Below are 62,385 nucleotides of genomic sequence, written 5' to 3' on the forward strand. Positions count from 1 at the left end.
TCTCTCGATATTCCGCACCTCAATTCAAATCATAAATACGTACAAGGGATCTCCCAGGATGTCGTTCCATAGTCCCAAAGTAAAACACACAGCAGCAACACAAGAGTACTCAATTAAGCTCAATTCCGTATCAAGTAAACAGGTACTTCTAATCTAACATGATTCACATAATTCAATTAAGCCAGTTTAAGCAAATAAACAGTTAAGTCAATTAGACATGCTTTTTCTAAGTTAACAGCAGGTTTAAATTGCAAGTAAAATGAAACAGAAAAAGGAACACAATTTAAATTACTTAAAGAAAATCGTATTTTCAACAATTAGCTCAAGTACGCACTCATCACCTCACGTACAAGGCATTTCAAACATCAAATATACCAAATCAAAAGGGGAAGGTCCCCCACACAAGGTTAGACAAGCCACTTACCTCGAACCGGCTCAATAATCAACGTGAGACCACGTTCTTGCCACGAGTACTCGACTCCAAATGGCCCAAATCTATTCAATTCAATTGCATAATGTAAATAACACTTCAAGTAACTGATTCTACAATTAAATTCTAAGCTAATACGCGAAATTAGGTAAAATGACCATAACGCCCCCAGCCCACGTCTCGAAATTGGGTAAAATTCATATTTTCAGAATCCTCATACTCTCACGAGTTCATGCATACCAAAATTATCCAAATATAAGGTTAAATTCTCAATCAAAAGTCGAATTCTAGGTCTAAAAACTTTCTTCCAACTTTTCCCCAATTTTCATCTCCAATCCGAAATTAAATGATGAAACTAACTATAGATTAATGGAATATAACTATAAATGGTTAAAGAATTGTTACCCAATAATCTCCTCTTCAAATTCCTCCCAAAATCGCCTTCTCCCGAGCATCAGATCGAATTTCCAACTTTCGAAACTAAACCCTCGAAATTTCATATTTCTGCCCAGCTGTTACCGCATCTGCGGTCCCGCTTTTGCGGAACACAGGTCGCATCTGCAACTTCTCACTTAAAACCAATCTTTCGCATTTGCGACTCCCCATCCGCAGATGCGGTACTGCTCCTACGGAAATCCTACCGCTTCTGCGGTCCCTGCCAAACTTCCTCATTTTCGCTTCTGCGATAGATCCGCCACTTCTGCGGCTCTGCACCTGCGGTCCCACACTCGCAGGTGCGGTTATGCAGAAGAACAACTGAAGCTGCAACTCTAAAATTCCAAAAATCTTCCCGTCAATCATCCGAAATCATCCCAAGGCCCCCAAGACCTCAGCCAAACCTACCAACATATCCCATAACTTCATTCGAACTTGTTCCAACCTTCGGAACGTTCAAAACAACATCAAAACACATATTTTTCATCGGATTCAAGCCTAAGAATTCCAAAAACTCTAAAAATACGCTTTCGATCAAAAAGTCTATCAAACCTCGTTCGAATGACCTGAAATTTTGCACACACGTCACATTCAACACTACGGAGCTACTCCAACTTCCAAAATTTCATTCCGATCCTCGGATCAAAATCTCACTATCGAACCGGAAACTTCAAAATTCGACCTTTCAGCATTTCAAGCCTAAGTTAGCTACGGACCTCCAAAACACAATCCGAACACGCTCCTAAGCCCGAAATTACCCAACGGAGCTAACGGAACCATCAGATTTCCATTCTGAGGTCGTCTTCACACTGACTATGGTCAACTTTTCAACACTTAAACTCTCATTTAGGGACTAAGTGTCCCAAAACTCTCTGAAACTCAAAATCGAACATCCCGACAATCAACATAGCAGAAATAGACCCGGGGAAAGTGGTTAATGGGGGATCGGGGTATAAATTCTTAAGACGACCGGTCGGGTCGTCATAATTTGGTAGTCTGGTCCTAGCCTCGTAACTACTTCGCTGGGGTTAGGCCATGCACTTACCAGCACATGAGGTCAGTTGTGCTGATACTACACTCTGCACTGATCCCGGAGCGGCAGCTTTTGGACCATAGCTTTGGGTGGCTGCTTTCAGTCCAGTTAGAGATCCTGAGGTGGTCCTACAGGCGTCTGTAGGCCCCGACGTTCTCTTCTATCTTTTATTCTGTTTTCATTTACTTCAGAGATAGATTGTATCTTTCTTTCCAGACAATTATTTGTAGTATTCGTAGACGGTCCGTGATATTGTGACACCGGTTCCGGGTAGAGATAGACTTGGTATTGTCGTACCTGTTTTTTGGCTAAGTTATCAGATTCTGTCTTCCGCATGTATTTAATTATTGTTAATATTTCACTGTTGATCGCATGTTGATTTAAACTGTTAAAAATGGCTAAATAAAAGAGTTAGTGAATCTATAATACTCGGCTTGCCTAGTTTTCACGAGTAGGCGCTATTGACTCCCGAGGGTGGAAAATCCAGGTCGTGATACCCGCCCAAGACAAAAATTATATATATTTAATTAACTTAGACCTGAATTTTTGCACATGTCCTTTGCTTCTCTTGCTCTCAATTAGCACAACCACTCGCTACCCTCGTGCTGATTATTTTCACAAATAATGAGTAATTATACTGTGTATTATTCAAGCTGTTCATCTCAGAAAATTTTTAAACAAATGCCAACTGATAGAGTCATTTCCACATGCTATATTTTCATGTTCAAAGCTTTTCATGAAAACGTCATAGGAAAATAGGAAGCGCCTAAAAACAATTTACTCCTAATATTTGTGAAGGGAATAAATGCAGTGTTAAAAAACAATTTGATGGAACTCTACAGATATTAATTATAGACAAAAAAAAATGTGCAAGACTCCATCGGCGTTGGGTATAAATTTGATGACCAAAAAGAATCTTCTTTATTTTAGAAAAGTATCTTACCACTAAAACTTTCACTAGTAGATAACAAAGTCTTTGAACTATGGTAAACATACTTGAACACAAGCAACAATAAAATAGTGGAAAGGTAAATTAAAGCAATATTGTATAAGCCTTACCAAACACAACATTGCACTAATTGTTTGATTCTTCATATCAAGATGAGAGCATATTTGCTCGAACCAACCATGAAATTTGTCGCAGAAATCTCTATTATTAGGTTATGCAGTATATATATTTACATTCTATATTAGATATAAAACGTATTAAATAAAATTCAACAGCAAATAGTAAAGAAAAAGAAATGCTAGAAACCTGCGGATACTTAGATAAATGCCTACACCGATGCATCTTCATTTCAATACCTTGAATTATGTTTTTCTAAAGAAAACAAACTCCAAAGCTTACCTACTATAATAGGCGGTACTCCTAAAATACAGAGGATTATAAGAAAACTGAATGACCCGCGCGTTGGATATATTTTTTTCTATATTATAGAAGAGCAAGTTTTTCGACATGGCTGTTTAATGTCTTTTCTGAAAAAAGTGAGGGTAGTTTAGACTTTCTGCTAATACTACTTACAGTATGTGTTTTTAATGTAGCTTACTTATGACGACGTGTTCATTCAACATCCCTCCAGGTGTGTTGTAACACTGACACACAACATATTAGCTTTTCTGCTTCGTTTTTGCTCCTCTTGCTTCTTCGCGACTCTCTTTTCTTCTCTCTTCCTCCTTGGCTGCTCCATTTGTTATTATCCATGAAGTATTGCATGTAGGTAACTTCTTTAACTTTGAATTATCATCAAAACTTTTGGGATTTTAACCTAATTTTTGAAATTGGAATTTTAAGAACTTTGATTTCATAAATGTACCAAACAATTGAGAGTGTTGAAGTTCACAGATGAATCCGAAACCTCTTGGCAAGAAGAGATCAGATTCCGACATAATCGCCGGTATAATATCTTTCAATTTTCTTTATTTTTCATATATATCTGGATTCTTCAGTACTCTCTTAGCAAATTCTGATTACTTCCAAATTTGAGTTTTTTTTTTTTTTTTGCCTTCTTTGGTAGTTTACGAATTTTGATATTTATTTGAGAAAAAATGGGACTTGGAGAAAAATGAGCATGGTAAATTAGGGATTTCGATGTTCGTTTGGTGCAGTTTCAGGTGTAATTTCAAATCTCTCCTCTTTATGCAATTTGTCTGTTATAACCCCTAAATTGTAGTTCTCACTTCAGGTGAGTTTTGTTTCTTCTTCTTATTTTTTTGCACTCATTTTTTGGTAATGAAGATATAATGGGTATATTGTATTGGGAAAAAACTGAATCTAAATACTGAAGATGGCGTGTCATGACACATGGACTGGTCAAAAGGTCAAAACGCAATAAATAGCCAAGAGGCACGAGAGACAACAGATATGAGGAGAAGAAAACAACATAGGTGTGGACCGTTACTCAAATAGGTACGAGTCTCGTACCTATTCGAGTCATTTAAAGACCGAAGATCGGAAGAAGTTGAAGATACGAATCTGATGACGTAAAAGAGTCTAAATACAACATTAAATATCAAATACGTTAGAGAATCTGAATTAAATAGAAATGATTGTGTAACATTTCTTTTAATGTCATTTATTGCTCATAATTGCCTCATTAAGACAAAGGCATTACATCTTCTCCTAGAATCAACTATAAAAGGAGAAGGACTCAACATCTGTAAGGACAAGAAATATTATTGAGATTACACTGAAATACAAAATTACTTATTACTTTATTATTCTCAAAAGTCTTTTATTATTTTCGTCTCCAGATTATCAGTAACCCGAATTTCTCTATATTTCTAAGCTTTGACCAAAGACTCAGATTTTTGGTTAAACAAATTGGTTCCGTTACCGGGAATCTGATAATCTTCTCTTTTAAGCTACATTCCAGCCGTTGTTATCATCATGTCAAACAACAATAACAGTGAAAACACCTTGGGAAACCATGAAAATCAAATCCATCAAAATCAAGGAGATTTACAGAACATTGACGTGGTTCCCTCCCCTCAAAATTCACCACGTCAATCTCGTGAAGGCACTCCTGCTCCTGAATCTCGTGTTGATCAGCAAGAGCAATCTGAACATTTTGAAGGGGTAGATGAAGCTTTACAAAAAGTAATTGATGCACGGGTTAACAAAGTTCTTCAGGCTCTAGTTAGTCGATTACCTGTTGCACCACCCACGCCTACACCTAATAATAATACATTGGAGAATCCTCGTTCTGGCCTTGTTAATTCTGGAAATGGAGGAACCCCTAGTGAACCACAGGAAGGAGAACCAGGTAATTCAAATAATTCTCATTTGCAAAATTTAGTATTATCTTTGCAGAAATAGCTTAAGGAACAAAATGAGCGCATCGAGCAAATCCCTGGAGTTCCCCCGGTAATTAAAGGAGTGGATGTGGATAAATACTCACAACAACCTTGGAAACCAAGTGTTGCTCCCCTTCCAATCCCTAAAAAGTTCAAAATGCCTGACATCTCGAAATATGATGGCACAACAGACCCACGTGATCACGTAACTGCATTTACAACAGGCGTGAAAGGCAATGACTTGACCAAGCAAGAAATTGAATCAGTACTGGTCAAGAAATTTGGAGAAACACTCACCAAGGGTGCATTAACCTGATATTCTCTTTTACCCGAAAATTCTATTAATTCTTTTACTGAGCTTGCAGATTCTTTTATTAAAGCACACTCGGGAGCTCAAAAATTTGAGAAAAGAATAGAGGATATTTTCAAAATCAAGGAAGGGGACTCCGAGTTGCTCAGAGATTTTGTTGATAGATTCCAACGTGAAAGAATGACTTTACCTCGTGTACCTGATAACTGGGCTGCAATAGCTTTTGCAAGCAACTTAAATGACAAAAGCTCAGAAGCCACGAGGAGACATAAAGAAAGCCTTCGAGAGTTTCCTGCAACCACGTGGAATGACGTTTATAACAGGTATAGTACGAAGTTGCGAATTGAGGAAGATACCGTACCTAGTTTCGTCATGAAGAGAGGAGCAATTCCAGGAGATCAGAAACCGAAAAAAGATCAGGTAAAAACAGGTACGATCCATATATGGGACCTGCAGGGAAAAACTCACGGTCAAAGCAGGATAGTCAACGATATGATCAAAAATCAAGGAACGGGGAATCTGGTTCTTCATCCAGGTTCAGAAATGACCGAAACAGACAAGAGTCACGAGATAATGACAGTAGTTTAAAGGCAAGGTTCGGCGGATATAACTTTAATGTCACCACCTCCGAGCTCGTAGCTGTTTTGAGGAGCATGGGAGATAAGGTACGATGGCCAAAAGAGATGCGGTCAAATCCAAATAGACGCAATCCAGACCATTGGTGCGAATTCTACAATGATCACGGGCACAAAACTTCAGAATGTAGATTCTTACAAAGTGAAGTGGATCATCTATTGAAACAAGGGTATCTCACTGAGTTATTTAGTGAGAAAGGTAAGCAAGCCTATATGAAAAATAGGCAGGAGCCACCAAAGCCCCCTTCACGCAAGAGAACCGTGAATGTTATAAGTGGGGGAGAAGATATTCACGGTGTAACATATACGGCTTCTAACAAGGTTTCTAAAGTAACGATAACACACGGTAAACGGGTACGGCAGGTTTTAGAAAACGAAAGTATTTCTTTCGATGATGCAGATACCGAAAGAGTAATGACCCCACATAACGACACACTGGTAATATCTTTACTTGTATATGATACTAATGTAAAACGAGTTTTGATTGATCTAGGAAGTTCCGTGAATATTATATTATTAAGGGTATTACGTGAAATGCAAGTTGAAGACAAAATGATACCTAAGGCGCATACCCTATCCGGGTTCGACAATTCAAGTGTGGTAACAAAAGGAGAGGTAATTCTAACAACTTTTGCTGCAGGTGTTGTTAAAGAAACTAAATTTCAAGTAGTAGATATGGAAATGGCTTACAATATGATCATGGGGAGACCTTGGATCCATGACATGGATGCTGTCCCATCAACTCTACATCAAGTTATTAAATTCCCATCACCGTGGGGAATTTGCCAAATTCGTGGGGATCAGCAGACAGCCAGGAGTATCAACGCTGTAACAGATACGAGCACCGTAAATAAAGAAAAATAGCAATTACAGGAAACAGTTGAAGGTATCAAGGATCAAACCTCAACCGAACAAGAAAAGACAGATTTAGACTCGAGACCTGATACAATTCAGGAACCTGAAGAGAATGAAAATATCAAAACAACAATTGAAGAGCTCGAGGCTGTGATATTATTTGGGCAATGGCCTGAACGGAAGGTTTATGTTGGAGCCAATTTAAGCTCAGACATGCGAGGTATGTTGATTGAATTTTTAAAAGCTAACGTAGACTGTTTTGCTTGGTCCCATGCTGATATGACAGGGATACCACCGGATATGATGACTCACAAACTAAATGAAGACTCATCCTTCACATCAGTAAAGCAAAAGAAAAGAAAGCAAGGAGCTTTCAAAAATCAGGTGATTCAAGATGAGGTCCAAAAGCTATTAAAAATTGGGTCAATACGCGAGGTAAAGTTCCTAATTGGTTAGCAAACACAGTTGTTGTACCTAAGAAAAACGGTAAGTGGCGGGTTTGCGTGGATTATACAGATCTTAACAAAGTCTGCCCAAAAGATTCTTTCCCTTTACCGCATATAGATCAGTTAATTGATGCAACTGCAGGACATGAACTTTTGAGTTTTTTAGATGCATATTCGGGGTACAACCAAATTAAAATGGACCCCAGTGACGAAGAAAAACTTCTTTCATCACAGACAGGGGGACTTACTGTTATAAAGTAATGCCCTTTGGTCTCAAAAATGCTGGAGCAACCTATCAAAGGTTGGTCACCAAAATGTTCCAAGAACATTTAGGAAAAACCATGGAGGTATATATAGACGATATGCTCGTCAAAACCCAGCATTCTCATGATCATATTTCTCATTTATCTGTTACATTTGAAATTTTACGAAAATTTAATATGAAACTCAATCCAGAAAAATGTGCATTTGGGGTTGCCTCAGGCAAATTTTTGGGCTTTCTCGTTTCTAACTGTGGTATTGAGGTAAATCCTTCTCAGATCAAAGCAATAGAGGAGATCCCTGATATCCTTACGAGTAAAAAAGAAGTCCAAAGGCTAACGGGAAGAATTGCAGTTTTGGGGAGATTTATTCCCAAATCTTCAGAAAAATGCTTTAAATTTTTCTCCGCACTCAAAAAGCAAGATCATTTTGAGTGGAACAAAGATTTCCAACAAGCCCTTAGAAATTTAAAAGCCTACTTGTCAAATCCACCATTATTGGCAAAACCAAAAGAAGGAGAAAAGCTACTCATCTATTTGGTTGTGTCAGAAGTTGCGGTAAGTGCTGTTTTAGTCCGTGAGGACCAAGGTAAACAATCTCCTATCTATTATGTAAGCAAGTCTTTATTAGATGCTGAAACACGATATCCACAACTAGAAAAATTAGCATTAGCTTTGATCATGGTATCTAGAAAACTAAGACCTTATTTTCAATGTCATCCCATTGTTGTAGTTACTGCTTTTCCATTACGAAACATTTTGCATAAACATGAATTGTCAGGGAGGTTAGCAAAATGGGCTATAGAATTAAGTGAATAAGAAATTATTTATCAACCTAGGACTGCAATAAAATCTCAAGTATTAGCCGATTTTGTAGCTGATTTTAGCCAGGGGATGCATTTAGAAGCAGAAAAAGAATTACAAGTTTTTAATGGTGCAAACCCGGGGACTTGGATTTTATTCACTGATGGTTCGTCTAATGTAAAAGGAGCAGGCCTAGGGATAGTTCTCGTACCACCTACGGGTGAGACTATTAGACAGGCTATAAAATGTCATTCTATAACTAATAATGAAGCAGAGTATGAGGCTATAATTGCAGGTCTAGAATTGGCACGAGAACTCGGCATAACACAGATTATAATCAAGAGTGATTCTCAATTCGTGGTCAATCAAATGCTGGGGACTTATACAGCCAGGGAGACACGAATGCAAGAATATCTCGAAAAGGCACGGGAACTAATAAAGCAATTCCAAACTTGGAAAGTAATGTAGATCCCAAGAGATGAGAATGTGGAGGCAGATGCTTTAGCTAATCTCGCATCTGCAGCAGACATAGCAAACGACGCAAATGCTTCAGTCGTACATTTATTTCATTCCGTTCTCGAACCTGATAAGAACGAGGTAAATTTTAATCATTTAACATGGGATTGGAGAAACGAAATTATTGCTTTTTTACAGCGCGGAACCGTGCCTGCTGACAAAAGAAAAGCTTATGCACTTTGCAAAAAAGCTGTTCGTTACTGTTTACATCAAGGAAATCTTTATCGAAAGATGTTCAGTGGGCCATTAGCAAGGTGTCTCGGACCTTCCCAAACAGAATATGTGATGAGAGAAGACATGAAGGACATTGTTGAAATCACGCAGGAGGAAGGTCGTTGGTAAAAACGTTGATTCGAGCAGGGTGTTATTGGCCTAAAATGGAAGAAAAAGCAAACGGTTTCGTGTCCAAGTGTGATAAATGTCAAAGATACGGCAATAACATGCATAGACCAGCTGAGCTATTGCACCTTGTTATAGCCCCGTGGCCCTTTATGAAATGGGGAATGGATATCGTAGGTCTATTACCACAAGTAAAAGGTCAGGTGAAATTTCTACTTGTACTTACAGATTATTTTACTAAATGGGTAGAAGCAGGAGCATTTAAACAGGTACGAGAGAAGGAAGTTAAAGACTTCATTTGGAGAAATATAATATGCCGTTTGGAGCACCAAAGGAAATCGTGTGTGACAACGGTCCACAATTCATAGGAGCTCAAATCACTGAATTTTTTCAAAGTTGACAAATTAAAAGGATAACATCTACACCATACCATCCAGTGGGTAATGGACAAGCGGAATCCACAAACAAGGTCATTATCAATAATTTGAAGAAAAGGTTACAGGATTTAAAAGGTAATTAGCCTGAGGTATTACCTGGAGTATTATGGGCTTATCGTACAACGACAAAAACAAGCATGGAAGAAACACCCTTTTCAATGGTTTATGGTGCGAAGGCTTTAATTCCAGTTGAAATAGGAGAACCGAGCACACGGTACGTTCAAGCAATGGAGGAATCAAATGATGAAGAGATGCGGGTGAATCTTGATTTGCTCGAAGGAAGAAGAGAAGCTGCACTAATAAGGATGGCAGCACTAAAGCAAGTAATTGAACGGTATTATAACAGGAAAGCACGCCTCAGATTCTTTAAAATTGGGGACTTCGTGCTTAAAAAGGTGTTCCAATCTACAAAAGCTGCTAATTCAGGAAAGCTAAGTCCAACATGGGAAGGACCCTACAGAGTTCGTGACATTGCGGGAAAAGGAGCATACGAGTTGGAGACAATGGATGGCAAGGTTCGACCCTCGCATTGGAATGTTGTCCACCTAAAGCGATATTATTTCTGAGAAAGTACCTACGATCAGGTATCGCTGTATTAGAATTTTTCTTTGAATTGTTAAAATCTTACTAACGATTTTAGATGCTAGGCAAAAACCCTAACTCGTGCCAAATGATGAGTCACGACCTACACGGAAAAATGGAATATTCTAAAATTCTCAGCCCAGGGTTACAAATTAATCTGATGGAAATACACACGGGTTAGGCAGTCTTCATCTTTAATCGCACATCCGAGTCCTGTATGTTTTTCCTTTTTAGGAAAAAGGACCAAATTGTGAGAAACAAACAAGTGCTCGAGGCTTCATACTTCAGCGCTCAAACACTTGGGGACTGCATATTGTACACAAATACGTGCGGTAAGACGGAGACGTAAATTGAAACAAGTATCGAGCAGAAGTTACGGAACCTCAGCATTCATCATTGTGTTCTTTCCTATCAAAACAAAGGAAGATGCAAAACATTCATCGTAGTGTTCTTTCCCATGAGAACAATGGAATCACCTCTCAAACCCTTCCTAATACATTAAGATAGGGTCATGACTATGTATTGAAACAGGTTGTAAGGAAAAACCTTGTTGAATAGTATTTACTTTATAAAAATCTGTTGCAAGAAAAACAGTTACGAGAAAGTTATAGATGTATCTCAATACATGTAATATTCAAAAGCTTGTCCAAGTTCATGAATAAAAACTTGTCAAAGTTGTTTCAAACAAAACATGTGTGTTCCTATTTCTTTCATCGTATTATAACACCATTATGAAGTTGAGACGTCTTCTTCATTAAGTGTCGATATATAAAAGGGCTCTCTTTTATAAACCTCATGTTAATAAGTCATGAGGAGAATCATAAAGCATTTTCAAAGGATAAAAAAGCTAAACTATTCTATAAGTCCTAAGTAGATAAGGAAAAGGCAAGAATAGAGCACATTGAAGTACTAACAAACTTCTTGATATAATTAAAAAGACTAAGTAAGAACTTAGTCAACAAAAAGTTTATACAAATGCCCCATTATGATAAATGAGGACTTTCACCAAAAAATCCCTTAAAAAAATAACTAAGGGATAAAACCATCATCCTACAAAGAAAGTAAAAACAAAATCTGGAAATTTAACTAGTCACTGAAGGGGTTGGCACATCAGAAGTTGCAATATTAATTTCACTTTCAGAAACAGCCACAGGCACGGTGACAACTTCTGAAGAAGCAGCAACAGGATCGGTTTCAGCTGGGCTTGAAGTGTTAGGTTCAACGAGGGTAGCAAGAGTCACGGAAGTTTCAGCTTCCATAGACTGAGTCGTAGAAATTTCACCCTCGAAAGCTGGAATTGCAACATCTTCAACTTCAACTGCCACAGCAACGACTTCGTCATTTACAGGTTCCTTAGCCACGGGAGCTTCAATTGCCGGAGAAGGAAAGTTAAATGATTGTTGGGTTCTTTCAATGGTTTCTAAAACTTTGGCCAACGCTGAGTCTAAGTCAAAGTTTTCTTAACCGGCCTCCATTAAAGCATCACGACGAGAGTTTAAGAAAGCCCAACTCACCTCTAAATCAAACTTCTCCTCAAGAAGTCCATACTCCCTTTCCCACATAGCAAGATCATTCTTTAACACTTGATGTTCAGCTAAATGAGAATCAAAGGAAGCTTCAAGGGAGGCATGAGAACTTTCTAAGGCATGTACTTTGTCAGAGGAGATCTTTAAATCAGTTTGAACTTGAGTCAAGTTCTGCACTAATTCTCCTGCATATTCTTCTTTCTTGTCCAAGAGTGCCTTAAGTTCTCTAATTTCTTCACTTGACTTTGATAATTGTTCTGAAAAGCAACATTCAAGGCGCTCCTTGTCTTTTTCAAATTGACTTGAAGAAGCTTTGGCAACTGCTAGCTCAGAAGTCAGACTTCGCTTTTGCTGCTCCAGGTGATTTCTACTATCTAGCAATTCTTCTATGGTTCCCGCATTCTCAAACTGCTCTTTCTAATTATTTGCTTCTAGCTGGGCTCTCTTGGCTATTTCCTCAGCCTCGTGGATAGACTTTTCAGACTCACGAGTTTTCTTTTCCAGAAGGGAAATTCTTCCCATCAATTCTGTACCAATGAGGTTAGCCTACAGTGACAACTCATAGAAATAAGAATTTAGAGATAAAAAAAAAGCTTGTTAGTAAGCAGAAGAAAAAAAATACCTTTAAAGTAGAATGAACTATGTCATTCATCAGAGTTAAGCAACTGTGACTGCTCATCTTCTTCTTCTCAATATCTCCAATCAAAGGCCTAAGCCAGGCATCTGCTCCACCAGACTTCCTTAAAAGACTGTTATTAGCAGGAACTTCAAGTGTAACGCTCCTCCTAGCCAAGCTTCTGCTACTGGAACCCTCCTCTGCATGTTGAACAGAGGGAGGGGGAGCTATAGAAGGAGGAGCGGTAGAAGAAGTGAAAATAACAGGAGTCAAAGGACTCGAAGCAGGTAAGGAAGCAGAGACAGGCAAGGGAGCAGGAACTGATAAAATGGGCAAGGAAGCACTTGAAACCAACGGAGGAATAGAAGGAATGAGAACAGAAGAAGAAAAAGGAACTTCATCTAAAACTGGACCTAGTTCTCCACTTTCAAAACCACCAACAAAGAGGCGTTGAATAGACTCATTGGTGTCCCTCGGAGTGGTTTCATCATCAGAAGGAATGCGAACAGGTTCGGTAAGAGAGGCACGGACAGGGGTAACTTCAGCTTCATCCTCGGAAACGATGCGTCTCCTAACTCTTGGTCTAGCTATTAAAGAGGTGTCTTCATCTTCATCATTCTCAGAATCCTCTTCTACAACTTTCCTCTTTGATAGCATAGCTTGAGTTCTCTCCAAAGAGAGTGAAGTACCAGAAGAGGCTCGAAGGGCAATAGCTACTTCAGCTGTCATTTCTTGAATAGCAAATCCTGACAAAAAGAAGGATGAAAAAAGTTAGAAGGGATTTAACATACAAAAAAGCATAAAGAGATGCATACCGTGAGTTTTCACTTTCCAACCATGTAAATTGGAAATGGATTTCCAAGTTCTTGCCTCCATAGGCACGGCTTTCAAGATTGAATCTACCCAACCACGAAAATTAGGAACGGGTTCCACATCTCCCATAGTTGCTATAGAAAAGCAAAAAGAGACGAAATTAGAAAAGAAATTGATATTCTTAAAGATAGGTACGGTAAGCAAAAAAAAAAACTTACGTGCAAAGTTCCACTTCTCAGGGAAGGGGATATTTGTTTCACCCACCAAATCAACTGTGCGAACAGCAACATAACGAGTGTACCACCCACGATCATTGTCATCTTCAGGGCTTACCAAGATCCTTTTACTTCTTGCAGTTAAAGTAAAAAACCCATGGCGGAATAATTTGGGGTGGTAACGATGAATAAGGTGGGGAAAGGTAAAGCTAACATTAGCTTTTACAGATAAATATCTCAAACAAGCCACTGCTCTCCATACAAGGGGGCCGATTTGTCCCAAATAAATTTTGAAAAAGCGACAGAAATCAAGTATAACTGGGTCAATAGCAGGAATAAATCCCAAAGTGAAGGGATAAGTATAAACAAAAGAAAATCCAATCCTAAAAGAAAATATTCTTTGGTTTGGTTTAGGGATCACTATACGAAGATCACTTTTCCAGTTGCAATCTTTTCGAACAATAGAAATCAAAGGTTCAGTGATTAGAGAAGGAAAAGTGTCAGCTTTATCTAAATTAACAACTTGATCACGAAGAGATTTCCTATCATTCTCAAAGGACAAGTCATTGGGTACTATTTCCTCAACTAAAGGCTCTTGAAGAGGCTCAGAAAGTTCTTTACCTTTAGAAGAGGATTTCTTAGTGATAGAACCTTTAGAAATAGTGCCAAAACTAGAAGAATGAGTGATGGAACCAGAGGAACCACCACGAAGGGACTACAAAGCCTGCCCCCTCTACCCCTTCTATGTCTTACAAGGGTGTTAGGGAAGCTATCAAGAATTGGGATTCTCTTAGGGTTAGGATTCGGAGATGCTATTGCAGAGGAAGGATGAAATAAAGGAGAAAGGAACAAAAGTAAAGGGTAAAGTATCTGTTAAGGGTTTATGAAGAAGAAGACAAAGGAAAAAAGGTTAAATATGTGTATAATAGCAACCGTCAAACAAAGAAGCGTAATGATGGAAAGCCTATAATAAAGGCAACTATCACTTCGTAAATAGAGGGGATGAAGAAGCCTTGGAAAAAGGCTGTAGAATTACATACATATCAGAAGGTGACACGTGTGCAGAGCATTAAATAGAAAAGACAACTGAAGCGTCAGTACTGACATAGCATTGATTACGGCGAAAATTCCTTTTTCGTGAAGATCCACTTCCCAAATATTTAATTGATAAATAAATGGAAAGTGGGGGACTATCTGTATTGGGAAAAACTGAATCTAAATATTGAAGATGACGTGTCATGACACATGGACTGGTCAAAAGGTCAAAACGCAATAAATAGCCAAGAGGCACGGGAGACAATAGATATGAGGAGAAGAAAACAACATAGGTGTGGACCGTTACTCAAATAGGTACGAGTCTCGTACCTATTCGAGTCATTTAAAGACCGAAGATCGGAAGAAGTTGAAGATACGAATCTGATGACGTAAAAGAGTCTAAATACAACATTAGATATCAAATACGTTAGAGAATCTAAATTAAATAGAAATGATTGTGTAACGTTTCTTTTAATGTCATTTATTGCTCATAATTGCCTCATTAAGACAAAGGCATTACATCTTCTCCTAGAATCAACTATAAAAGGAGAAGGACTCAACATCTGTAAGGACAAGAAATATTATTGATATTACACTGAAATACAAAATTACTTATTACTTTATTATTCTCAAAAGTCTTTTATTATTTTCGTCTCCAGATTATCAGTAACCCGAATTTCTCTATATTTCTAAGCTTTGACCAAAGACTCAGATTTTTTGTTAAACATATATATTTGTTATCTTATTATTAAGAGGATCGCAGAAGAGAATAATAATAGAAATTTATTTATTGAAGAAGAGAAGAGAACCTTCAAACTACTCATTCGCCAGGGCTGACAACAACTCCGTTGAGTTTGGTTCTTTGTATTTCTATTTTCTTTGTATGTCTTTATGAAGTTAGAACATGGTCCATGCTTATTACTCCAAATATTGTTATAGTTTTACATTTGCAAATAATAATTTTCTCATTATACCCACGACCTAAAAAAATCCTCAATTATGGCTAACCTCCGGGTTACTGGGATCATTACTTATATCCTGGCCATTAGAATTTACCAAAAAAAAGATACCTTTTTGTATCATTTACTGTGGTGGGACCTTCCATCCACTTTCTGTAGGTTTAGCTAAATCTTGGAAGGAAAACATTAAGAAAACTAAGCAGTTACTAGGGAGAAGCTTTTATCTAAATAGGAGGAAGAACTAGAGAATATAATCATTCCCTGAGATGTTTAAGAATTCTAATCTTTAAGTGACACGGGTACTCGGGTTGTGAAATCTTGGGAAGTCGATATGAAAGAGTAAAAAGTCTGGAAAGCCTCCTCTTTTATATGGAAAAGCTGGTATACCCGAAGGTTTTTGTCCTACAACATTGAATCAAAGGTTAAATTTTAAAGCTCGAAGGTCAGTCATTCTCATCGGACCAATAAGAGGAATATTGTGATACTTAATCTGTACTTACATTACTCGACAAGAGCATTACTTCTACTAAATTATGGAAGAACTATGAGGTCCTTGGTCTTTCCTGGCGTCTAGAATGAAGGTCCTTTGATTTACTCTTGAGATCACAATATTGTGTGTTATTTACCATGCGTCAAAATAGGCACATGTTTGCAAAAAAACTGAATTTGGTTTAGTGCTTATATATTAAAAGAATTAAACCGCTATATTTGTTAAATAGAAGATTAGTACAAGCAACTCTTATAATATTTTCAAAACTAAAAGATTTCAGCTAATATGAGCTTTAAGCTACATGATTCTGCTTTCAAGCTACCATTGTGCTATTTGGCATATATTCTTAATTTTATTTTTCATCATACTGCATTACAATTGAGAGTAATAGTTCTCATTGCTTTTCTTCACTATTTTTTTTCGAGTAAGAGTTCTACTAATAATAAAGTTGGTGCAACTGACATTTACATGCAAGATGTTTGGTCATGATGGAGATCACTCGATTTGACTCATGTATTTAGGAAATGTAAAGTCGAGGGAAATTCTAGAGCACCAATACAGATACCAGCAACCTTGATGTTCATGGATTGGTACATTCCTATTACTTTTATCGGCTTTCTGATGTTATGTTCTTGGTTCTGCTTTAATCTTTTGGTTTAGCCTACTTTACTTTCGAACCATGAAAGGTTGTGGCCATTTAAGTGCATTATGACTGTATGTAGAATTCCCTGGAAGGTTCTCGAATAAAGCTGGCTCTTCCTATCATATTATTCTTTTACCTATCTTATTATTTGAGTTGATATAGTAAGAGTTTTGATTTCACACTTTTAATTGTAGCACAAGCATTTCAGCTACTTTGGCTAATGACTAATTTTCATGCTCCCTTGAACTCTTTATTTTGGGATGCTGATTTGCAAAATTAGAAAACAATTGCACTGCTCTCTCAGCTGCAACATCCAATTATTTACTGCCTCTTCACACATAAAGATTGTTTCACTGGTTGGTCTATGCATATTGGGAGATTCATTTTTCCCAGTCTGCAAAGGTACAGAAAATATCTTAGTGATAACAAGATTAGTGCATGTAGTATTGCCTTAGTAAACTGCCCTAGGATCTTTTGACTGTTGGGACATACATGTTTCTTGGTTAGCTCGATCTGTGGCACATTTTCTGTTATGATATCTATTAGCACAAATGAAGAATAAAGGGAGAATAAGAATCTCTTGGGAAATATTAAAATGAGTCGAACGTTATATGTGAAGCATTTTTTTCTCAGATTATGGTTTTAAAAAGCCTGAAAGAACTTCTTAAAATTAATGGTTACATACTTCTTTTATGTTCTCTTAATATTCTGGTTTAAATAAGCATGAACAACTTCTTCCCCTATTATTTCCTTTACTTGCTAAGAGTTTATAAGCTCAAAGTGAGTATACTGATAGCATATGTTATTTTCAGATGTGGGCTAATGCCTCTTACTCTATAAAAGGGCATGTTTTTTGCTCAGGGTATTAACAAATACTACTTGCTCATAATCTTTGACTGTCCTATGCACTATTAAGCATAAAAACCATCTGGGAAGAGGATCATCAATTAAAATAAGTTATGATATTCAACATATCTTAAGGAGCTGAAAGTTGCTGATAACTATTAGGAGTCTTACCATAATAACTTGAGAACCAGAAGCATGAATTTTGATCTTTCACTTTATTAACTCGAGTACAATACTTCTTTCCTGCCAGAATATTCATTTCAATTTACCCCTATTAAAATCTCTTAACCCCTTTGATCAAAGGGGAATATTATATGAGGGATACAAACAGAAATATAAGATACTTGTAAGTTGTGATGGGAATAATAACTTTATGGTGATTAATTACAACAAAGTACGACTAAACTTGAAGAAATTATTTGATACTGCTTATGCACATTCTCTTTTGAATATTTGGTTCAACGTTCATAAGATCCGGCATTATGGTCACTTTCACTGTGGTTATAGAGTAGCTAACTACCATGAGATTTTATTTTTTGGTGCATCTTCTACTGTTAATTTCTTTTGTACATGCATGTGAGCATTTGTGACATTATGGTATTAATTTTGTCGTAGAGACAAATTTATTAGTTAGTTTCTGTATATTTTGGATGTTCACGGATATACGTCTTCTCTGTCTTTTCCCAGTTTTTTATAGACTAATTTATTATGCAGATAATGAACAGCCTTGCAATGACAAGAAGCAAGCTGAAAGGATACATTGGCCTTGCCTTGATTTTCTTAAAGAGCATTGTTCTTATGATATTTTTTTGCACATTTTGTATAGAAAAGAACTACGTTGGTTTGTACAGTAACTCTTTTTATTATGGTTACTTATTTTCATATCGGGATAGACAACTATGTCTGCACATGAATTTGCCAGAAATTTTGCCAGACAGCTCAAAGCAGCTGAATTTATTCTGTGAATGGTGGAAGTTGTGTAATTGCTATTTGTCAAGACCGTTGGGGTTAATTTCAAAAGATAGAAGTAGAGGGAGTGTCACGACCCCGATTTCCACCCTCGGTAGTCGTGATGGCGCCTACTCGTAAAAGCTAGGCAAGCCACGAAATTTAGAAACTTTAACTCTTTCGTTTTAATCCTTTTTAACAACTTGTAATAACAGGTGATCAACATTTAAATAATAGCGGAAGATGAAATTAAGCGGAAGACTTAGACTAATATAATACTCAAAATAAATATGGAAATGCCAACATGCGTCTCTACCCAAAAATCGATGTCACAATATTCACGGACTGTCTATGAATACTACATACAGATGTCTGAAGAAAAGAAATACAGTCTGTCTCGGATACAATGAAAACAGAACAGATAAGTAGATAGAAGAGACGTCGGGCGCCTGCAGGACTACCTCGGGATCTCTGTGGACTGAAGGCTGGCTCCCCAACTGCTACTGTCCCGGTGCTGCTCTGATATCAGCACAGCAGAGTATAGCATCAGCACAACCGACCCCATGTGTTGGTGGCCTAACTCCGGCGAGGTAGTGACGAGGACTTCAGATAAAACCTGTGCAATTATGTAATATACAGCGGAAAATAAACAGGCAAAAGCAGTTTAAATGAGAGGGGGTGCATGCTTCGGGAGGACACATCAAATCCAGCAGAAATAAAGAGAAAAATGAGAGAAATAACTCAAAATCTACAACAAGTAATAATAACACTGTTGCGGCGCGCAACCCGACCCAATATATATAACATTGTTGCAGCGCAACCCGATCCAATATATATAACATTGTTACGGCGTGCAACCCGATCCAATATATATAACATTGTTGCGGCGTGCAACCCGATCCAATATATTTATATACCTTAAACTCAACCGTACCACGAGTCCCGGCAAGGGAGAATCAGCTATAACCAATCTTAACTCAACTCCTACTCATCTCAATTAACACCAATACTAAATCATCAGTAATTTCCACGAAAACAAACTAAATCCTTGCTCAATATCGGGAATCACCAATTAAAGTATATGTAGTAACATCTAAGAACAGAACAACTATCATTTTAAGACTCACGGTCATGCTCAACACCAACGTATAGATACTCGTCACCATGCCTATACGTCGTACTCAACAAGAAGCAATTAGCAAATAGGACACAACTCCTAATCCATCAAGCTAAGGTTAGACCAAACACTTACCTCGAACTTTCACGGCCAACTCAAGCCTCAAACACCGCCTTTCCTTTCCGAATTTGGCTCCAAATCAATTGTATCTATACATAATCGACTTAATAACATCAATAAATGCTAAACAATCCAATTCCAACACTTAATTATAGCTTTCTAATCATTCTTCCCAAAATTCAAAAATCGACCCCGAGCCTGCTTGATCAAAATACGAGGTTCAGACCAAAACTCGATCACTCATTCACCCATGAGCCCGAATATACAATTTGTTTTGAAATCTGACCCAAAAACGAGGTCAAATTCCCAAATAATCAAAAAGTCCTAACTCTACCCAAATCCCTAGTTTTCTACCCTTAATCATATGATTTAAGCTTAGAAATCTAATGGGTGTTAATGAAAATTGAAGAAAATGAGTCTAAGATTACATACCTATGAATTGGTGGTGAAATCCTCTTTCAAAAATTGCCCAATTTGGTGTTTAGATGAAGAAGTTATGAGTTTTTGTGAAAATCCCGTAATGCTATTGTTTCTGGTCTTTTAAAATAACTGGGCGAAAATATTCATCGCGTTCGCGATAGGTCACTCGCGTTCACGATGGGTTATGCCTGCTAGGCCTTCGCGTTCGCGGAAAATGGCTCGCGTTCACAGAGAAAAAACTCCTCAAGCCTCGCGTTCGCGTGCAAATGATCGCGTGCGCGTAGGTCAAATGCCTCACCCCACCCAGGCTCAATTAGCCTTCACATTCGCGTGGCCAGGACCGCGTTCGCGAAGGGAAGGCCCACCAAGGCTTCGCGTTCGCGACCTGGGTTACGCGTTCGCATAGAAGGAATCTCCTTCAGCAAAAATTAATACATCGCGTTCGCGAGGGTCCTCCCGCGAACGCGAAGAAGGGCATATCAGAAAATCAACAGCTGAAAACCTGCAACTTTTCTTAAGTCCAAAACCTTCTGAAACACACCTGAGCCCTCGGGGCTCCTTACCAAATATACGTACTAACTCGATGACATCATATGAACTTATCCGTGCGATCAAATCGCCAAATAACCTCAATAACAACGAATTAAACCTCAAAATCAAAGAATTTTTCTCAAACTCTTAAAACATCAATTTTTGTAATTTAAGTCCGAATCACGTTAAATGACATCCGTTTTTCACCAAATTCCACAGAATTATCTTAAATCATATGTAAGACCTGTACCGGGCACCGGAATCAAAATACGGGCCCGATACCATCATGTTCTAATCCAATTTCATTTCAAATTCCTTCAAAAAATTTCAGAAAATAATTTTCTTTAAAAATTTATTTCTCGAGTTTGGGACCTCGGAATTCGATTCCGGGCATACGCCCAAGTCCCATATTTTCCTACGGACCCTCCGGAACCGTCAAATTACGGGTCCGGGTCGATTTATCCAAAATATTGACCGAAGTCAAATTAGCTCATTTTATAATCAAAAACTTATCATTTTTCACATATTTTCATACATAGGCTTTCCGGTTACGCGCTCGGACTGCGCACGCAAATCAAGGTAATGCTAAATAAAGTTTTCAAGGCCTTAGAACACAAAATTCAATTTAAGAGCAAGTAATGATCTTTTGGGAAATCACACGGAGTGAATAGTAATAACCAAAAAAATAATGAAAGGCCAAGATCCATTTATTTTTAATGAGGATCAATGATTGAGATCAAGCCAGCCTAGTATATGTAACAAAATTGACGAGGAGAGAGACATGCTAAAATTTTCGGTAATCTAACAACCTTCTCTCTCATTCTTCTTCTCCTAAATTCTCTCGCACTTCATTCTTCTTCTCTGATCCTTCTTCTTTCTTCTTCTGCAGATTCGACTATCAATGGAGATCCCAATTACTTTCTGAATTTGTAGTTAGTTTAGTTCATTGTAATTCCTTTTTAGTTTTATCAATATACAGAAAATTGTCCTAAAAATTATTGTTATTTTCATTTGTTTTTCTTAAATTCTGTTTGGAGTGGCTATGCCTAAATCTGGTACCAATACTGGAGTATCATGTTCAAAGGCTGGGAGGAGTGGTTGCTTCTAAGCCTAGTCTACTTAGACTTAGCCCTGAAATCTATGAATATAAGAAAACCAATTGCTTATTTCAGCAAGGTCTTGGCTCCTAAGTATAGAGGGAGGTCAATATATGAGAAGGAATATATATATGGCTCTTCTGAGTGCTATTGACAAGTGGAGGCACTACCTTTAATACAAACACTTTATTGTGAGGACAGACCATCACTCACTCAAGTATCTTTTGTAACAAAAGGTAACTACAACCATACAACAAAAAGGTTTGACCAAGTTGTGGGGGTTGGATTATGAAGTACAGTATAAAAAAGGGCTGAGAACAGGGTAGCAGATACCTTATCTAGGCAATTTGAAGGTCGAGAATGCAATAGTCACAATCAACCAGAGGCAGTCAACCTACTAGCTATCAGTACAACAGAACCCAAATGGATGTTTGAGATCAGTCAGAGCTATGAAGGTGATGCCCAAGTTGGGGCCATAACTGCAGAAGCAACTACAAATCAACAAGGACCACACATCTATCAATATTCAGCTGGAATATTGAAGAAGAATGGCAAACTCTATATTGGGAGCAGTGGAGGTTTGAGACAACAGTTAATTTCTGCTTTTCATGATTCACCTGTTGGTGGTCATTCAGGACAATTAGGGACTCTCAAGAGGTTATCCCAGGTGTTCTTTTGGCCAGGAATGAAGCAGATGATCATCAACTACATAGCAGTTTGTGAGGTTTGTCAGAGAAATAAAGGGGAGAATGTACAGTATCCAGGAATCTTGCAACCATTGCCTATACCTGATCAAGCGTGGAGGCACATCAACATGGATTTTATTGAAGGATTGCCCAAGTCCAAAGGAAAAGAGGTCATTCTAGTGGTTGTCGATAGAAGAACCAAGTATGCTCACTTTATGACTCTTGCTCATCCATTTACAGCAGTCACAGTGGCTCACTAGTTCCTTAAGCAAGTGCATACCTTACATGGCATCCCTGAATCAATAGTTACTGACAGAGATAGGATTTTTCTTAGCAATTTTTGGCAAGCATTATTCAGGCTTTTGGGTACTCAGCTGCATTATAGTACTGCATACCATCCTCAAAGTGATGATCAAACTGAAAGAGTCAACCAATGCATTGAAAACTGTTTGAGATGCATGACTTCTAGTCGACCTATACAGTGGAAACAGTGGCTACCTCTTGCAGAGTGGTGGTACAACACTAATTTCTACACTAGTTTACAGTGTTCTCCCTTTGAGGCATTGTGTGGGTTCAACCCACCTCATCTGCCCCTTGGCCCTACTATTGAGACTATGGTTCCTGCAGCTGAGGATGTTGTCATGAAAAGGCAATAAATGCAGCAATTGCTTCAGGATAATCTCAGCAAAGCTCAAGAAAGGATGAAGTTATATGCTGATAAGAGGAGGTCTGAAAGGGAATTTCAAGTTGGTGATATAGTATTCCTAAAGCTGCAACCCTACAAACAATCCTCTATTTATATTAGAAGAAACCTCAAGTTGAGCTCTAAATACTATGGTCCCTATAAAATTCTAGAGAAAGTGGGCTCAGTTGCTTACAAACTCGAACTACCTGCTACTTCTTGTGAACGTTACTGAGTTAAAACAAAATTCAGGAAACTGTTAGAAGAATAATGAAATATATAAAATAGTAAAGAATCAGAAATATTCCGAGTCCACAATTTTCTTGTGCGTCCTTAAGGAATTTTAATCCCCTCACACGTTGCCAAGGTAATGGATTAAATCCTCCCAGGATAAAACGGAATAAACCTTCCTGCAACAGTGGCAATACAAACTGCAGGATACCAACGAACTCAAAGAACGGAGCAAAATCACACTTACGAATTTGAGAGAGAGAGACTGCGAATTAGGATGCAGTATATTCAGAAAGAAAGAAGTTGTAGAGTCTTTTTTTTTTCTATCTTGAAGATGCAGCCTTGCCTCAGAATTTATAGGCAAATATCAGAAGAGGTGTCTAGAAAGGTGTCTTTTCAGAAAATACGCGGCATGTCGCGGTTCTACCGCGATCGCGGCCGAACCGCGGTCAGAGAGCTTCTCTGAATCTGACTGCCGCGAGTGAGGCCCTCTGAACGTTCAGCGGTGATTTGGCATTTAATTAATTATTAAATAATTAAATAAATTTTGTCCAAAAATAATTTTATCGATCATTTGACAAATCCAAAGCCGAAGCCGAAGCCGAAGCCGAAGCCGAGCCGAGTGAGCGACGACGACGGCGCGAGGGTTCATTCTCTTCAACTCCTTTTAAGAGCTTTAAGAAGTGAATCTATATATAAGCACATAAATGTGATTGTCCCTCACTAATGAGGGACAAAGTGCAAGACAAAAGTTCACTTTTTCAAATTTTCATTTTCCTCCATTTTATTTCCCTCCATTTTCAATTCACACTTCTTCTCTTTTAAAGCCCAATGGCTTAAAGTCCAACACTTCTAAGGTTCACCCAGTGTTTCATGTGTCTGTTTTGAAGAGGAAGTAGGTACCAATGTGCTAGTCCAAAACTGCTTGCCCTCTACCAGTGAAGATGGCAAGTTCCTGGTGGCTCCAATTAACATACTTCAACAACAAATGGTGCGCAAAGGTAATGTTGCAGTTGTTAAAGTATTGGTCCAGTGGTCCAATCTCCCTCCTGAAGATGCTACTTGGGAGGAGTATGACTTTCTCAAAGCCAAATTTCCTAATTTTGATCCTTGAGGACAAGGATATTTTCAAAGGAGCAGGGTATGTCAAGACCGTTAGGGTTAATTTCAAAAGATAGAAGTAGAGGGAGTGAACAGTAATAACCGAAAATAATGAAAGGTCAGGATCCATTTATTTTTAATGAGGCTCAACGGTCACTATTTTACGATCCAAACGAGTTCTATGTGGATTTTTTACTTTCATTCAAATTTTGATTCTTGCAAATATAACATTAGTTTAAACTCGTGTAATTTTTTATATGTACCTATTTCTCTCCTTTATCTTCAATAAAAATAAGTGTTTTCTCTTCTACAATATTGGGTCACAGGTCATGCGTACCTAGTATGATTTAAGTACACAAGTATAGTAGGAAAAGTAGTAGACTTCTCTTAGGAAAATAAAAATAGAGTAATTAAAACACTTTCCCTTTGTTGGACCGTGACAAGTGCGACAATGAATATTTCAAGAACGTCGTGTCACCTTTTTCGGCAATTGTCCAGAAGAAAGAATTTGTGTGAAGCTTTTGACGTTTCGGAGAAGAAGGTTTATCATCGTACGATGATGATGACCTTTTTTTTTACAGTTGATGGTAGAGATCAACTTCAGTCTTGTTGCTTCCACACCGTTTGAAGTGGATACTTGCTACTGTTAATGAAAAGTGAAACGGTGGCTTTGTTAATAAGTAGCACAAAGTATTTAGGTCACTTTGTAAGTATTTTTCAATTAAATAAGGTATTTAGATTATATTTTTATAATTTAACTTTTGACTTTTGAAATTTTTACTTTAATAATAATTTATTACTAAGGCGAAACGTTTTAATATACACAACCATTCAGAATAATTTTTTCCTTCTTTCTATTTAAATATTGTAATTATAATTTTTAAAATAAGTAGGGTAATTAGATTTTTAAAAGGGTAAAAAGGTAATTTGACTTTTGACTTAAGGGCTTCTCACTTTTAGTATAGTATAGATATAGATAGATTAGATTTAAGGCAGTATTTTGAACATAGGCATGGTCAAGACGATGACAAAATATCATTTTATGCACTAAGAATAGGAGAATCAAGCAATCCCTAGACTTGTTCAACCTGCATCCAGAATCAAGCAATCCCCGGACTTGTTCAATCTGCATCCAAATAATAAATTTATCCTAAAAGGGAAATGTAACAGCTTCTTTAAATTACTGTATTTAAGACAAAAAATTTCTCGGGATTAGTTCTTTTGATGAATTCCTGTGTTGATAAACAACAGTAAACAATAAATTCAGTGTAATTCCTCGAGTGGGGTCTGAAAATAGTAGTGTGTACACTGACCTTACCTCTATTTTAAGAAAATAGAGAGGTTGTTTTCGATAAACCCTCGACACAAGAAAACATGTAAAAAGAAGCAGTAGCAACAGATCATAACACTGTGAGGTGTAGCAGTACAGTGTGCTGGTCTATGTGTGTAATAAACAAATAACGACATATTTTGCAGCGCCTCCCAACTTTCTCCAAGCATTTTATTTAATGTGCACAAAGTCAATTTATCTTGATTAACTCTCGAGGCATAATAAAATCTCTCTTTCAAGCTTATAATATTCATGTGTATTTATGCAGGAATAGATGGACGAAGTTCCTCCTCATTTGGGGTTCAATATGTCCACTCCAATGTCAGCATTCCCACATAGGTGCCCGTCGCGCTAATGTGAAAATGAAAATGAGAAATTTTATTATGTAAGTCACATAACCAACATTACTTATGCCAGGCTAGTGTATTTCTGGATAAATAGACATATGTTCTTATTTACTTATTACAAATAAAATTTTAAAAGGAAATATTTAAGTCTATTTTTTTTCTAATCAGATACTTAGCTGGTGGACAATAAAAAAGTTGAAACAGGTAAAGATCTCCCGAAATCGACAACCATGGGGAATTGTAACACAATCAACAGATACTCTTTTTATTAGGTATGCTTTCTCATGATAAAACAAATAGTTTAAATTGAAAAGCTTGCATTTTAGGATCTAATTACAAATTAAATGCACGAGCAATCTATACATTCGTAAAGTTTAATACACCTTATAAATAAATTAGTTAAGTTTTCATTAAAAGAACATGCACGCTTGCAATTAGGAAGTTGCATAAAGTCCAGGTTGAAGCTTACCTTCACCGTCAAAATTGACATTGTCAGCAAACTGTAAATCCTCCATTTTCTTTGCGTACAAAGTATATGTTTTCTTCTTCACTAGAGAATGCAAGATTTTTAATTATTTTTTTATTATGAAAGAGGTGAACTAATAGTATAATGAAATTAAGAATATCCATCGACTTTTTTACCATTCCCATGCTCGATGATTTTGGAAGATTTTTTTTTCCTTTTTAATTTCCTTTTATTATCCACCAACTAAGCATCTGATTACGAAAAAAATAGACTTAAACGTTGCCCTTTTTAGTTTATGTTTTATAATAAGTAAGTATGAACATGAATCCACTTGTAAAGAAATAAATTAGCGTCGCATAAGTTGTTAGTAAACTGTTTTGTAAAATAATTCTGGAAAAAACAGAATAACATATAAACATAAATGAAAAGCAGAAACAGAATTTTAATTCGAGCCCACTGAATTCACAGTGTTTTCTTAAGGAATTTAATCCCCTCCTAGTACCCAAGGTTGTGGATTATTTCCTCCCAGGATAGAACGAATTACACATTGGTGTAGTGGTACTTCAAATCCCAGTGCTTCAAGGAACACAAAGTTCGATAGCAAATCATACTTACTATTGCTTTCTTTGTAGTTAAAACAATGTAGAAGAAGGAGGAGAAACTCAGAAATTCATATTGAAATTCTGAGCAGAATAAACTTGTATTTATAGTCAAAGTTGGGCTGAAATCTGAAGAGGTGCAACTCTTCAGAATGGCTGTTTATGCAAAACGGCCACAGCATAAATGCCATAACATAAATGGCTATTTACTCAACAATAAAGAGGGAAATTGAAGAGGGTAGTTTAATTTTCAGTTACACAACTGAAAAACGGATTGGAATTAATATTAATATTTATTTTAATATTAATATTCTGTTATTAAAACGAATATTTAATAACATTTCTGTTAATATTTTACTATTAACAAATAAATTTGGTCCAAAAATTAATCAATCAATCATTTGACCAAATCCGAAGCCGAAGCCGAGCCGAGCGAGCGACGACGACGACCGCGCGAGACTTGCCTTCTTCTCAACTCTTTAAGAACTAGAAGAAGAGCAATTGCTTATATACCCATAAAAACCTCTTCCTCTTCCAATATGTGATAATGTCCTTTTGCTAAGGGGGAAAACTTAAAATTTCACTTAAAAATTTTATTTCCCTCCATTTCCCATTTAACCTATTTTAAGCATATCATATACTTAAAATCCCAACAATCCCCCACATGAATGGGGAATGGCTATATCACGGAAATATGCATGAAAAATTGTGTGATTCGCAAGCAAGGATTAATTGCATCTGGATAAGTAGGTTTCCCTTTGAACTTTCCGTAGTGAACTTATGTCGGATATACTCGATCAATCGGTAAATTTGATATCTTTGAACTGTTGAACTTTGGTGTATACCTAGACAACCATAAGTCATACAACCAACCCTTAACTGTCTTTGGTTCTCATTGTTGTGTTCATTCAGCCATGAACACTGCCTAGTTTCATAAGTGCGTAGAGAACCGGCCTTACAAAGTTCTCATTGAAGCGACTAACACTTCACACTTACATAGGTGATTCCTAACGTGCCATCCCATATACACTATTTGATATACCCCGTATCAAATTTACAACAACAACAACGACCCAGTATAATCCCACAAGTGGGGTCTGGGGAGGGTAATATGTACGCAGACCTTACCCCTACCCCGAAGGGTAGAGAGGCTGTTTCCAGAAGACCCTCGGCTCAAAAAAAGCAATAGGAGATAATATATTAATACCATAAAAACGCGTAATAAAATAACAACAATATATAAGAGATACGAAATATGAAATACAGGATACGAAATACGAAATACGAAATAGATGGCTGGTATAGTACAACTAGAAGGTAAAGCCCTGCATCAATAGACGACCACTGACATTCCTAGTCTAACTCCTAACTAGATAGTCTCTCTCAGTTGTGCTGTAGAAATATTCACCCTCTCCCCTAACCTACAACCTTAATGCTCGACCTCCATAATTCCCTATCAAGGGCCATGTCCTCAGTAATCCTAAGTCGCGTCATGTCCTGTCTGATCAACCTCTCCCCAATACTTCTTAGGTCTCCCTCTACCTCTCCGCGTGCCCACTACAGCCAGTCGCTCACACCTCCTCACCGGTGCATCAGTTCTCCTCCTCTGAATGTGCCCAAACCATCTGAGTCTTACTTCCCGCATCTTGTCCTCCATGGGGGCCACACCCACCTTCTCTCGAATATCTGCATTCCTAATCTTATTCATCCTTGTATGCCCGCACATCCACCTCAACATCCTCATCTCTGCTACTGATTATCAAATTTAGAAATCATTAAAAAGCCTTAATGTTTTATCCTTAGTACTGAACATTGTCTCATCACGGGAATGGACCAAAAGTTCAGTTGACAATGTTGAACCGTCATTAATGACTTTGTTTGATCTCCTTGAACCTAGATCTTGGGATATCCAGACTTCTAGGTAGAATTACCGCCACTATGACTTGTTCTCGGCCACAGTCCCATTCTCCTTGATGATTTCTCAACTACCTCTCTAGTTAGGCCTTTTGTAAGTAGATCCGACACATTATCACTTGACTTTACATAATCAATCGTGATAATTCCTCTAGAGAGTAATTGCCTAACGGTTTTATGTCTTCGTCGTATATGACGAGATTTACCGTTATACATAACGCTCCCAGCCCTTCCAATTGCCGCTTGACTATCCCAATGTATGCATATTGGTGCCAACGGTTTGGGCCAAAATGGAATGTCTTCCAAGAAATTCCGGAGCCATTCAGCTTCTTCACCGGCTTTATCTAAGGTTATGAATTCATCCTCCATTGTAGAGTGGGCAATACAAGTTTGTTTAGACGACTTCCAATATACCGCTCCTTCACCAATAGTGAATACATATCCACTTGTAGACTTCGAATCAGCTAAACTGGTGATCCAATTTGCATCACAGTATCCCTCAATCACTGCAGGATATTTACTGTAGTGCAAAGCAAAGCCCTGAGTATGTTCTAAATATCCCAAAACTCGTTTCATTGCCATCCAATGAGATTGACCTGGATTGCTCGTGTATTGAATCAATTTACTTATAGCACAAGCTATATCTAGTCGTGTACAATTCATGATGTACATTAAGCATCCCAACACACGAGTATAATCGAATTGTGATATGCTTTGGCCTTTGTTCATTGCTAATGCAAGATTCACATCAATTGGAGTCTTTGCAACTTTAAACCCTAAGTGCTTGAACTTTTCAAGCACTGTCTTAATATAATGAGATTGTGACAATGCTAGACCTTGAGGAGTCTTATAGATCTTAATCCCCCAGAATTAAATCAACAACTTCCAAGCCATTCATATCAAACTTGCTAGTTAGCATACGCTTAGTAACATTTATGTTGGCAATGTCATTACTCATTATCAACATATCATCCACATATAAGCAAACAATGACTGTGATTTGGAACATTTTTAATGTATACACATTTATCACATTCATTTATCTTAAACCCATTTGACAACATAGTTTGGTCAAATTTCGCATGCCATTGTTTGGGTGCTTGTTTTAGTCCGTTAAGGGACTTAACAAGTCTACAAACCTTCTTTTCTTTACCTGGAACCACAAACCCTTCATGTTGTTCTATGTAGATTTCTTCCTCCAACTCTCCATTTAAGAAGGCATGTCTTAGCATCCATTTGATGAATTTCAAGACCATAAGTTGCAGCTAACGCTACTAACGTTCGTATGGACATAATTCTTGTAACTAGAGAGTATGTATCGAAATAGTCAAGACCTTCTCGTTATCTATACCCTTTGACCACAAGTCTTGCCTTAAATTTGTCAATAGTGCCATCATCTTTCATTTTCCTCTTAAAGATCCATTTAGGACCCAACGGTTTATTTCCAGGAGGAAGATCAACCAATTCCCATGTATGGTTGTTCAGTATGGATTCTATTTTACTATTGACTGCCTCTTTCTAAAACAGTTATTTCGAAGAAGACATAGCTTCTTTAAATGTTTGAGGCTCATTTTCTAATAAGAAAGTCACAAAATCTGGTCCAAATAAAGTAAACATTCTTTGACGTTTATTACGTCTTGGATCCTCCTGATTAAGTGTACTTTCTTTTGTTTCTTTCCGAGGTCGTTTAGATCATTCACCAATCGACTCACATTCCTTTTTATACGGATATATATTTTCAAAGAACTCAGCATTATCTGATTCTATAACCGTATTATTATGAATGTCGGGATTTTCTGATTTATGAACCAGAAATCGATATGCTAAAACTATTAGTGTAGTATTGAGATAGTGTAGCATCTATTTTGAACTATAAATTTTGTGTTGTCTAGGTGCTAGTCAAAGTGTATAGTATAGTATCATGTGTTACAGTTCATTTTAATGAGTTGGGAAACTTAGCCAGAGCTATAGCAGTCGTCCGTCTGATATTGAGATAAAAAAGTAGCATTTGATCGACATATTTTGGGTTACATATGAATATGAAATAAATTACAATTTCTGCTGAAAAGTGAAAATACTAATATGGCATTAGTTCTCTTATCTGCAGTTTTGTAGAGGATGACGATGTGCGATACAACGATATGGCTAGGCCACCCGTATAAAAACTAACTAGCCTAACGAGGCAAAATGCTGGAAACTAAAATAGATGAAACTTAATCACCATTTTTATCGATTAACTTGTAGTCTTTGCCAATGCACGTCCAATTCAATATTTTTTTTTATTCTTGAGAGGATTGTTCATATTTTTTGCTCTATAATCCTCTATACAATGCTAAAATACTGGGCTCAAGTTGTCGCATGCACTGTCAAGTTGTGCAAATTAGAAGAGAGACAATGCCAAGACGTTTGTGCAAAAAGCGTAGGTCAACGGAAATGAGAGGCTGAAAAATGTTACATGAAGAGGAGATGTTTCATGTCTAAGATTAACCAACGCATGGAATAAATCTGACCTCCTATAACCTATGTATCATCATTGTTGTATTACATTGAAGATTTAAGTGAAAATCATTACATAAAATCGATTTCAATTCTTCTTCATGTTTCAATTTTGTGTATGTATTGCTGATCAAAACACTATTCTTGGTTAGACTACAAATCAATTTCTTCCCTGCTATATCTTTTGATTACCGGTCGCAGGTCCAAGTATAACCTACGAGTTCGGCAGAACCAGTATATATGTATATATATATGTATATATATATATATATATATATATATATATATATATATATATATATATATATATATATATATATATATATATATATGTGTGTGTGTGTGTGTGTGTGTGTGTGTGTGTGTGTGTGTGTGTGTGAAAACTCACAATTTTATATTTTGGATTTGTCACTCTTGAGTTCCGATAGTTCTTATCATGAATAAGGGAGGACGTAGTTAATAATTTATGACTTTATGCTAAAAATTCATTAAGTAAGTAAAAATAATAGATTTAATCTCAATAAACCAAATCGGCTGTGGTAAAATCTTGAACTCAAACCCACAATGTTCCGCCTTTGTTCACGAACGACTTTAGAGACCTTGAATTAGCTGGGTACCAGGCTCAGTAAAACTAACAGGGTGATCCAAATTGAATTTCTTTTCTTGCTTTCTCATGTTATGCAGCAGAGTTGTTGGTTTTGGTTGTTAATCTTCGAGTTCTTAAATCTTCATAGATCAATCAATCATCAATATAGTTCACTTATTCTTTGAATTGTGTCGAATTCGACAGCTAGAAGGCAGATCATACTGAATGAATTGTGTTATGTTTGATCTCTTTTGAGATAAATTTTAAGAAACAATCATCTAGAAATCTTTCTTTTTTAGATAGAAGTAAACAATCAATCAATTAATATCCTTACATACTCAGATCCACTTCTATTATGAGTAAATAATTTTAACAATATCCTTAAAACATGAACTAGATTATAACACATGTCTAATATTTAAAAAGGAGACTTGTTTTATTAGATAGGTTCGGCTTGAAATCCAAAAAAGAAAAAAAATGAAGGCTGTCGCATAAAAACCATGCTACGTACTGCTTAGTAAAAATCCGTTTCAAATTAATTTTCTAATGAGTTGCCTATGGCAAATTGCTATATATTTCGTGGACCTTTAAAAGCCCGAATAAAGAGAAATCTATATGAAGGTTTGAGTCAAATAACTTTTTGCTACTTGAATATTATTTAAACTCTTTGCAATTTAATTTTAACATAAATTACATCAAATTTTGTATTTCTATCCAGCTCAAATATTAGTGGTGAAATTAAAATTTTCCTCAATTAATTGAAACCAAATATGAAATCTACTGATAAATATTATGAACCTTTTCAATAATGGATCATCTTCCAATGGGAAGTTTACAATCCATTTATTTTAAAATATCATTATATCAAAAGAAGTGACTAGAACAAAAGTGATAAGCTAATGAACATTTTGGGGTTTTATTAGTATAGATCAAATTTGCAGGCAAAGTGCGTTTATCATCAAATGTTTAATTTTCTTCATTTAACTAGTATTAGTACCCGCGCAATGCGTAGACACAAATCATGTCGGATTGTGATTTGGATAATTTGAATTATGTATAAATAATTTTAAAATATAAACCTTTCAGATAAAATTTATTGATAATCATTAGATATTAATTAAGAAGCAAGACATGAAACCATTTCGCAAATCTTATAGTGGATAATCTATTTTCTTTTTCTATATTTATATAATCCAATAGGTTAATTTTAGTACTTGAATTTCGTTTCGTTATTAATATTAAAAATTATTAACTATGTCATGTGGTGATTTGTCTCGTTTGAACATATTAAATTATATTATTTTAATAAAATTCTCAGTATTAATTTATCTTTTTATCTCAAGCTTTAATAAGTCTTATTCTTTTAAATTTTACACAATTTTTTTGTTCTTTGCTTATAATTATTATATTATTTATTATTTAATATTATTATACTTTCATGTGATTTTTCGGCTTACTAATTGACTTTATATTTTGCTTATTATCCTTTTAATAATTATAATATATTTTTTATTCTTGTTTTACGCTTTTATCCTCTTACGCAAAACTATTTTACTATGTAAATCTATCAATGGTATTTTTGAAAATAATTCAATTATTTACTTTATTTTATTTTAAATTAATTTAAGTATAAATATTCTCACATTGTATCTATTTTCTTCTTTATACGGTCTCTTCCCTATTAAGAATTTTTAATTAGTATTTTACCCGTAGTCAAAATAATATCATATTTGAATTTAAGTTGTAACTTTGAAACTTTGATTAGTATAATATATATATATATATATATAAGTAATTTGATTATTATATTCCAAATCTAAAGTTTTCTTATATTTATTTTTTGTATTACATGCAATAAAAAAAATTTTCTTTTAATTTCAACATACAAATTGTAATGTATGTTGTTTGAATCATGTACAAATAACCTTAAAATATATATCTCTCAGATAAAAATTATATAACATGAGAATTTAATTGTGAACCAGGATATGAAATTATTTATCAAATCTCGTAGTAGACAACCAATCTTTTTAACATATATTTGTAGCAACCTAACCCTTTGATTTTAGTACTTACATTTCGTTCCGTTGTCGATATTAAAGAATACTAAACCTGTCATATTGTGATCTGTCTTGTTCGAGCACATTAAATCATATTATTTTAATAAAATTCTTACAATCACTTTATTTTTATCAGGAAGTCAAATATGTCTTATTAATCACATCATTTTTACGTAAATTCCTTTTTTTTTTTGTTCTTTTCTTATAGTTATTATATTATTTAATATTTCATATTATTATACCATCATATAAATTTTTGTTAGCTTATAATTAAATTAATGTCTTGCTTACTATCCTTTTAATAGTATGTGATAAAAATAAATGTTTTATTCTCGAAATTTGATATATTTTATGCTTTTATCCTCTTATTCATAATATTTTAATCATTTAAATTTGTCAGTAATATTTTGAAATATAATTAATTATTTTATTTTATCTATATTAAAATTAATTTAAAGTATAAGTATCCTCACACTACCTCTATTTTCTTTTTAATATACATTCTCTTTCCTACTATAAATGTTAATTTGTTTTATATTAATATTTTACCTATAACCAAAATAATGTCATATTTTGTTTTAAATTGTAACTTTTAATTAGTCTAAAATATTAATACATAAGTTATTTGATTATCATGTTCCAAATGTATTGAGTTCTCTTATTATTAATTTTGTATTAGATGCAGTTAAATTTTCTTTATTTTTAGCTATAAGATAAAATTTAATTTTAATTTTAATTTTCATTATTAAGATTACCAATATTAGAAATTTATTTTGTATTTTTAAAAATTTATTTAATCATAGAAAAAAATTCTTAATTTTATGAACACATTATTTCTAAATATTGTAATAATATTTTTACTATCATTTTAATTCTTTACGTAATATTTTTTTAAAAAAACAATTCCTCTCAAACTCAAATAATTCTTATCATTTTATTTTCTAAACTACGCCACATTTTCAAAAAATTATGCTATGCATTCAAACTCAAACTAGCTGCACTCGATTAAGATATTAATCATAAGTCTAAAATATTAATATATAAGTGATTTGATTATCACGTTCCAAATGTATTGAGTTCTCTTATAATTAATTTTGTATTAGATGCAGTTAAATTTTGTTCTTTTTTAGCTATAAGATAAAATTTAATTTTTAATTTTCATTATTAAGATTACCAATATTAGAAAATTATTTTGTATTTTTAAAAATTTATTTAATCATAGAAAAACAATTCTTAATTTTTTGATCACATTATTTCTATATATTATAATAATATTTTTACTATCATTTTAATTCTTTACGTAATATTTTCAAAAACAAAATCTCATCTCAAACTCAAATAATTCTTATCATTTTATTTTCTAAACTTGACCACATTTTCAAATAATTATGCTATGCATTCAAACTCAAACTAACTGCACTCGATTCAGATATTAATCACAGAAAAATATTTTCTTAATTGTTTGAACATATTATATCTAAATATTGTAGTAATATTTTCACTGTCATTTTACTTCTTTACATAATTTTTTTTCTTTTTTAGTTTGAAGATACAAATTTAATTTTTGTAAAATTACCTATATTAGAAATTTATTGTATAATTTAAAATTTTATTTTTTATTATTATTTTATTTTTCATAAATAAGACTTCAATTTCGTGGTATTATTCATAATTTGAGCATTCGCATCGTAGTTTTAAGAACTTTCTAATCTTAAATTCAAATATTCTTTTCTTTTCATTTCTAATAGTAAATTTATAATAAGTTAACATAATTTTCCTATTTTTTAATCTAATTTATAGTCTTATTATGTTTTATGGCTTTTTATTAACTTGTAACTTTATTTAATATCATTTTCAACTACTTTCTTTAATAATATATAAGATAAATATATAATTTTCTAAAAATATTTATTTTGTTTCAAAAATATTACTCGAAAAGTTTAAATTATTTAAAATTTAATAAATTTTTTAAGTATTGTATATTTACTTTATTTTTATTTTCTAAACTTATGATTTATAAATGTCCTTACATTATCTCTAATTTATTTTTACTGTTCAATATTTTTAGTTTTTTTATTTTACTATTAGACTTGGGTTATATGGACTTATATTATGACTTTTCTTATCATAATATAAAAAACTTTCTCATCTCAAATTTAAATAAGTTTTACACTTTTTCCTATGATAAACAATCTTAGTTTTTTCTATTTATTCCTTATTATTAATTTTATATTATTCAATACCTAATATTATTACATTGTCATGTGAATTTTTATTAGCCTGTTTAAATTTAATATCTATTTTTACCACACTTATTTTAATATAATATAGATAAAAATTAAAATACTCTCTCATCTCAAATTCAAATAATTTTTATCATTATATTTTCTTAATTGGACCATACTTTCAAAAAATTATGGTATGCTTTCAAACTTAAACTAACTAAACTCAATTCAAATATTAATCATAGAAAAATATTTTCTTAATTGTTTGAACACATTATATCTAAATGTTGTAGTAATATTTACGTATGAAATATTAGTTTGCACGATTTATCAATATTAATATGAATTTATCTTTCTTGTTATTAAAATATCTTTTGCTGATTATTTAATTTTTCTCTTACCTTATAATTAATTTGTATACTTTATGTAAGATCTTATTTTGCCGCTTGAATTTATTTAGCTTTTAAACTCAATAAATCTTTAATATCTTAAGTAATTTTTAGTTTTATTTTATATTTAACTTACTCCAAAGTATAAATAGTCATAGGTATCTCAATTTTATATTTTAACTTACTCCAAAGTATAAATAGTCATAGATTATCTCAATTTACGTCTTTATATATATTTTCTATTATAGTTTTTAATTAATTTTTCACCTCCATATTTCTAGCTAACATAGAAGAAAATCTATGAGTGGATTATTTTTGGGAGTCCATGTTGTAGTTAAGTGGGAAGGTTCAAAAAATTCAAATTATTTTCTATTTTAAATTATTTTTGAATTTCCAAATGTATTGGAAGTTTGTCCTAAAATTTAACACTTGTTGAATTGTGGTTGTGCCATTTGGCATTCTAATATTGTTTTGCCTTTCCTATTCTATATAGATAGATTCTACAAATTTCTCAAACATATATATAATTATTATTATGAGTTGATGATTTTTGAAAACTGTAACTATTATGGTTAGTGGACCGAACTTAAAAACTTAAAGAGTATAAATTTTATACATGAATAAGATAAATAAACTTTACACTATCATGTCACTTAGTATAATTGCAAGTAATTTTCTATGCAAATATCAATTGGTAACCTTCAAAAAATGAAAAACAATCTTCTATTGAAATGCACTGATAAAAAGAATTCTTATAATGCTCATGCATATAACTTAAACTCTTAACTTAATTGCATATTATATTTATTGGCCAATAATATAGACAAGTAAAAACAAATAGAAACGAAAGGTAATTAGTTTTAATTCCTAAAATAAATTCAGTTAACTTCTGTTAATTGCTACTACTATAATGATTCCTATAATCAAGCTTGTCAAACACATTTCTCCCCAATTTCCATTCCCTCCAAACACCCCAATCACTTATACCCCCCCTCCCCCGGCCCCACCTCTAACATACAGTACAGAGTTCAGGAGCTCCATTACCGACTCGCTTGCTCTCGGTAAGTTTTCTTGGAGTAGTATTTTACTTCTCATTTTCAATTCCTCTATATTTGCTTCAATTACTCAAAATTCATTTTCCTTTCAAAAACCCTAGCATCGAGTTTCTACTTATTTACTAGTTCGCATCGAGTTTCTACTACTTAATTACTAGTGCTCTGTCAGGTGATGTATTTTAATTCGGCTAATTTTCAGCTCTTCTTAAGTATTATTTTCTTAATATCTTAATATTTTTTGATTTGGTAACTTTCTTACTGTAATTAATTTTTTATTTTTATTTTGGTTGCGGTTTGCTTATGCAGAGATAGAAGAATAGTCACGGACTGTCAACATGTATATAAAACAGGTAAATTAGAAGTTTATGGCCCTAATTATGTGTTAACAGTTTTCTGTATGAATAGTCATGTTTCGGATGCTGACTTTTAGAAGATTGTTTCTTAGTGATTTTTTGTATTGGGGCATTTTTTCCATTGTAGGTCATTATCGAAGGGTTTAAGAGCTACCGGGAACAAGTAGCCACTGAAGATTTTAGTCCTAAAGTTAACTGTGTTGGTAATGTCACTTATACCCATGGTGAATTTTAGTGTGCCACATTTTTTTAACTGAGAGATGTTTTAAATTTTCTTCTGTGCAGTTGGCGCGAATGGATCTGGCAAGTCTAACTTTTTCCATGGTGGGTTACCCTGAAGTTTTTCTGGCATATTGTTATTTTGATGAGTCCATGCTACTTTTACTTATTTATCATCTTATTTACTTATTTATTCTGTTCCACAGCAATCCGTTTTGTTGTAAGCGACCTCTTTCATAACCTGCGCAGTGAAGAAAGGCAGGCTTTTCTTCATGTATGTTCTGTATTTAATCTTTAGAAAAAATGCAGTTATTCATGTCCTTTCATACATTTATAATGTTTGTAATATACCCCTTTTGCTGTACAGGAAGGAGCAGGTCACCAAGTATTATCTGCTTTTGTGGAAATTGTATTTGATAATTCAGACAATCGAATGCCGGTAAAGTGTTGAACTTGGTATACGTGCATTTTCATGCAATTTGTTCTGGACAAGCTGTTCTGGCCTTGCTATATTTTTCATTACTGGTTTCTAATTTGCAGGAGTTGGCTTGTATATGGAGTATAATTTTGGCCATTCACTGTTGCATTCTTTGGCTACAGTATATAAAATCAATTGTTTGCAAGAATAGCCTGTGAACTTAAGATGTGTTAGCTTCTGCTGGCCACTGTGCCACAGATAATTTTATGCTGTTCTTGAACTATTTTTACTTGTTTGGTCATTTCTCTCTGTAAGCACTTCTTTGAAACTCACAGTTTGCTTTACCTATCATATTAGAAAAGAAAAGGGCGAAGCTTACAATGTATGATGATGATCTTGAATTTTCTAATATTAAAAAAAACACTACTTTTAACTTAAGCTCCGACGATTAGCCAAAAAGTATTAAATTGAAATATATTATGGAAAAGGAGAACTTGCCTTTTGAACTTAGTGTTTGATTGTGATTCTAATGGGTGGTGGACATTGACAGTATGTTTGTGGTTGAGGTGTTGTTGTTTGGGGGGGGGGGGTTATAAATATGTTGCTGGCCAAAAGTTTAATTAGGAGCACCAACAATGTTTAGGCATTGATAGGAACGCATACAAGTAAATATTGGTCAAGCGAGTATAAGGTGATGTATACCTGTAGACGACTATGTTTGTTTTCCTCATCTATAGATTTTCCTCCATGAAGAACACTTGTAAATTAAAAAAACAGAGAATATTTAAAAAAAAATTATATTATGCCCAAACAGAAAGTGATGCCTTGTATAGACATTGGAACTGGGCTCTGTCTTGTAAATACTATCCATGCTGAATAATTTGGAACTTATTTCTAGACTATTGCTGTGAGCTATGTCCTCATAAAATTTCAGTTGGAAGTTTGATTTGGAAGTTTATTGTCTAGGTTTTTGCCTATAAAATGATTATACTTGGAATAGCCTATTTGGAGGTTTTGGAGCTTGAATGCTTGGAAGACTGGTGGAAAGTATACAGCTTAGCACCCTTCAGTTCCATCAGAAAAGAGGAACACATCTATCTACTTTAAACTTCACCTATTGTTGAAGAAAGAAAATGGCAAACTGTTTCTTCCCTGACAAAGAATGAAAGGGAAATTTGTTGTTAAATGCTGGAGTTGTAATTTTTGTTAATTGTGTTACTGCTGAAATAAAAAAGTACTTTATTACCCAAAAAGAGCTAGCTGGAAAGTCTCTGTTGTTCTCCCCTATAAAAAAATGAGGACTGGTTTCCACTGTTTGAGTAATTTAAGATCATGTCTCTGGTGTAGAAATTTTCTATTAGTAGAATAATTTTTTCCCCTTATTCAGATTAAATGAATTCTTTAAATCATGGTAATTTGGTAGCTGAAGAAATTGGAAAAATTAAGCGTCTGCTCCTCCATTGTCATTTAGCAGCTCAGGTTCGAATCAATCAAGCTGGGTTAACGTTTGTTCATGTCATGTGAGTAAGCGACACACAAAAGAATCAAAGGATAGAAAAAGAGAGCACCACCTCCCCTTAGATGAGGTTACTTAAGCTTGAAAAGTATCTTTCAACAACAGATAAAAGTTCTAAAGTCAACAATTAAAAAAAGGAAGATAAAAGCTGTAAAGATATCATGGTCACTCATTTGATTGAGAGAAACATTTAAAAAGAAATAAAGATAAGAGTGTTAGAGGGGAAGGGAGGTGTTTTCAACGGATATTACCAAAGAATTCTGATAGAACTTATAGTTTTTCTTTTGGGGAGAAGAAAGAAGTTACCAGGAAGCATGTAATAGAGCCATTCTTGATGATTGTCTTCTAATGTAATAGGAGGTTCTATTGATATGGTAATGGGCCTATATTTAATGTAAAATAATGAGAAGATTGGATAATTTCTCTTGTGTCTTGAAACTCCATAGTTTATGTGATTTTCCTTTGTTGGAACAGGGATGAAAGGCATGTCATCATTTCTTCATTATTCAACTACTTTGTGGATGTTGAAATTGTATACTTTTTGACAGGTTGATAAGGAGGAAGTGCGACTGCGAAGAACAATCGGTCTCAAGAAGGATGAGTATTTTTTGGACGGAAAACATATCACGTAAGTATTTTATAAGTATTGTTCATTGCCTCATTTTCACTGTATCTTCTGTCAGCCGCGTGATAGAATTTTTTGTCGTGTTGCAGGAAGACAGAGGTCCAGAATTTGCTGGAAAGTGCTGGGTTCTCTCGTTCTAATCCCTATTATGTTGTGCAGCAGGGAAAGGTACGTTAACACTGTTTTTCTACTTCTTATTCATGTGTTATATTCTCCTCATGTTTTCTTGCAGATAGCATCATTGACGTTAATGAAGGATTCAGAACGACTTGATCTGCTGAAGGAAATTGGAGGGACACGTGTTTATGAGGAGAGGCGTCGAGAAAGTTTAAAAATCATGCAGGAAACTGGCACGTTATCAAAATTTATGCTTCTTGGATATCAATGTATTGTTGCTAACATTTTTGCTAATCAGGTAACAAGAGAAAGCAAATTATTCAAGTTGTACAATACTTGGATGAGAGATTGAACGAGCTTGAACAAGAGAAGGAGGAACTGAAAAAATATCAACAGCTTGACAAGCAGCGTAAATCTCTGGAATACACAATTTTTGACAAAGAACTTCATGACGCACGCCAGAAATTGAATGAGGTAGAGTACTCAAATAGCAGAATTGAAAGATCAATGTGAGCATATTCAGGTTCTTTGTAAAGGGGAACTTGAGTGTCTCTTGATGGTGAATGTTCTTGTCAATGATAACAGATCATAGTTTAGATGGTTGTGATACTTGCAATTGTCTATCTGGGTTTTTTTACTTTGCTGTGACTGTCTTATGACACCCTTCTGGTCTATTTTTGCTTAGTTAACATTCATATGGTAATGCAGGACTTCAATTGGTTGTGATCTATCTGTTTAATTGTCTATGTAGCAGTTTCTTGGAGATGTACTTTCTACCATTATCTGGCTTAAGCATGGCAATCTGTATCCCCTGATAATCATTATTCCTATTCGATATCATGAATAGCTTGTTTGACAGTTTTACACGAATCCACACTTACTATATGACTACTTTATTGCAGGTAGAAGAGGCTCGGACCAAAATTGCTGAGAACTCTACTGAGAAGTATAATAGTGTGCTGGAGGCTCATGAAAAGTCCAAGGAGCTGGAGAAGTTGTCCAAAGATCTGACAAAAGAAATTCAAATTTTAAGCAAGGAGAAAGAAGCTGTAGAGAAACAGCGGACAGAGGCTATCAGAAAGCGAGCTAAGCTTGATCTTGATTACAAAGACCTTCAAGAGAAGATGTCTACAAATATTAAAGCTAAAGTACTCTTTTATTGCATGACTAATTGTTCTTCTCAATTGCAAGATTATAGTGTTAAAATAGCTGTGAGGATAAAATTGTCATTTTATGCTTTCTGTGTTTCAGGATGATGCACAGAAACAACTCATGCTTCTTGAAAGAGAAATTCAGGAAACAAAGAATGCACTCAATGATATCAAGCCTTTGCATGAGAAACAAGTAAAAGAGGAGGAGGACATCACTAGGGGGTATGTCGATTGTATGAGGCACTTTTTTGAACAAGCAAGTCTGATAGCTAAAATTTCGAGAAATTAGAATAAACCATTAACTTTTTATTCTTGCTACCAGAACGAGTTCTGGTCCTCGAGCATATGAAGTTTCAAGAAAGACAAATGTGTTATCAATCTTATGCTTCATTAAACTATTTCATCGAGGACAAAAAGAAAAATCATCAATGCGTGTTTGCTAATTTCTTGCTGGTTGCTTCTGATACTTAAATATTTTGTGTAAGTTTAATCCTACTTGTATCAGTCTGGCGTAATGCTGAAGTTCATGCAATATAGCTATATGTGAAACAAGATTGCAAAATATTGGTCAATTTGTTTCATACTGTGTGCTATGCCTTTTATCCTTTTCCTGGTTTCGTTTTCCTTTTATGCTGGTCGTCACTGTAGATTTAACAATCTTGGTGTCTTGAATAGGATTATGGATAGTGAAAAGAAACTTAGCATTCTTTATCAGAAACAAGGCCGTGCCACCCAATTTGCAAGCAAAGCTGCCAGGGACAAATGGCTACAGAAGGAAATTGATGAATATGAACGAGTTTTATCTTCAAATGTAACACAGGTAATATTCCTTGTTAAAATTGTTAGCACATGGAGCTATTTTGTCGTTTTTCTTACTCTTCAAGCCTTTGATTTATGAATGGTTGAGGACTCTCTGGTATATGTGTACTTAAAGTGTGTTATCGCTTTGGAGGGTTTTTATCAATATATGCCTAATATTTGACCTTGTTGATGCTAATGCATTTACAAATAGTAAGATAAAAAACTTACGATCAATAAAGTATATGTAAAGGCACCAAGTTTAGAATGTAGGCGATGCATATGAGTGCAGGGAAAGATTAACAATGTTAGGGTTCCGTTTCTTATGGTTCCCCAGAAAGATGGAGAATTCTTTTCGGTAAAAGTGATACATGAAGGATGGACATCAGCCCAAGACATAAAGAGTCCAAGGAAGTGGGAGACTTAGCTGTTCTTGAGGCTGGATAATATGTGATGTATTGTGATTTGTGGAAATTTCTAATTTCTGTTATGGGGCCACTACACTATTGGTTGGGCTTTGCTAATAAATTAATTGCTAACGATCATTGGAATATGGTTATGGAGGATTTGGATACTTATGATTGGCCAAAAGTAATGGGAAGGGAAAGGAATTTAGTGATTACATATTGGAACGACAGGGAGAAGATTAGCATGGCCCCTGCACAAGGATGACAATTGACATGCACAAATCGAGAAATGGTCCAAATCTTCTACCTTATCTTATAAAACAACTAATATGCATCAGGCCCAAGCAAGTCGGGGTTGGTTATTTGAATCTGCACTGATCATGTTTCTCCATTTAAACTCATCTCAACTCATCTCAGGTCAACAACAAGAACAATTATGCTTCAGTCCCAAACAAGTTGGCGTCGGCTATATGAAGTCCTTTAAACGTTAGTTAATTTAATAGTGTTTTGGGATTCATTTTGGTCTAGTTTTTGGTAGAATTGATTTTCAAAAGATGTTTTCTTTACAAGTATTTTTTCTGAAAAATACATCTGGAAAACATTTTTGGAGAACTACTTTGGTTTTAGATTGCGTTTAGACTATCTTGGTTTTCTAGAGAGTAACTGCTTGGAATAGATTGTTTTTTAGATATCAAACTATTTAGTTAGGAGAACTGAGTTTGAGTTGGTTTTTATTTTCGGAAACCAATATAATTTGGTATTATGAAAACTGATTTTGTTTTCTAAGCCAAACAAGGCTGTTTTCTGCTTTGAAAAGAAGATTCCAAATATAATTTGAAACCAATTAGCATGCTTCTTAGCTGATGAAGAATTAGGAGGATATATTAAGTATATATACCACTTGCTCTGACAAGTTCAGATTTTAGGCATAGTTGGACATATATTTGTGGATCAGAGCAAGCAGATGTCTTAAATTTAAGTTAGATGGCACTGGGGATTATTTTTATTTTTTTTGGATGAAATAAGGTGTTTCATTGTTGGCATCAAGAAGATGCAAAATTACAAAGATAAGTAGATGTTAGCTCCAATACATTGTTACAGTACTCAGCCCAGGGAGCTAACCAGAAAAGCAAAAGGTATGGGGATTAAGCTTAAGAGTAAATGAACTGATAAAATCTAGGAGGGAGACAGCATTATTAACAGGGGAGAGAATATTCCAACTAAAAAGATACAAAAGCCATTTAGCTTTTAAAGAGTGATTTGGAGTTGATATGCCATTAAAACATCTGCTATTCTTTTCTTGCCAATGGCACCAAAAGTACTTGCTGGCTTTGTCAACTTTCCACATATTCCAACCTTCCACTGCCTCGTGATGTCTCGAGGTCGAGCCCAACTTAATCCCAAGATTGCTACTAATACATTCCATATCTGCAGCTACTGGACAGTGCTAAAATAAATGGTTGATAGATTCTGCATTTTGTAGGCATAAGTAGCATCTATTAACCAGCTGAAAGTTCCTCTTAGCTGCGATGTTTGACCATCTGTAGGTTCTAGACCTGCAAATAAATTCTGGCAGATCCACTTTCTAGATGTCTTCTTTCTTATTACGCTTAGCATACTAGATTTCTTTCAAAATATCTAAGCAAGCTTTCTATCGTAAAGCCAAAGACGCCGTAAGACAAGGTACAATTGTTGGGAAGGGGACATGATCAATAGAATCTGGCTGGATCCGGGCTGGGATAGTGCCACCCATTCTTAACCAGTTCCGAAAGTGTTCGCTCATGCTAGAGGGGGGGGGGATCAAATTATTTAGCCAACAATAATTGTTCATAATCAACTAATATCCTTTTCATACTCATGGAACTAGGCTGCTTTTGTTGACTGACTATCTTTATTTCTTCACTCTCACTCAATACATCTTAGAGGTTATTGATCTCGTCCTTTTTGTGTCCTTGATTATTCCTGTCATAACTCATATGCATCGTTTAGTTGCAAGCTCCTTTTTCTCTCTTGTCAATGTTTGTTTGTCTTCTGTTGTTCACCTTAAATAAGAAGCGTCACGTTAACCACAATAATGAGGAAAAGGTTAATACTTAATGTGATCATTATGATTCTATACTTAATTGTCTTTATTCCTTTTTCTATCTCAGGAGAGAAAGCTTAGAGATGAAATTGATCAGCTCAAAAAAGACATGAGAGATCAAGATGATATAATCAAGCATCGTAGAGTTGAAATGGACAAAAAAGAAATCCTCATATCTGGCTATCGAAATGCTTATAATCAGTATAAAGTGGAGAGAGACAAGATGCATGATGAGAGGAAGTATGATTATATTTCAGTTTGTTAGGTTTATATGAGTGTTTTTGAACAGCATTATTTATCTAGAAATATCTGAATTCTACAACTTCGTACTTGTGTGTTCGTTCAGGTCCTTGTGGACACAGGAAACCGAGCTCACTACTGAAATTGAACGGCTCAAGGCTGAAGTTGTGAAGGCAGAAAAAAGCCTAGATCATGCAACTCCTGGTGTGAGTAACTGCTTTGACATGTATCTATGTAACATTCATGGGTTATATAGTCTCAACCTTACTAGCTTGGTACTTTTCGTTTTGCCGTTGATTTCATCAATGATAAGTAATCTGGTCGTCTAATATTTAACACTCGATTGCCAAATGTCCTGGTATGAAGTCTGTAACGATGTTGTTTATCCAACTTTTTGTTGGTCAGTTTGGTGCTTCGAATTGCTCCTGTTATCAGTAGGTGTTGTCGTAAATGCATGTAATGGGCATTATGTGTTCACCTGGGAGGATGGTCCAGTGGAGTGCCTTGGTCTCGACTCTTGAGCCTAAACCAGTTCCTAAGTGATTGTTATCACGAGTTGAGGTAGTTGAAGAACTAAAATTTTCTGGGGCAAAAGAAATCAAATATCCCAGGAACTGTGATGTATCAGTGAAATATAGGTATTTTGTGTCACAACCTACAAACCTATTCATGAGAGACATGCTAAGTCTAGTATAATATGAGGTCTATTATGTTAAAAGATAAGATCACTGGAAAAAACTTACGTAGGTTAATATGTACAGCTACTATAAGAACTAACATAAAAATGGGGAATGCACAAAAGAATACAAACTGTGATAGGTCAAATGAGCCTGGAAAGTGGATAGGCTCTTAAGTCCATCCTACATACTTCTTAAGTAAACTTAAGAAAATAAACCTTGATATGTTTAAAATTTTGACTCCCTGAATTAGGGTCTTCTCATTTTCAAAGCATCTTACATTTATTTCTCTCATGATATTGTCTGAGACAGCATTCCTATGCTTGTCCGTAGTTGTTAGATCTTCGTTCTGAGAAGTAGGAATAGAAGATAAAACTGGGACGGGTGAATACTATGTCATTTCTTTGTTCCAACTTACCCGAAATGGCATGTATTCCTGCACTGTAAAGATTCTAGATTTTTCATTCTATTTTTTTTTAATTCTCAGGATATCAGAAGGGGTCTGAATTCTGTGAGGAGGATATGCAGAGAGTATGAAATCTCTGGAGTATTTGGCCCGATTTTTGAGTTGCTTGTATGTGACGAAAAGTTTTTTACAGCTGTTGAAGTTACTGCTGGAAACAGGTATTGATCAAAGTTCTTCCAAGAACAACAAGCTGCTGATTATTGTCTTATGCAGCTTGCCAAGCTGTAACGCTACTTTGCATCTATTCAATGCTTATACTCATGTGAGAAGGCACGGGAGAAAATATGATATATTGATATTGTATGTGATGCAATACAAGAGGTGCTATTTATAGCTACTCTATACAAAGGGGATACTACTCCTATTCCAATGTGGGACAATTACATAGCTATCTCTAACACTCCCCTCAAGCCGGAGCATATAGATCATATGTACCGAGCTTGTTACATATATAATCAATGCGAGAACTAGTGAGGGACTTGGTGAAAATATCTGCAAGTTGATCATTCGATCTCACAAACTTCGTAGTAATATCTCCTGAGGGTATCTTTTCTCTGACGAAGTGACAATCAATCTCAATGTGTTTAGTTGTCTCATGAAACACCGGATTTGATGCAATATGAAATGCAGCTTGATTATCGCACACAAGTTCCATCCGACTGATTTCACCAAATTTCAACTCCTTGAGCAATTGTTTGGTCCAGACTAGTTCACATGTTGCCATAGCCATTGCTCGGTATTCTGCTTCTGCACTAGACCGAGCAACTACATTCTGTTTCTTACTTTTTCAGGATACCACATTTCCTCCTACTAAAACACAATATCCAGACGTAGAACGTCTATCAGAAGGTGATCCTGCCCAATCAGCATCCGAGTACCCAACGATCTGCTCATGACCTCGATCCTCAAACAGTAATCCTTTACCTGGAGCCGATTTTATATACCGGATAATGCGGACAACTGCATCCCAATGACTATCACAGGGAGAATTCATAAACTGACTTACAACACTCACAGGATAAGAAATGTCGGGCTTAGTCACTGTGAGATAATTTAATTTACCAACCAGCCGCCTATAGCTTGCAGGATCGCTAAGCGGCTCCCCTGTCCAGGCAGAAGTTTAGAATTCGGATCCATCGGCGTGTCAACAGGTCTGCAACCTGTCATCCCTGTTTCCTCAAGAATGTCTAACACATATTTCCTTTGAGAAATAACAATACCTGAGCTAGATTGAGCAACCTCAATACCTAGAAAGTACTTCAATCTGCCTAGATCCTTAGTTTGAAAGTGCTGGAAGAGATGCTGCTTCAGATTAGTAATACCATCCTGATCATTGCCCGTAATAACAATATCATCAACATAGACTACCAGATAAATACATAGACTTGAAGCAGAGTGGCAATAAAACACAGAGTGATCAGCTTCACTACGAGTCATGCCAAACTCCTGGATAACCGTGCTGAACTTACCAAACCAGGCTCGAGGAGACTGCTTTAGACCATAAAGTGACCGACGCAAGCGACATACAAGGCCACGAGACTCCCTGAGCAATAAAACCAGGTGGTTGCTCCATATAAACCTCATCCTTAAGATCACCATGAAGAAAGGCATTCTTAATGTCCAACTGATAGAGGGGCCAATGACGAACTGCAGCCATGGATAGAAAAAAGGCGAACTGATGCCACTTTAGCCACTGGAGAGAAGGTATCATTGTAATCTAGCCCAAATATTTGAGTGTATCCTTTGGCAACAAGACGTGCCTTAAGTCGATCAATCTGGCCATCGGGACCAACTTTGACTGCATAAACCCAACGACAACCAACGGTAGATTTACCTAAGGAAGAGGAACAAGCTCCCATGTACGTAAAGCAGACATCTCGTCACTCATAGCCTGTCGCCATCCTGGATGAGACAATGCTTCACCTGTAGACTTAGGGATGGAAACCGAGGACAATGAAGATATAAAAGCATAATGGGGAGATGACAGACGATGATAACTCAAACCAACATAATGAGGATTAGGGTTTAGTGTGGCCCGTATACCTTTTCGAAGTGCAATCGGTGTACTAGAAGCAGGATCCGCAGTAGGAGCCGTGTCAGGTGCAGGACGAGAACCAGATGGGCCTGATGTAGGGCGCGAACGACGTTGATAAGTCGAGTGGTGTTCCTGTGGCCGGGGAACTAGGAGGGATAACACTGGACTCCTCAAAAGTTGGTATGGGTGAAACCTCTGTGGTTGAAGGTGGAAGAGGATTACTAAACTCCTTAAAAGTCGGTATAGGTAAGACCTCAGATATGTCATGGTGGTCAACAAAAGTGACATCAGTTGTGAAGAAAGGTTTAGACTCGAAAAATGTGACGTCAGCTGACATAAGGTACCTATGAAGATCAGGTGAATAACAATGATATCCCTTCTGAACACGAGAATAACCAAGGAAGACACACTTGAGAGCACGAGGAGCTAACTTATCTTTCCCCGGGGCTAAGTTATGAACAAAACATGTGCTCCCAAAAACCCGAGGTGGAAACAATATTGAATGTGGAATCTGACCCTTGATGGGAGATGAAGGCATCCTATTAATCAAATAACAAGCTGTGAGAACTGCATCGCCCCAAAAACGCATCGGAACACGAGACTCAATTAGAAGTGTGCGAGCAGTCTCAATAAGGTGCCTATTCTTTCTTTCTGCAACCCTATTTTGCTGAGGGGTATAAGGACAAGATGTCTGATGAATAATTCCATGAGAAGACAAACTGCTGAAACTGAGAAGATACATATTCTAAGGCATTATCACTGCGAAAAATGCGGATAGAGACACCAAATTGGTTTTTGATTTCAGCACAAAAACTCTGGAATATAGAGAATAACTCAGAACGATCTTTCATTAAGAAAAGCCAAGTACATCTTGAGTAATCATCAATAAAGCTAACAAAATAACGAAATCCCAAGGTTGAACTGACTCTACTAGGACCCCATATATCAGAATGAACCAAGGAGAAAACTACGCATGACTCTGCATGACTCTCAACACTACGCGTAAAGGAAGCTCGGGTATGTTTCCCAAGCTGACACGACTCACAATCTAATCTAGACAAACTGGATAAACTAGGCACCATCTTTTGAAGTTTGGATAAACTCGGATGTCCTAAACGTCTGTGGATTAGATTTGGAGGATCTGTAACTAGACATGTTGTGGAAGGACTGAGCGAGTTAAGGTAGTAAAGACCTTCTGAGTCACGACCTGTACCAATTGTCCGTCCCGTACTGCGGTCCTGCATAATAAAAGAATCATCAATAAAATGTATACCACAATTGAGGGCACGAGTCAAACGACTAACAGATGCAAGACTAAAAGGACAACCAGGAACATAAAGAACGGAATCTAGGGTGATAGAAGACAATGGGTTGGCTTGTCCAACTCCTTGTGCCTTAGTTTGACATCCATTGGCTAAAGTAACAGTAGGAAGAGACTGTGAATATACAATATTCGACAAAAGTGATTTATTACTAGAGATATGATCAGAAGCGCCTGAGTCCATGACCCATGGTCCAAGAGTACTAGACTGGGAAACACAAGCAAAAGAATTACCAGCAATAGGAGTGTCAGTCTGGGCAACTGAGGCTACTTGTGGAGATGTTTGCTTACTTGCTCGATACTGAAGGAGCTCATTATATTCTTCTTTAGATACAGAAAAGCCCTGGTTACCTGTAGTCTCGCTTTGAGCAACGTAGGCATTTTTGGGTGGACGGCCATTTAAGGAATAACACATTTCGCGAGTGTGTCCAAGTTTGTGACAATAAGAACACTTGGGTCTAGATCTCCCAAAACGACCGCCTCCTCGTCTATTCTCCATAGCTTGAGATGCCCGAACATCCACTGTCTGGGATGCAAGAATAGAGGAATCAAGTATCTGGGATGAAATCACTGGGTGACTTGGTGCTGCAGCAAGGCGAAGTAATCGAGAGAATAATTCATCAACTGTAGGGACAGTCGGACTCGCCAAAATTTGGTCTCGTACTGAATCAAGATCACGAGTAAGTCCAGCGAGTGTAAGAACTAGAAACATTTTTTGTCGCTGCTCTTGTTGTTTTGACACACTAGCAGAAACTGGCATCAATGTCTCAAATTCCTCCATGACTGCCTGTACCTGACCCAAGTAAGTAGACATATCTAATTCTTGCTTCTTTAAGTTTGTCATCCGTGATATCACATCATAGAAGCGAGATATATCATTAGTGTATAACGTACGAGCCTTTGCCCAAACCAAATAACATGTCTGGAATGGCCGAAACAAAGGCATCAACTTAGAATCAATAGAACGCCACAAGATGCTACATAATTGAGCATCAATTTTTGCCCAAAGCGCTATCGCCTTTTCATCTCCTTCGCTAGACTGTTTAATCAGATGATCTTGCACACCTTGACCTTTACACCACAACTCGACAGATGAAGCCCAAGCCAAGTAGTTTGAACCTCCCATTAAAGGTTCCGAGGTAATCATAACATTAGAGTTTCCAGAACTCATGCTTTTAGACCCAAAAACATCAATTCCCAAAGACATCATGTAAATTATTACCAAATAAGAGAAATAATCAACTGTAATCCACTGAAAATAGAGTAAGGAACACTGAACCAGAATAGTAAACTACTGTAGCAGTTGGAAAGTTACTGTTGCAGCCGGAAAATATTCAAAGTGGTCGGAATGAAATAAAAACAGTAGGGGTAGGATCGGAATTACCAGAAGACCCAACTGTTCTGAAGGAACTTTTTAAAAAAATGGCCGGAAGTCAACTTTTTGAAATCACTATTCACGTCGGAGAAATAAAAAAGTGGTCGGAATTTGGTGTAACCTGGATGGGTAGGCTCGGAATTGCAAGGGAAACAATCTGTCCTGAAGAGTCGTCGCCAAAAAATGGCCGGAAGGTGGCCCACGTAACGTTGGAACTTTGCCGGAAAATTTTCTTTGGACAGCTACAGTACCGCCAGAGATTTTCACTGGGATTTGGTCGCCGGACAGTGACTACTCTTGTGGTAGTGTTGGATTTTGTGCACAACACTGACCGAGACAAAGCAGACGCAAAACAACTTTGAAAGTCGCCGGAAAAAAAGGTTTCCGGTGACTGATTTTACTTCCCGGAATCGCTGGAATTTATGCACAGCGATAAATCTCTCACGATAGCTCTGATACCATGTGAGAAGGCACGGGAGAAAATATGATATATTGATATTGTATGTGATGCAATACAAGAGGTGCTATTTATAGCTACTCTATACAAAGGGGATACTACTCCTATTCCAATGTGGGACAATTACATAGCTATCTCTAACAACTCACATGACATCTTCTTTCTGTCTTTGCAGCTTATTCCATGTGGTGGTTGATAATGATGAAACATCAACTAAAATTATTAGACACCTCAATGCACAAAAAGGTGGACGAGTTACATTTATTCCATTGAACAGGGTTAAGGCTCCACATGTTAATTATCCAAATAGCTCTGATGTGATTCCGCTTGTGAAGAAATTGACGTTTTCTGATGTATATGAAAAAGCATTTAAGCAGGTCAGTTACAAAGTTTTTAGTTTCATCACTTCAGTCATGAATTAACCAGTCTTTTGTGGCTGGTCCTGTGGGCTTTCATGGTAGATTTTCACTTGCCTAATCTGTTTAGAATCAGAACAATTTAATATTTGTTCATAATACAGATATTTAGTTCTCTACTGGATCTTTATATACTTTTTCTATGATTAAGACAAGAGGATTTTCTTTTTGTGGCTGTGTTTTTTCTTCTCTACTCTGTTATCTGGAAGTTTGACTGGACTGTAAATAAACATCTTGATTCGTTTTGTATTTATATTCTTTTTAACTTTTAGTATATTTAGTAAAGCTGTTGCTACTTCTCATGTCTCTAGTTCCAGTTAAGAGTTTCTATATTTATCTCTGCCAGGTGTTTGCAAGAACCGTAATTTGTAAAGATCTGGATGTTGCTACCAGGGTTGCTCGTACTGATGGGCTTGACTGCATTACTCTTGAAGGTTAGAATTTGAGACACCTTGTTGTGATTACTTTGACTGGTGTTTGGTTGCATTAGCCTGATCTGACCTGACTTCTTTATGTAGGTGACCAAGTTAGTAAAAAGGGGGGCATGACCGGTGGATTTTATGACTATAGACGCTCAAAATTGAGGTTTATGAGCACCATCAAACAGAATATAGTGTCCATCAACCTGAAGGAGCGTGAACTTGAGGAAGTTAGATATAAACTTCAAGATATCCTTACTGGGTTGCAACCTCTACTAAAATTTACAATTTAAAATTGTTCAGTACCCTTTTTATTTTAGCGTGTTATTCTTTTCGATCCTTGCTTCTACTATTGCTCAAGGTAACTCCCTTGGCTTCTTCACACACTTCACTCATTTGTGTGGGATATCACAAATCTTTGAGTCTTTGACTACGTTACAAGACCAGTGGTTTACTCAGATGATATGGTTTTTATTCAAACTAGAAACTTTTTTTTTTATGAAACACTCAGTAATGGTATAATAACATGTGTGTTCTTTGCACCCAAGGGTGTGGCTTAGTGGTCAATGAAGTGGTAGTAGAACCAGAAGGTCTCAGTTTCAAATTCTAGCGGAGGCAAAAAAACACTAGGTGGTTTCTTCCCATCTGCCTAAGCCTTGGTGGATAGAGTTAACACGATATCTGTGCTGGTGAGAGGTAGCAGGTACTCACTGGAATAGTCGAGGTGCATACAAGTTGGGTCAGACACCACCATCATTAAAAAAAAAACGTTCATTCTTTCTCATCATTTTGATTTGCTAAAGGGCTTACCGTGCATGAAGTGTTCCTTGGATAGTGCGAGGTAGGGGGAGAATGGGAGTATACCATACATTTCCTTCCCCTTCCTTTTGTGCGAAGATGTTGTTTCCACGCCCCGAACATGTAAGGACCAACTTGTAAGGTCATCGAAGGAGCAATTCTGCTGTTGCTCTAGGATCTGTTCAATGTCATGCGAATTAGATCCAGTGGATATCATTTGCATTTAATTTAATCGTTTGAAGAATCTTAAAATATCCTCCTTGCGGGGGTCTAGGTGGACATAACTCATGAATTAAATTCATTGTAGCTGCTATTTATATTAAAGACCTTGACGTACGAAAAATCCGTTAATTAATTTAATGTAAGTTGGATTAAAGTGGAGATTTTTTCAGGTTGGCATCAGCTCTGCCGTGTTAATCAAGTCATTCTTCTGGCTTAAGGTACCAAAGAAAGTTTAAGGTAGGGTGGAAAATGTGAAAGGAAAAAACTTGTCAAAGGTAGCCTATGCGTTGTATGCTCTCGATTGACTAATACTATTAGAACATAAGTCTCCTCACTTGAGCTTGGAATGCATTGAAGCAGTTAATGGGCCTTGAGACTTATTGAGACTTCAATATGTGCATAAGTAATGTATATGCCATTCAAGTTTCTTTTACAAAATTAATTGGAATAATGATATCCTTTTTTGTTGTACTGACATGCACCGGTTACTTCTTTTCACTTAGAAAGTTTTGCAAACACTTCTTTTGTGTGGCTTAGAATGTTACTGGCGACAACAAGGTCTTATAGTTCTCCTTTCTTGGTGTCACCGGCATTATTTATCCAGTGTTCTAAGGACGTTCATTATATACCCTTCACCTTTTATGCTTTCACTTAGCCTTTCCCACAGATAGACCAGAAAATTAATGAACTTGTGGCTGAGCAGCAGAAAAATGATGCTGCCCTGGCTCATGACAAGTCTGAGTTAGAACAACTTAAACAAGATATTGGTAATGCTGAAAGACAGAGACAATCCATCTTAAAAGCTCTTCAAAAGAAGGTGCCTCCTCTTGAAAAACTTTTGGAGCTCTTGCCGCTACTGCATTTCTTCTTTAATTAGAGACTGTCCATGTTTGCAGGAGAAACTGCTTGATAATATTTTGAGTCAAATAGATCAGCTAAGAGCTAGTATAGCTGTGAAACAAGATGAAATGGGAACAGAACTTGTTGATCATTTAACACCGGAAGAGCGAGATTCTTTGTCACGCTTGAACCCTGAAATTACGACTCTGAAGGAGAAGCTGATTGCGTGCAGGGCAAATCGGATAGAGGTTTGTTGACATCAGGATTACTGAAATCAATATGACATATCGATACAAATCAGTAGCTGATTTTCGCTCGTCTTTTGTAGACTGAAACCAGAAAAGAGGAGCTTGAGATGAATCTGTCAACAAATCTTGAAATACGAAAACAAGAGTTAGTGGCGATGAATTCTTCTGTCGACGTTGATATGTTACAGGGTGAAGTTGAGAGCAAGAATCAGGAACTTAAGGATGCAGAGTCACTAGTTGACCATGTGACTGAAGAGCTTACAAGTGAGTCCTTTATTTGATTTTGAAGCTTCTGGTATTGTATATATTCAAAATTCTTAATACAAAAATGGCCTGCACAGGGGTTTCTGGAAGTATAGATGAACGAAACAAGAGGCTCAAGAAGATTAAACAGGACAAGGATAAGCTGAAGGTAAATATTCTATATTGCAGCTTCATATGGCCTGTTTAGATTTGCACTAATACATGATTTTGTTATAGACTCTTGAAGATGAGTATCAGAATACACTTCAGGATGAAGCAAGAGAATTGGAGCAGCTACTAAGTAAACGGAACACTTGTCTCGCCAAGCAAGAAGAGTACTCGAAGAAAATCCGGGAACTGGGTCCTTTATCTTCTGATGCCTTTGAGACGTATTGCCTCTTCTCTAAATTTGCATATATACTTTTCGGCATTTGAATATGGAGAACTCTATTTCGCTTTTATTTTCTTTTATTGTTTATTTTGACAGATCTTTTCAAAAACACGCAGATGTACGTACAACTGTTAGTGACTATAATAATCATAAACTGTTATTATTATAGGGTGAAGAGGTGAATTCCCTGAAAGGATGCCCTTTACGTATCTATTTTACAAAATCTAGTTAATGAAGGAAAAGTGATACATATGGGGCATATTGAAAAAAGTTACATAAAGGGTGAAGTCTAAGCTGTTCCATACCTAATGACTAAATTGCGTTTGTTTGGTAAACCTCCATGGGGTATTAGAGTAAGACCTAATGACTAAATTGCGTTTTTAAATATCTTCTTTCTGCATGTTCAGTCTCACAAAAAAATCTTCTTTTTGCATGTAGAAGAACCTTTAAGGCATATAAATTATTAGAAGATATAGTCTCACAAAGTATGACTGTGTTGAGGCTATTTGGCCTTATCTTGCCTAACGTGTGCCTTTCAAATCATCGTTCATCAAAACATTGTAAACTGTCTTATGAGTCCAGTTTGAATTTTTTCAAGTGTTTTTATCTAGTTGAAATGCCACAAATCGCGTCAACTGTGAACTCTCTTCTATTTTTGCACCAGAACGTTGAAATTCAAGTATGGACATATTTCTGATACATTTGGGTGCCATTGTCAGCTAGACAAAACGAAGTTAAGAAATCGTGTAAAATTGATGGTTGTCGAAAGTGAGAAGCAAGAATTTGACCTTTGTAAGACTGAGGTCTAGATTGCTGTCTTATCTTAAAGCTCTTGAGGACAGCTGTGTCTCCATCTCTTTTCATATGTGTTTGATCCTGTTCGTACTTGTGTGTTTCTGCATTTTGTATTTCAAGAGTAAGGCAGTAAGCTATCATCCTTAATCTGCTGGTCAAAATTGCCTCTCTTTTTAGTCCCTTTTTAATGTATATGCTTCATGAAAGGAATAACTTTTAAACCTGTTATTTTTCCTTGTTTCCCTCTTCAACCTTTTATTTATTTTTTGTTCGGGTGGGGGGTTTAAAAGTTTATAAAAGAAAAGGCAGAGATCCTCTAAAGCATGCCTTATAGTATAAACATGTGTTCTTGTGATGTTCAAAGTGTTCAGTTGTTTAATCTGTGCGCATTTTATACGTTTTTGACCTCTCAAATTTTATTTCGCACTAGGCCCAAAAAAAGGAAGTTACATACGTATATTACCTTAGATAGGTGCATTGGCTTTTGTTCTTCTGACATAATAGTGGGAACTGTTTAATTGCCAGTTGGCTATAAATATAATGAGGGTGTAAATTCTAGGTACAAAAGAAGGAATGTAAAAGAATTATATAAGATGCTGCACAAGTGTAACGAGCAGCTGAAACAATTCAGCCATGTAAACAAAAAAGCACTTGATCAATATGTAAATTTCACCGAGCAAAGAGAAGAACTCCAAAGAAGGCAAGCTGAATTAGATGCTGGTGATGAGGTATATAAGTCGTGTATTTTGTGGATTTGGACTTGTATGTTTATGTATTGATAGCAGTTCTTAGTTTGACTTCCTTCATTTGCCTTGCATCAATATTGGCAGAAAATCAAGGAACTTATATCAGTTTTGGATATGAGGAAGGATGAATCAATTGAGCGCACGTTCAAGGGTGTGGCTAAACATTTCCGTGAAGTATTCTCTCAACTCGTGCAAGGAGGTCATGGGTTCTTAGTTATGATGAAGAAAAAGGTTTGTTTTGTTTGTTGCATAAAATAGTATGTGTGTATTCCATTGGGCTATCTCTTGCTCATTTTTCTAGTTTCTCTTGTTCTGTTCCAAGCGCTTATTATAGTAAACTAGCAATAAACAGATCCCCTTTTTGTTTGTATGACAAGTCTCATGGAAATTAAACCATATTTACGCAAATAAGTGTTTCTAAAAGTCATTTAGATCAACATCGCATGTAGAGATGTAAAAACGAAGTGCAAACATAGACTTATAAGAAATTATAAATTTTGGAAATAAAAATGTCTTACATATGGCCATGTACCCCTCGACAGTGGAAGATGAATTATATTGCGTAGAATGACAACCATTCCTTTCCTCTACTTTGTCATTGAAACTTATCACAACTGATGTAAATGAGCTAAACAAACAGAAACTCAATAGACGGTGCTCAACAAATTATTTGAGAGGAATTTTTTTGAAAAACAACAGACTAATAGGATTGGCAATATAAGAAAGAGGAAAAGTATATTGGTTGGTGAACTTCTTGAATGCTTAGCTGGCTTAAGAAATCGAAGTATCTCTCATTCATATGGAGTATTCAGTAGATTACATATAGCTAGAACTCAAACTTCGAAGGACGATTCCAATAAATTGTCCATTGAAAATGAAGAGATACAGAGGCCATAATAAATGGAATAGTACGTTAAAGACAGTGTTTGACATAACTATAGTATATAATACTTTACAAGTGTTCCTCTCCAAAAAAAAAAAAACACAAAAGTTTACATGAGTGGCTTTCCTGATTCTTAATTTTTGTGATTGTAATTTCCAAGTATTTATGTCCAATAATATGCACTTTTGGATTGCATTTCCCTACTTTTATTCCACATTTTCAATTTGACTTCCTAGGACTAATGGCATTTTTTGGTGCACATGTTCTCATTTCATAAAACCATTGAGTTCCACCATTAAAATGGGAATATTTCTTTGCCGCCTCTGCGTTTCATGTTTAGTCTGAAAGCTAAAAACATGAAAAACTCAAAAACTAACCACATTCAACAGCAATCTTCTATGGTGTCTTGGTACCTCTCTCTAATGACAATTAATAAAGTTGCATAGACCTCTGATCAACAAGGAAACAGTTCTTGGATCATTTTTAATCTTTATCTCAATAATAGAGGCTTTAGAACGATTTTACACAAAATCTCTTGAACTTGTATTCAAAAACTTAATGCGTCTTTGAGACTTTTGAGAATATGACAGGATAAAGATAAGAAAACACAATTGATGGTCCCGGAAACATGTGTGATATGATCCTGTAGGTGTCCTTTAAGTATTGCATATAAAATTGTCACTAAGCAATACTAAGCTGATACAATACTCTTCCATAATTTATAAATGAGTAAATATGTTAACTCGGCTATTTATCATTATCAGATGCATATATAAAATGGCAATTTACACATTTTTGTAAAGATGAGTTTCTGGAACTACATGAATCTTGCAAGTTGAATTTCTTGAATGATGAGGATCATTGGTGTCTTTTGTGTTGTTTCTAGGATGGCGAGGACGATGACAATGATCCTGATGATGATGAGCCTCGTGCTGATATGGAGGGAAGGGTTGAGAAATATATTGGTGTGAAAGTGAAGGCATGTAATTTCGTACCTTCTTATATCATCTGCTGTTTGTTGATGCAGTATTGTCGACGAGACCATCTCTTCGTTTTTGAATTCTATATTGGAGTAATACTTCTGACAATCACGCAAAAAAATTAAAATACGTTCATTTTCAGGTGTACGGCTTGTATACGGGGTTAGTCCCCAATTGTTAATAAAATTATTTACCTAATCAAAAAAAAAATCACTCAAAAAAATTATGGTCATGGAAATGTTGTGCTGTTCCAAAAATTACTTTGAAATATGCATCTTGTTAGCTCATTTTCAATTGGTACTTTCTTTTTGGGGATAAGGGTCAAATTTTTATAAAATATGAACAGCACAAAGATAGTGTGTCAAAAAGTTACAGACTCTGCAATTTTCAATTGGCACTTCAGTTGAATTTTCCTCTAACTCAATGTTCTTGCTGTAGGTGTCCTTCACTGGACAAGGAGAAACACAGTCAATGAAACAGTTATCAGGTGGTCAGAAAACTGTGGTAGCGCTGGCACTTATATTTGCCATACAAAGATGTGATCCTGCCCCATTTTATCTTTTTGATGAGATAGATGCAGCACTAGATCCTCAATACAGAACAGCCGTGGGGAGTATCCTAGAGTTAAAATTATTTCCTGCATTCCTCCTTCTCTCTCTACAGTCTCCACGTATACTTCCTTTTATCCTTTGACTATAATTTTCTAGATATGGTTCGTGATTTGGCAGACAGGGGCAGCACACAATTTATTACGACGACATTCCGGCCGGAGCTTGTGAAAGTGGCTGATAAGATATATGGTGTGATACACAAAAATAGAGTTAGCCGTGTCAACGTTATCTCCAGGGACGATGCCTTAGATTTTATTGAGCATGATCAATCTCATAACTGATTGAGGTGAGCATTATATATGATAAAATTGTTGATGTATCCCCAGAAAAATTCTTGGGGATATAGTCAATAGGAGCCACCATAATCGTCACAATTCCAGCCTCCTATCTTTCAGTAAGAAAATAGTATTAGGGAATTTGAAAAGTAAAATTTAGGATGGATAGATTTTTTATTTGTGTTCAGTTAATCTATTGAAGTTGTCTAATTGGTGTTAATTTATTTTCTGGTAAGGTGGTACAGGAGGAATGGATGGCAGGTGAAGCTTCTTCATAACTTGGACAGATATTCTGCCATTCCTCTACTTGTCTAGCTGATGCTTCATTGTAGGATATGCTGAATATTGTTAGTTTTGTGGAATACTGATGCTAACTTAAAGAGAGCATAGTGCTAATGGGTATTGATCTCCTATTTCTGTAAATGTTACACTTTGTTGATGTAGTGTTCTCTTATAAAAACGCAGTTATGTATGTAATGTATGAACAGAGACGCTTTGTTTATCATCTACTCCATTATGTTCAATATTTTGGGCTCTTTGATTTCGGGGGAAAGTTTGGTGATGGAAGCAGATGTAGGATGGGTTCTGTATGTTCACAACTAACAGTGCAGTGCTACATCTAAGATTATTCGAAATTGTTGGGTGCAACCGATGATGCACTTCTTCCTTTTTAGGGTGATACAGAAATGAGATAACCTTGTAAAACGTCAACGGATAGAATTGAAATAGAAACTAGGGACTAAATGATCATTGTCTTGGTCTCAGAACCATCTATTTACCAGCAATAAGAGTGAATCATGCACGAAAGACAGTAAATGAGGTTTTCCGTGCCAATTTTACGTGGTAACTTTATTAATCGCGATTATAAGGGTTTTGGTACAAAATGTGTGTTTTTGCAGTGACCGTCATAGTAGCCATGGAAAGTAATACTTTAGTGGAGCCTGTACTCAGTAGTCAGTACTCACGATTATGTACAGCCAACATATCCTGAAGCCTTTTACTTGTGATGGCTATTTTCTAAAGACGGGGCCCAAAAGTGCCAATGGGCACTATCTCTACCTAGAAGTTCCTTTGGTGGGACTGCAATGTTGATTTCATTAGTGAGCTTAAATTTCTGTGCATGAACAAGAAACAATATTTAGAGGAAATGGTTGAATGTAACCCTATGATCTTGCAAAGATTTCTTGTGTGTTATTTTCAAATGTTGTATGTGAGAATAATGATTTCTTTTGAAAAGAGACATAAAACTAAAAGTAAATTTGCAAAGGGTTACTGAACTAGTTGATTCTAAAATTTAATGCCTTTTAAATTGGTAACATAAATATGATTTAAGTAAAGATCTGTTATCACGGCAGCATCAAAATTCAAACATGAAAAGCACTTGAAAACTGCGGCGACCAATATTCTGGCTTCAAGAATCAAGATACATATTTGGGGTTGGGATTAGCTCCATTACTTAATACTCCAGCTTGATTGATGGCACGTGTCCATATGGAAATCTAACGGTGTCATTATATTTCTTTTCATCCCCTAATCTAAGACTGGTTTTCTTTTTCCAAAATGATATAAGCAGGCTTCTTCCCATTTATGGCCTTAAACATCTGATATGTAACACCTTTTCTTTTTTCCATTTTTTTCTTTCGGAATTTGTGTTTTCATCCTTTCACGTATCTTTTGGTCCTAAGTACTCTCAATTTAAACAGACACGACCACGCCACCAATACTTCCAACTTGAAAGCAATATTATAACAGTAAGAAACCATCATCACATATATAATCTTAAGGAAATCCCTCAACTTTCTACCTTCTGCTCTTTCTCCAATTTCCAATAATAAATAATAAAACAAGAAGATCACTAGCTTTTGATGTAAGCTTATACCCTTTTAATGTTTTCTAAAGCAACGATTTCTATGTCTTCAAGGAAATAAGGAACGGACTTGTATCGTGTTAAAAAGCGATTTAAAATTGAAACAATTTTGTATACATCTTTAAAGTATTACTTATTGCATGCATTATAAATTAATTCTAATGTCAATTCTTTTGTGTTATTATAATGATTTCTTGTAAGTTGAATAACACAAAAAATTTTCAATCTGATAATTTCAATAATTTAACAAAATATTCTAATGATCTTTCAATTTTTTTTATTTATATTTTTAAGGATCTTTTTGCAACTACAGCTAAACTTTAAGACCAATTATCTCTGAATTTGCATGGGGTCCACCTCCTATGGCAGTCTTAAGGAGTACGTACATATAAGTTGTGGAATGGAAAATTTGAGTGGCCCATAGGTACTATATCTAGTAGAAATGCGGCTTTACAAAAAGTTTGGGTGGGCCCA

At 35.7% G+C, this 62,385-nt stretch overlaps 2 protein-coding genes and 1 non-coding gene across 5 annotated transcripts; all 3 read left to right on the plus strand.

Annotated features, from left to right (window-relative positions):
• Positions 1–5,945: 5,945 nt before the first annotated feature.
• Positions 5,946–18,502, plus strand: LOC107824578 (uncharacterized). The gene is made up of 2 exons (XM_075219413.1): positions 5,946–16,620; positions 18,234–18,502. Exon 1 carries the CDS (start codon positions 5,946–5,948, stop codon positions 6,999–7,001), a length of 1,056 nt encoding a protein of 351 aa, XP_075075514.1. The 3' UTR covers positions 7,002–16,620; positions 18,234–18,502.
• Positions 18,503–37,768: 19,266 nt separating this feature from the next.
• LOC107780087 (structural maintenance of chromosomes protein 3) lies at positions 37,769–60,568 on the plus strand. 3 transcript variants are annotated; one of them, XM_075219414.1, is made up of 30 exons: positions 37,769–37,925; positions 38,226–38,269; positions 38,400–38,475; positions 38,558–38,596; positions 38,698–38,765; positions 38,859–38,930; positions 40,974–41,053; positions 41,140–41,218; positions 41,283–41,400; positions 41,466–41,641; positions 42,070–42,315; positions 42,419–42,540; positions 42,994–43,138; positions 45,674–45,846; positions 45,953–46,052; positions 47,011–47,147; positions 52,353–52,554; positions 52,940–53,027; positions 53,112–53,261; positions 54,698–54,849; positions 54,929–55,120; positions 55,201–55,384; positions 55,462–55,532; positions 55,601–55,752; positions 57,109–57,277; positions 57,380–57,526; positions 59,065–59,157; positions 59,597–59,771; positions 59,866–60,055; positions 60,281–60,568. In XM_075219414.1, exons 2-29 carry the CDS (start codon positions 38,255–38,257, stop codon positions 60,048–60,050), a joined length of 3,606 nt encoding a protein of 1,201 aa, XP_075075515.1. In that variant the 5' UTR covers positions 37,769–37,925; positions 38,226–38,254; the 3' UTR covers positions 60,051–60,055; positions 60,281–60,568. The 3 variants fall into 3 exon arrangements, with proteins under 3 accessions (XP_075075515.1, XP_075075517.1, XP_075075516.1); XM_075219416.1 differs by having other exon boundaries at positions 60,290–60,568; XM_075219415.1 differs by having other exon boundaries at positions 37,915–38,088.
• Positions 43,724–43,827, plus strand: LOC142163730 (U6 spliceosomal RNA). Its single transcript, XR_012694661.1, has one exon. It is a non-coding gene; the product is annotated as a U6 spliceosomal RNA (small nuclear RNA).
• Positions 60,569–62,385: the final 1,817 nt, after the last annotated feature.

The sequence above is a fragment of the Nicotiana tabacum genome, chromosome 8 (assembly GCF_000715075.1).
Source record: "Nicotiana tabacum cultivar K326 chromosome 8, ASM71507v2, whole genome shotgun sequence".
In the NCBI taxonomy this organism is placed as follows: Eukaryota; Viridiplantae; Streptophyta; class Magnoliopsida; order Solanales; family Solanaceae; genus Nicotiana; species Nicotiana tabacum.

What these genes read in the sequence shown, in the direction of transcription:
- LOC107824578 (XM_075219413.1), top strand. Translation starts at nt 5,946, where the DNA reads ATGGGACCTGCAGGGAAAAACTCACGGTCAAAGCAGGATAGTCAACGA.
- LOC107780087 (XM_075219414.1), top strand. An exon ending in ATGAAAAAGCATTTAAGCAG is followed by an intron (nt 52,555 to 52,939) that starts GTCAGTTACAAA and finishes TATCTCTGCCAG; the next exon opens with GTGTTTGCAAGAACCGTAAT. An exon ending in TGTGACTGAAGAGCTTACAA is followed by an intron (nt 55,385 to 55,461) that starts GTGAGTCCTTTA and finishes TGGCCTGCACAG; the next exon opens with GGGTTTCTGGAAGTATAGAT.